The sequence below is a fragment of the Numida meleagris genome, chromosome 3 (assembly GCF_002078875.1).
Source record: "Numida meleagris isolate 19003 breed g44 Domestic line chromosome 3, NumMel1.0, whole genome shotgun sequence".
NCBI classification, from domain to species: domain Eukaryota; kingdom Metazoa; phylum Chordata; class Aves; order Galliformes; family Numididae; genus Numida; species Numida meleagris.
Genome location: NC_034411.1, coordinates 68,750,420 through 68,814,934, shown reverse-complemented (window position 1 = coordinate 68,814,934; position 64,515 = coordinate 68,750,420). Strand labels below are relative to the sequence as shown.

The window sequence follows — 64,515 nt, the reverse complement described above, 5'->3', positions numbered from 1 at the left end:
CCGCACCTGCAGGTGCTGAGTCTTTACTTTTGCAATAGGCTCTACGTGGGTGCCAGAGGTTTACTGAAGGACTGAGTCCTGCCAAACCTCATGCATTTACCCAAGTGCCTCTTCTCTCTTGCTTTTGCTTTCCAACGCGTCTCTTAAATGAAGATAAAGAGACGATGTTTCAGCTGTGCTTATTTCTCAAATGGAAATACCACAGGATAAAAAAAAAAGGTTTTTGCTATTTGCATACCAGTTCATCACACTACTTCTTATAGCTCAAATACACGAGCTACTATTTAAAAAAACAACAGAGTTCTATGAAGTGCACAGGCATTACTGAAATCTTTTGGATCATTGATCACATCGATCAGTTCCCAGCGTGCTGCTCACTGCAAACAGCCGCTGGGGTCCGGAGCTGGGACCTGCAGAACTGCAGATCTTTCTTGTAGTGAAGGGCTGGATCATCGAGTCCAACCCCTCTGCCAAAGCAGGCACCTGACAACAGGTGGCACAGGTAGGCGTCCAGATGAGTCTTGAGTATCTCCATAGAAGGATTCACCACAGCCTCTCTGGGCACCCTGCTCCAGGGCTCCCTCACCCTTACCATAAAGGGGTTTTCTTCCCCCCAAGGCATCCTGCTTAGCAAAACAAAATGTTAGCTCCTATAATTCACAACTGCTGCATAGTAAAAGCTATGACCAACGTACCATGATGTAACAATTTAGAAGCATGCATTGTTTTATGTTTGATTTCTCGGTCGCACCTTGGAAGGAGCCAGCAATGGATTTGCAGCCTGTTCTCCTCCACCCATGCACACCAACGCTCCACCTTTAAAATCTGAATTATCACAGGATGCTTCTACCTACCTTCCGCAACAGCAATGGAGAGTGCCTCATTAAGTACAGCAAAGCAGGCTGCAGCCTGCTCTAACCTTTGTTGTCTCAGAAACAGCCCTATGTGAAACAACAGGTAAATAGACTCTGCACATTGTGTACAGCAAGTAAACATTTGCTATTCATTTTACCCATTCACCAGGAATACCTAAATTTCCAGCCACATATTTTTATGCAATAAAATGCTTTGCTTCCTGTAGCGTAGCCCAGTTCTTTGCCATTATTTGCAGTGTTCCTGCTGCAGGCTGGCTAGTGCGTGCAATGCTCTGCGGTCATAGCGCAGGCTGGGCTCTCGCTGCTGGCAGCTCGCGAGGCTGAGCTGGGAGGCAGGACATGCACCCCGCTCTTTCAATCCTGCTCAGGAGCTGCAGTTTCTGCTGGCATTGAATAATGTGTAAGAAGACAAAAGAAACAAGTGTGGCACAGAGGGAAGAAGAGGAAAGGAAGCCATTATTTGTACATTGGGCACTCCGGGCTGCCTGGTTATTCACTTGCTAAACTATGAGGTCTATTCCAGTCACGCAACCTTCCTCTTCAAAGTTTGAAAATGGGCGAGGACATGGCTCCCTGTACCTCCCTGCTGAGTAAAACCATTCCCAGTTTCCTTCCTGCCCTCCCAGCAGCCAGGAGGCACACTCAGAGAGGCAGCCACACTTCCTGGCACTCAGCACAGGTGCACTTGCTCCCTGGGGCTGACAGGTCCTTAGTTTTCAATCCGGGAAGGGGCAGAGCTTCTTTGTATATTTTCACCAGGGTCAAAGCGTTTACGTGATCGTTTTTTACTCCACCACTAAAAACCACAGCAGCATCCTTCTTCCAGTTGGTGTGCTTTATCCATTGGAATGGGATATTTATCTGGAATGGGAACATCCCTTCTAATGCTGAGCTCAGAACAGTTCCCTGGAGCGAAGCATGTCCCCACCAATTCACGCATCTCTCACCATTTTGTTATTGATTCAGCTTTTTGATCGACTTTGTGGAACAGCTTTTGTAAAAGCTGCAAATAGATACAGAATTGTTGTATTTATTAAGCCTGGCTGTGCTGTGACCCAAAAGGAACACGCAGACATATGATCCAGGTTCCTGTAACAGCACTTGTTTAGTCCCCATTATTACAGTGTTCCCTCTCATTCGGAAGCTGACCATACTTTCGGCAGGACGCTGGATCAGAGGACCTGCAGAGGGCCCCGCCTAACTAGAATCACAGGATCATTAAGGTTGGAAAAGACCACTAAGCTCACCTAGTCCAATCATCAGCCCACGCCCACCGACCATGTCCCTCGGTGCCACATCTAGGTGGTTCTTCAACACTTCCAAGGACAGTGACTCCACCACCTCCCTGGGCAGCCAGCATGAAGATACGTATTTCTCCCTTAGCATGCATTTTATTGCATTGAGAATATTTAATGTTTCTTTCTCCCATATTCAATTTTCTTGTCTACGGTATTTTTGGTCATAGTATTTAAGAGTCAGGCATTAAGACATGAGATATTTTCACACACGCAGTTGTGTTCCAGTCGCTGAACCCTCATTGTACCCCAGCAGGCTCCCAGCTGACTCCATCTCTCACCCTGGTTTTTCAGTGCAGTGGTTTCAGAAGCTGTTTCAGCTCTCACTTACCTACACATAATATGTGATGGCTGCAAGAGGACTTTGTGTTTCCTACACACTGGACTTCCATAACATCAAATCAGGTTTCAATGACAATCAACTTCCAACTGAAGGCGATGTGCTCTCTTTTGCATAGGTGTAAAGATATGCCACACTTACTAATACAAAGTTGTAACCATGTCTCTCCTCAGAGAGACAATTTTAGTAAGGTAAAATTGAGCAAGCCAAAGACACACCAGTGTATTATTAACCACAGGATTTAAATTCACAGAAGCAGGAACACTGCCAACGCAGGTGACACTTCTGATCATTTAGCTGCGCATTTTGATATTTTATGATTTTTTGAATAGGGAACAAGTGGTTCACGTACCTCAGGTGTAGGATGGTTCAAGGCTTTGCCAGGACACATTTTAGAATTAAAATGAATGACAGAAGAGCAGAAACAGCCTCTAACACCTTGGACTGGTTGAGAGCTTATGCCAAACTTCTACAACTGTTTCTAGCGGAGTTTTGTGCAATACAATAAATTGAATCCAATCTATATTCCATTTAGTTAAAATACACTATTTGTTTCATGACAAATTTCAGGAATCGGCAAAGCACAGACTAATAGCTACTATCTATGCATCTCCACAACCCAGAGAGAGCTGCTACGAGTGCCTATTACAAAGAGTTCCCAGTGCCTCCCATCATGGGACTCATTTCAACAGTTTGATCTGATTTTCCTGTATCAGCTCTACCTCACATACTGCTGTGTGCAAAGATTAAGCCAGAACAAATCAATCATCCCATGGACAAGCCTAAGCAAAAGTGTATTGTTTTGCTCATCTTAAAAAAGTAAATCAAGAAACCAGAGGGCATCCTTCCCTCGAGAGGCACTGGAAACATCACATCTTTGTAAAGAGATGTATATTTGGAACCAATGGGTTGCACAGCTTGGATGAAACTTCATTAGACTTCGTTTGACCTTGTCTTGTGAAAAAACAATGCCCAACTAAGGCTTCAGTAGTAATACATTTACCTACAGAAGAAGTAGTTAAGCCTTGAGGCAACATTACATTTTCAAGAAACATGTAGATCATCCAGCGGGCACTGTGGTGAAGGGTTGATGGTTGGACTAGATGATCTTAGTGGTCTATTCCAACCTTAATGATTCTATACATTTAAGTATTTGGACAAAAATAATAACAAATTAAGTCATTATTACAACTGTGGAGTCAAGCTGTCAGGTTAAGAAATGCCACAATTAGAAGCAAATACCTACCAACGTACACAAAATAGCAGGTACTATTTCATAGGAGACTCACAACAATGATATTACGTAAAAAAAACCACAGCTTTGGAAACATAGTTTAAAAATCTCCCACTGAAAAGCACTAAGCTGCTAAATGAAACTTGAGATGCTCCATCTGTACAGGTTTCATGTCAGTAAGCCACTGAACTCAAAATGTATGACATCAAGAGCTGGAATGAAAACAAAATAAATATCCACATCCAGAAAACAGAAACAAAACCCACACAGGTTTGTTTGTTTATTTATTTAGAAGTAAAAGAAAAGTGTGACACTTCTGTCTAGGAGCCACCGACATATGGTGTGGTAAATTCAAAGACAGAAAGACGTTCTTAGCTTCCAGATTCCTTCCTCTTGCACTGGAGTTCTGTACAAGCTCTTACACATCAGATGATACTCAAGGCAGCCGCCGGAGCTCAAGCTTTTCAGCCGATGGTGCTTCGAAGACATCATCTTCAACGCTTTCTTCTATTGGCTTCATTTTTGCTGAAGTTCTCAGGTAGGGTGATGTCCGGCCTGGGCCTGCCACAGTGCCAAAGAAATTAGCAATTAATTTAAAAATACATACTGCTATTTATACCGATCTGTGACACAGAGTACAGATTCTGATGATCCATTTCTAGTTATCTCATAAGAGGATTTTATGACTGAAGGTTTCTTTGTTATTTGGCTATAGGCGTCAAGAAATCCTAGGTGGGAGACAACCAAGCTGACATGCAGCAGGAATACCTTCAGGGTTCAAATCCTACAGCCGCTACAGGCTTCGGTGCAAATCATGACTGCATGAGATGCACACCTCTGTGTCCTTGAGAACCATTTTCTCACTGTTAGACCTGATACAGGCTAGTTTGTTTAGCAATAATGATCAGTATATCTGTTTAAGGACCAATATATTAGTTTAGCAAAAGGAATCAATGACTGCTAGTTCTAAGAGTTCCCATTTCAACTTCGCTTGGCACGTGAACAGCCTTGTTTTTCACAACTTGTGTGAATAGCCTTGTTCCTCTCAATGATTCTGCTTCACAAGAAGCACTGGAGTCATAATAGACTACTTTTATCTTCACATCCACCAGGTGCAAGGACTACTTCCTCAGATTTCTCATATATTGTTTTGGATTAGAGAGCACTAAGATAGAAAGCTCATTGTGGCCTAACAAGCAAAAGAAGTTTGCCAAATTGGGGGAAAAACAGCTACAGGTCAGCCAAAAGCCTCTGTGATAAAGCTGATGATGGAAAAACGGGGAGAAAGTAAGTGGTCAAAGTGGTCCCGTCCGACCGGTCACCTGCATGCAACTTAAAAAATTCACATTTTCTGGAAAAAAAGTACTAATAGCTATCACAGACTCTTTTAGGGTTGCTCTTGCTGCATTAAAAAAAGCACACAGAGCAAAGTGCTCTGCTGAGGAGGCCTATGAGGAAGGACTTCTTTCTGCAGCGTATTTCATACAAAGAACAAAATGCTTGCCACAGGCAAGACCAGCAGGTGTTACATTACTGCTTTGCTAAGTCACATTCACACAAATGCTGTTTAGCTTTCTAGAATGTTTATGTTAAAAGTGTATTAGTATTTTATTCTAGCATTCAAAACACTTATTTTACTGGCATGATAAAGGATTACTCAGCCATGTTTTTAAGAATTGGAATTGTTAGGCACTTCTTTCTACACAGACGGGCTTTTATGGCCTAATCATGTGATGACCACATCAGTTAGCTGTCTAAATCCCAAGGTTTCGCTGCAAAACTGACTTTGTTGGGAGTGTAATTCACTCAAAGGTGAAAGGATGCCTGAAAATGTTGGATTACAGTTTCCACTTTTTTATGTTTTTTAGATTAAGATCAGGTTACTGCAATTTTTAGAATGGTTTTGTTTCAAAGCGCTTACTTCTCTCCAGAAATCAGAAGAAAGAAGCTGTAACTGCTGAGCAGGATCCAATATTAGGTCCAACATTGTTGTTTGGTTCAATGCCATGCCCTTATTTTCCACAATCACAAAACCTTGCCTGTTCACGCCTCCACCCAGCGCTGAACAGAAGTTTGAGACTGAACCACATCTCAAATGCAGGCCTTCCATACACTGCTCCTGCGCTCTCTTAGGGTGCTAAACTCAAACCCCTATTATAATGGTATTTCCTTTGAAACCCAGTCTTGGTATAACCCACAAGCTGGGTGCAACATGGCAAGCACACGGTGAGATAAGGCCAATAAACTTACTACCTAAACTAAACAGTTCTATGTTCCTGCTCAGCTCAGAAGTTTGCAAATTCAGATTCACAGATCAGTGACTTTGAGTGATCTAAAACAAGAGATGCAGAAAAGACACTAACTATATCATTGGTAAGTATGACTATCAAGCAATAGATTTACTGAGTAGAACCCAGTATTGAAATATTTTTAAAGGACTGAAAGCCAGCTGAATCTGTCCTTCTGGTTGAGTTCAGCTACTTCTGTTTATCTTGTACTTTGGGAAAAGAGATGAATCGATTTCATTTAACTAACAAATTACATACAGATGGATCATGTATATCAAGCACATGTACCACGATACACAAATCTCACTTTAATACCTTTTTGAGGACGCTTGCTGAGTTAATGTGATGTTATCAACAGAAAGCATCATGCTGCAAATGACTCACTCCGTAAGCATTACAGAACTCGTGTTGGTTATTTCCTTAATATAAAAGCAAACAGTTAGGTTTCTTAGTTAATTAAATTCAAAACACCGTTTTGTTAGTAATTGTAGTTTGCGGCTAGTTAGAATTTTTCACTCTTTCACTGCTAAGCACTTTGAAAATAGCCTTATATCAGTTTATTTATAAAATGAGTCAAAGTTGGTAATTCTTAGAACAGCTAAAAGTATAATTAAATATTTGGACTATACAAAATAACAAATGTTTAAGTTTTCAAGAACATGGAAATTCAGAGAATAAGAAATGTTTTAGTTATAGTAGTCAAATATCGTATCTGTAATGGGAAGCTTCTGTCCACACACTTGATCATCCAGCAATGACAAGACAGAAATTGTGCAGAACTTCTGAACACTACATTTCTCTCATTTGCTGCTTCTTCTTCTAAAAGAAATACAGCTGTCATTTCCATATGCTTCTCACTGAATATTTTGCTTGGTTTTTTTGTTTGTTCATTCTTAAGAAATTAGTGCATGATTGCAGGAGAACCCAAGGGAACAGAGCACTGGGGCAGTATGCCTCGGTATGCACTGCATACTGAAAATTAAGAAACACACATCAAGAAAGACTGACTATGCTGCGTGACAGCACTGAAGGTTTTTGAAAACCGAACGGTGGGAATGTAAATGACAGCTTTTTTCTTCAGCTTTCCCTGCGATATGAGAAAAAGTACATACATGGCCACAATGCAAAGTCAATACAAATCTTTAGACAGAGCTGACCTTGGTAGCAAACCCATCACTGGGCAACAGCATTACACAAGAAAAACAAACAAGTTATTCTGGCAAAAAGAAAGACTAAAGCGTTATGATTTAGTCAGAAAAAACATCTTGTATTGATTGCAGGAGTCAAAATTTCACATTAACCAAATTGCAAAAAAGAAGGAACTGATAGTATTTCCTGAGGTGTACTTTACACTGCTCTATGGGTAACCTCCCCCGCCTCCCCAAACATAAGAGAAACATTGCTCTCCAGAGGCTGCTATCACACATCTTGTTGCCAGTGGTGTGGTGGCAGAGGCACAGCCAACTGTCTCTCTCTTGAGGAAAACACACACCATACACCAGAAAAAATACAGTACACAAACGAGGAAACATACAACAGAGAAGTGTTTTTAACAAGTATTTGCTAAGAATGGGTGCGTCTCAGGAATTAAAGTAATTACAGCTGGAAATGTCAAGCGTTTAGATTACTTTCTCCCAAAGCTGAAATACTGGTATAAGTGTTCTGCTTCAAGGCCTGAAAGAGAATTTTAAATCTGGCTAATTGCACAAATACACATTTACAATTTCTTTCAGGCTTCTGAGAGTGCCAATTTGTCTAAGTGCCCTCTATGCAAATAACTGGCTTCAATGCAGGGAGCTTTGCCTTGAAACAGGTGAAAATCCAGTCGAGAGCTTAAAGACCAGAGAACAGACCAACACAGGAGACTTCACATCAGGTATCTGCTGCCTGATCAAGAAGAGCAAGTAGATGGAAGCCTTCTTCAGATAGCTGGATGATGTCTCACAGTCGCAGGCCTGGGTACTTGGGATCTCTGACCACTCATGTCTGTTGGCAGCAGGGCCAGGCACAAGTAGGCCAGGAGGTTTTTGGAGACTGTAGTGGATAATTTTCTTGCAGAAGCAATCGATGAGCCGACTAGGGAAGGTGCTCTGCTGGACCTGTCACTGGCGAACAAGGAAGAACTCATCAGGGAGGTAACCTTGGATGCATCTTCCAGAAGCTGCTGGATTTTAAGATACTAAGAGAAGAGTGCAAGACAAATAGGAGAGTTACAGCCCTGGACTTGAAGGCAGTAGACTGTGGCTTGGTCAGGGATCTACTTGGCAGAAACAATGAGCGCATGGCCCGCAAGGGCAAAGGGACCCAACAACGGCTGGTTGATCTTCAAGGACACCTTCCTCAGAACATAAGGACAGTTATTCCAAAGTGCAGGAAGTCAAGCAAGCGTGGCAGAAGGCTGTCACAGAGGAACAGGAAAGTTCTGACAGAGCTCAGACACACATACAAAGTGCAAGCAAGGGTGAGCTCAGGAAGAATACAGAAACACAGCCCACACATGCAGGGATGGAACTGGGGAAGCCAAAGCTCAGGTGGACTTGGATCCAGTGAAAGACAACAAGAAGAGCTTCTCCAAACACACTGGCAGCAAAAGGAAGGCCAGGAAAACCTATGAGGCCACGGCTCAGTGGGGTACAGGATCTAGGGAGAAAGCACATGGAAAAGGCTGAGATAGTCCACACCTTTTCTGGCTCAGTTTTTAACTGGTAAAGTTTGTCTTGAGGCTTCCCAGGTCTGCAAATGTAGTGGCAGAGACTGGGAGACTGATACAATACTTACAGGAACTGGACTGAGTTAGGGACCACTAAAACCAACAAACCATTTGCAAGACTTTGGAACTTCCTGCTCTGCATCAGTGAGTGCTAATGGACGCTGAAACAATTGCAAGACCCCCTCTATCACTTTTGCAAGGTCACAGCAATCACACGAGAGGAAAAAGGCAAACCTCATGTCTGTTTTGAAAATGGACAAGGAGAAAGATCCGGGGAACTACTGTTCTATCAGCCTAGTCTGAGCTTCCCAGAAAGATTCTGGAGCCTATATTCCTGGAAGCTGTGTCCAAACATATGAGGGGCACGAACATTGCTGGGAACAGCCACCATGGATTTACCATGCTCAGATTGTGCCTCATCAGCCTGACCACCTTCTGTAGCAAGATGACTGGCCCTGTGGATGAATGGAGTGTAGTGAATGTTGGATCGTAGCAAGGCCCCAAGCAACCTGCCATCAAATCCTTCCAGTGAAATTGGTGAGAAATTGACTGGATACATGGACTACAGCACGGGTGTAAACTGGCTGGATTGCTGAGTTCACGGGATAGTGAACAGCAGTACAAAATCCAGCTGGCAGCTGGTTACCAGCAGTGTCCTTCACAGGTCAGTACCAAGACACAAAGTTCAGCATATTTTTATTAATGACCTGGATGATGGGACAGAGAGCACTCTTTCCAAGTTCATTCATGATAGCCATATAAAGAGGGAAACCATACCCCAGAGGGTAGAGCTGCCAGTCCGATGTGGTGTTCAGAGGCTGGACAAATGACATGAAGTTCAACAGAGGAAATTCCTGCACCTGAGACACTACAAGCCAAAACAGCATTACAGGTTGGGCACTGACTGCTTATAAAGCAACTTTTCAGAAACAGACCTGGGAGTCCTGTAGGACACCAAACCGAATACAAGTCAGCAGTGTGCCTCTGCAGTGAAGAAGGCCATTTATAAATTGTGCTGTGTTAGCAAAAGCACATCCAGCATATCAAAGAAAATGGTTACTCTCCTGGATCTGGAGTGCTGTGTCCAGTTTTGAGCTTCCCTGTACAAGAAAGACATGGACATACTGGAGTGAGTGCAGTGAAGATAACCAAAGTGGTCAGGCTGGAGCATGTGGCATACACAGAGAGGCTGCAAGAATTGGGTGTGCTCAGCCTTACAAATAGAGGACTCACATAGAATCTTACTGTTGTCTCCATCTACTTAACAGAATGGCATAAAGAAGACAGAACCAGATTCTTCTCAGAGGCATGCATTAAAGAACAAGGGACAACAATCACAAGCTGCAGTAAGGGAAATTTCTTTCACCATGAGGGCGGGAAGGAACTGGAAGGGGTTGCTCAGAGAAGGTGTAGAATGTTCTACCCTGAAAATATTTTAAGCTTGACCAAACATGGCCATGGGCAACCTGCTCTAACTGACCTCACTTTGAGCATGGTGCTGGACTTGATCCAGAGGTCCCTTCCAACTCAACTGTACTGTGATTTTAAATGTCCTTTCAGGAAGCTGAGAAGAAAGGAAGAAAACAACACTGGAGTTTTCACCAGCCCTTAATAACTATATAGCAGCTGTCACCCTAGACATTCTAGCAGGGTGAAACACTAGCAGAGCTTTTGCTTCCATTTCTCTGAGAATGCAGACTAAATGTAAAGAGTAAAAACAGATAGGCCCTCCAAGTCTGCAGAGCTCTTGGGTGAGAACTGTGAGGAACACAATGTAACACTATTACATGGTAAAGTGCAAGTACTTTTTTTTCTTCACTTCAGCAGAGTTTAACCACAATAAATAACTGGCAGTGATTCTTTTTCTCATACATTTAAATTCTAACTACCCATGATAAAATATTCCCCGAATCAAAGTAAATAATACTATGTGACACTTTAAAATTGTTAAACTAACAGCTTATGCCAAATGAGCCAATTGAGCATCTTCTGTTATTTTGTTGTTGTTGTTTCAAAAGCCGCTTTCAGATTTCAGACTATTGTTAAAGTTTAGATTTGGGAAAATTAAAAGTTAACAAGAACAAAAGCCTAGAAAGAATAGTTTAAAAGGCTTCTCTAAAGGAATAAATTCCAAGACTGGAAGCAAAAGGTCAGACACGGCTTCCCTCACTTTGTTCTATACTGATCCCATCATGCAAGGCACAAGGAAGGAGAGCCTGACAACATATTTGGAGATTTTCCAGGTGGCCTCAAAATTAGTTGTGCACCATCTCTCCGGACCCTGACAATACAAACTGCCTCAGAGGAAAGGCAGAGCACCCAGTTGATAAGTGTTTTTTAATTTCTACAAGCACCAGTCACAGACCAAAGGAGATACTACCATGACAGGCACTGTGCATTCACACTGTTCCGCTTGAATGCTATCAACATTCCGTATTATATCGATACATTCACGTTATATCACAAATGATTACAGTATATGTTGCTTCTTCCACTGTCTACATGGAATAGCTTCAGTTAGCGTACTAAATCTTACGCATTTACAGATTCCCTACTGTTAGCTCCATACACTTGGCTGGTTTACAGCAGCATCCCAAAAGCTACATTGTCCTTCTACTGCAGACAACAGGAGATCTACAGTCATCTTTAGTGATCAATCAAGCTGTATTCAAAATTGGTATGGACTATTTTTGAGCACTCACGAAGAGAAGATGAAGAGGAAGTCCCGCGAAGAAACATCTGCAAGCCATCCTCACTGTCACTGGTACTGGCCATACTGTTCCTCATCTGCATCACAGAGAGCTGTGAGCAAAGACTTGGCTGTCGATCAATCTTTTTTGAGGCCTAAAAACAAATAAATATTATTTTTAAAAAGGGATCAAGTAAATTAAAAATTAAAATGGAGAATAGCTATTTCTTCTGTAGTTGACAGTCTGGTCTCAGCAGTGACTTTGAATCAAGAAACAGCAGAAGACTCTATGCAGTCTAAATTGATTTAATGCAGATACAAAATGCCAGTAATATACTGGAATTAGAACATCATCAGCCATGAATTATTCACTTTTAATTCTTCTTTGTACTGACTTTTCAAGTATTCTCCTACAGACAAATTTCTTTTTATTATCTGGCAGTTCATTACTCAGGTACGTTTTGCAACCATGTAAGGCTTTCATGACATTTGATCTTATGAACTGGCTCTTGATTTTAATGAAGATAACTAAAATACACTGTGTGACCCTTACTCTCTGTCCAAGGATCTTGGGATCTTCCCTTTGCTTGGAGTACTCTTTCTGAGATGTCTTGTATCACCTTTATACGAAACAATACATTGTATGCGTATGGCAAATGCATAATGCATAACTCAATTTTACTGAACTTTAACAGTCATGAATTACCACTTCATTTCACGTAGAATGACTATTTTACAAAATCTTTGTGATGCAACATTTAAAATAGTCCTTCACGTGACTACTTTCACTAAAATTGAAGAGTTGCTGCAAACTGAAGAGAAAATACCACTTAATAAAGAAACACACGTAAGACTAAGCCAAATATCTGTATATGGTGTTAGCACTTCTAAATGACTTCTGAATGAAATATACACTCAGCGTATAACTAACTCAAAGCTGTCGTTAGCTGGAATAAAGTGAAATGGAAACTCTTCACACCAACACATCTGCATGTTATGAAGCCATATTTGAACCCCATAGGGGTAAACACAGACAGGGTAAATGAAGAACTAGAAAGTCCCTTTCAGCCTTGATCTCACCTAGCCCAATGGGTTGGGCATCCATTTGACTTTCCAGGCTCTGCAGATACAACTGAACACAAATAAGCATTTTGAACAGTGAGGACTGCCATGTGATGACAGCAGTATCTGTGCTTGCAGCACAACACAAAGATTTAACATTTGGAAGGTATGATAAGGAACTTTCACTTAAAATTAACAAATTAAAATCTTACACTGAGTATTCCATGTGGTATTATCAAGAAATACCAAAACTACTGCTGCAGTTCTACAGCGCCAGATGTCAGCAACACAAGTGTGTTGCAGATAACTTTGTGCACCAGACACAGTAACAACACTCTAATGTGCCTGAAGTCATTCACATGTTAAAAGAAGAGAATGAAAGAAAGGGGGAAGATAAGTAGAGAGAAAAGAAGACAATAAATAGGAAACAGAAAAAAAGACGAGAAAAAAAAGAAAATTGACAAAGAATGTGGAAAACAGCAGTCGCCTAGGAGATGCTGGCTGAATGCACAAAGTGCACAAAGGAAGCATGTTGCTACATGTTTCTTCCAGATGCCATACTCCAGAAATGACTTAACTGTCTACACAAGTGTTTTTGTTTTTCTTTCATGCAGTACATATCTCTCCCGTTTTCTTGGTGTCCTTTCACCATCCCACTTCCCCCCTCCAAAAAAGAGAGTTAATCACACATTTTAAGATATACTTCATAGATGGTACATTCCTGCTAGATAACTTATCTTATTGCATTAGTAAAACTTACAACCTCAGATGATCAGTGAAAACGAGGATCTGAAAAGGTTTTGAGGATCTAATTGCAAGACAGAGTAACCCTCTGTTTCACTGACCAGCGTAATTCTGTATGACACTGACCAGAAGGCAGAACAAGCAGAGCTTTAACTGCCCCTTCAACACTCCTTCATTTTTCTCTTCCTATAGCCTATTGAAAATTCAGAAAACTTTCCATGTCTAATTAATCATAAATACTCTACACATGAAGCCTACTGATGTATTTTGCACAGTAGCAGTGGTAGCCACTCCTTTCGGATCTTCTTCCAGTAAATTCACAACTTTGCAGGAATAACTACTTAACACACATCTATTTACGGGCAATCTGATAAGGAGTTTTGCTTTGAGTTAGTGTGAGTTAAGTTAGTGAAGATGGAATATGAAAACACTGTATTACAAATATTCCAAGCCTGTCAGAAATGATGGTGAAAGTTCTTCAAATAAATTATGTATGAGAATCCTACAGTCACTACATAAGTAATAAAAAAAAAACACTACTAGCAGCCGAGTGGCATCCCTTCCAAATGCTCAAAAGCCCTGTAACTAACTAAGGAAGGAGACAAAATGAAAGTAAAGTAAGATAATCAATATATCCACAACTACAACCAGACCACTTACCACGACACCTAAAACACACTTCCTCTACGTTCAAAGAATGAGTTACAGTCAGAGTCCTTAGCAAAGGTATTTATATGGATTTCATGTCTTCTTCCACTGACTATATTGTATCAACCCAACATTCCCTTTTTTTCCTCATATTTGCAACCCTCAAACACACGTTGATGTTATTCTTCTTGGCAAGATACATTAATGTAGCTGTTTGATCCCAGCAAGGGAGTTCTTTTAAAAATATCCTGAAGCTTCTTTGTACAAAGGTACCCATCTATTAGTAAGAGAAGATACCCAGGAAGAAGCACCGTTTATCTACTGTGCACCATGTCCACCAGCTGACAAGCCAATCCATTCAGAATCTCAGTTATTTCATCTTTCTCAGTTATTTCATCTTTCTTTCTATTCATCTTTCTGCACATTACGGTGTTAACAACGACTAGTATCAGTGGCTGACAAAAATGTTGCACTGACTCGCACTTTGGCACTAAAAGGCAATGAATATGAATTCAGCAGCCAATAGCAGCAGATTGAAAAAAGGTGCTTTAAAGTAACAATACATTTGCTTGTGTGTTAATTCACAAATGAAACTGCAGTGGCTTACCTTGTCATTTAAGGTTGGGTCATTCAGTGAATAGAGTTTATTTGTAATATCTTTGCCAATAAGATACTTAAAGATCTCATAAAGAAATGGTTCAGTTTCCAGAAAGTATGTCAGTCTTTCCCTGGACCAGCACAGGAACTTGCAATTATCATCTGCAATAATGGTGACCTGAGAAAACACACACAGAATTAGTCTCTCTTTTGCTTGCAAGTAAGTGCTACCATTTTATTTGTGTCTCTAGTTAAAATAAATTTAAAGCCATATAACTTTTTGGTATTCCTTAGAAAATTGTATTTACAAGTTTAAATCTTCTCACATGGTTATTATCATCAGATTTTTAACTGATAAGCAGGCCAGTTTGTTTTTCAAGAAATCTGGTGGGAGCTAATGTGAAGGGGAAATCTCTCAGAAGTTCCAGAACAGTTAACATTTATGTTAGAGGAGATATACATATAAAGTCCTGTGCTGATGACACTCACATCCCAACAGGCCTGCATGCTACTTGGTTTTAGTTCATGTCACTATGCCCTAATAGGAAGAACTGGCGCAAGCCAAAGGTTTCCATGAAAGAGTTTAAAACAAGAGATGTTAAAAAGAACCAAAACAAAACGTCATGCCTCTTTCTCTTCTGCCTCAGACCTCTGAATCTTGCAAGCACTACCTCCTTGCACTTGGACCCCAGACCCTTGGCTTAGGTACTGACAATTCCGCTGTGGATGGCTGCAGCCAAATGAGGAAGGCTACAGCACCTACAAATTCCTGGTCAGACTTGTCCAGCTGTGCCAGTGGAGGGCAGTGGCAGACAGAAATCAGCTCTGGGATGTTGCAGCAGCATGCTTTGCAAAAGGGATTCAGAAGAATTTATGAAGACATAAAGCATCCTATCACAAACTACCTTTATCTTAAAATACATATATATATATATACATACATATATATATATATAAATATGCACACATACACATATATATAAAGCCTAAGAGAAAATGGAAAACTGCCACAGACACTTGATTTTAAAACTTTACTGTGTGTGACAGAGGAATACAAGCTTGGGAAGAACTTGGCGGCACTGCCAGCAGATGGAGTCCCTAGGACAAAATTTACATCCTGTGTTGATGGTGCTGCCAAGAACGTTTGTGTGTCATAGCAAACTGCAAGCAAACCTCACAAGTGAAAGATGCACACAGCACCAAGACTGCAATAATTTTTCAGGCAGGCACAACTAGGGGCATGAGTCTTTTCCCTTCAGCAGAACTGATTCATATCTAGTCATTTATGGGAGAAATAGACGGCACCAAGAGGGGTGCAGCACTGCAGGACGCCTCGCTGCCATGAAATGAATACATCCTGACAACTATTTCCCTTTGGCACTAAGCCTAGTGCTTGACTGGAACATGTTACATCAATCACCGATTTTAGATTCTGCCCTACTCTTCCTCTCTCCTCCTCCGCCATGATATCAGCAGGAATGTATCCAGTCCAACCACAGGCAGTTGATATTACATATGCAGTTAAAGAACAGCAAGAGGTAAACAGTGATTTCAGTACTATGTGAAAAAAACCCTCTTTAATAATAGTATTTTTACCACAAGCTATTGTATAATATATCCATTAACATTCTATTATAATTACATCGCTAGAGATATATACCCTATGTTCCTCCACTAAAGATACATGCTCTTATTGCTCCCCTAGGAATATTTTAATTCTAAACAGTGCAACCTCTTTGAATTCATGCTGCTTTAACAATTTCCAAATGACTAGTTCCTGCATTTTTAAATCTTTCATTTTAGTAATGAATTTACTGATTACATTTTACCATAATTACTTTTCCTATTCTGTTTTTGAACTAGCAATGAGACTGCTCACACTATCACTTTCTCCAGCGAAACTCTCACTTATAAATTAGTTGTCTCAAACAATCTTGCAGCACAAAATAAGCTTGAAAACAGTAAAATGAAAAACAGGAAAAGACAGACTGCTCAGTAAACACCATCATAATAATGTTTTGCAGCATTTCATTTTAAAAGTTACTCTTGATATGGTCCAGCATTAGACACCAGCATTAGAAAACCAGCAAAATTACACAAGCCAAACAGTTCAGCATTTCCTAAAATTATATTAGGGGTTTGCTGCTGTTGGTTTTTTTGTTTGTTTTCTCTATGTTTTTGTGTGTTGTGTTTAGGTTTTGCTTTGCATTGGTTATTATTGTTATTATTTTTAATTGTTTAAAAGTTCATATCCAATGACATTTCAGCTGAAGTGTACCTGGAATTTTTCACCCCGGTTCATCTGCGTTGATCGAAATTCTGGTGAATCTATAAAGGCACAGGGGTAAATATTATGCAGAAAATGCCCTCGATAAGAAACCTTCATTCTGGAAATAAAAACGTATGAAACATCATTTCAAAACCATGGAGGTTGATTTATTTTATCTAAGTTTGAACACTATTACTGACAATGGTAACGCAGAAGGTAACAGGCTAAAGTATGTACATCTTCTGGAGTTGGAGTCAGCCTACTTTCTGCCTGAATCAACCAATTCCAGATGTAAGGTTAGCAGCCAATTCTGGTTGCCTGATGTCATGTGCAGCCCGAAAACACAACTACCAAAAAGGAACAAGGTCTGAAGGGTGATGCACTAGATCCAGACCAGAATTAGGCTTCCTTTAGATAACTAGTTTCAGGAATGAGCTGCTAATGACTTTGAAGAAAAGGATGAAACCTGATGTCACCACTCCCACTAACAGAGACTGCTTAAAATATTGGGCAGAACTTAGCAAGAACTTCAAGATTGCAGCCTGGACATGGCAATTTATTTTACCCTTTCTCATTTGTGTCTGCCAGTCAGGTCTGGGCAATGCACCTGCACCTTTCTGTCTGCATGTACACATGCAATGAACCAGCTTCAGCAGGCCTCTTGGTTTAAAGTCTAATGGGTGGTTATTTTCTCCTTCCCTCATGCACAATACTTTTTAACCTTAAAACCTGAGAATGCACTGAGGAAAAGTCTTAGACACCTAAAACTAGGACAAACTTCTTGCTTGTTCTGGAAGACTCTTTGGTGTTATACGAATGTAATCCCCATTAAAATCAATATGGCTGCACACACACATGAAGGCACAATGTATTTGCATTAAGAGACATCACTGTCATTTGAGAATAGTACCAAAAATAGCATATGGTTGTATTCTACATGGTGACAGACCATAATATGCAACGAACAGAAACATTTAAAAAATTAACACAAATATCTATCAACTTTCTCATGAATTCAACCGTCACACAACACATAAGACTTCCCCAGCTTTATAGCACCTACTTCCCCTTCAGCAGGATGCTCAGCCTGTCATCAACTGATGTTTTATCTTCTGCAGCATAAGCTTGGCCTATCTTCAAAGTCTGAATGTTGCAGAATTGCCCAGTTAATCTCTGGAATAGCTCTGGAGGCACATGGAGTGGTTCAAACATTCTCTTGTACAGGCTGCTGAGCTCCTTCTCTATCTTGATCTAGAACACAAACACCAAAGACATCAATACAAAGAAACAGTCTAGCCAAGAAAGGATAATACTGCATACATGCTTTAGCTGCTAAATCTGAGACACATCTTTGTATTTCTTATGTTTAGGCAAGAAAAGAACTGGTAAACATGACATCTATCCACAATGCTGCTTATGACAGGGTGACCAAAACCTTAGCTAAAACCAGCAACTCCAGCAATCTGGTGCTTTAGGAACAACAGTTTCATACAAAAAGCAAGGTAAATCAGGCATACAGAATCTTTTGAGACTTCTTTTGGTCTAGCAGTGCATAGAACTTAGTCCAGAATTACACAGGAAAATAATGAGATTGCCTGCACTTTCCACACAACGCCCACAACTCATTTTGTCCATCTCTCGGGCTTTCCTGGGAACCTTTCATCCCTTAGCTTCTTGGCTTACTTGCAGCAGAAAAGCAGAACTATGACTCCTAAAAAAAACAAACCTATCACTACTGAAGCCATGTGTGTTGAGGGAGAAGAATACTACTACCAGCCGAACATTCCACATCCAGGAGCCCACCCAAATTCATGCAGCAGCAGTGAGGGAAAGGAAGCTGGCTGAAATACCAAGCCTGGAGATCTTTCCTGAATGAAGGCAGCAGGGAGTAGGACAGAATCCTGGCCTTCCCTAAAGCAGAGGTTGCTTGAACAAACAAATTAGAAATAAACACCAGATTACGAAAAGATAATGTATAAGCAGAACAGAAAAAAAAAAAGGAAAAGCAAGAAAGAAAAATGGTAGAAAAAAGAAGAAAACAAGTCACCTCTTCAATAAATGAGAATATTCTAAGTTTAGACATCTTCTAGATTTTTTTTTTTTTTTTTTACTTCTATATTAAAAATAGGGGAGAATAAAGCAGCACGGAAGTCCAAATGTCAATTTTCAGCTCATGGTAGCCAACAGAGCAAACTGAGAAATTTCTAAGTATCCTGTGCCTGAAGTAGGATGTGGTTCAAGATGACCAAGGGAGTCCTTGGACTAACTGAGGCTCACAGTGAATTAAAACTCTGAAGTACATACAATTTCCTCTGCAGAAAACTATTTTAGGGCAAAAATATTAGTCTTCAGCCCTAAGAGATTTATACTTCACATCAAAAACTCCCTGTTCTTGGTAGAATCACATATGAGTGCTGAACAGTAAGTCAAGCATAATGAAAGTTTTTGGAAAATTCATGACATTTAAACTTTATTTACATCCAGAATAAATTGACCTGAAGCAGAAGCTTTCCAGATTTATGGAACCATACTTGAAGGATATAATCCCTGGCCTCAGCTACTGGATGCCATCCACCCCACATACAGGCAACTGAACCCCATGTCAACTGCTTTGGAACTGACAATCAAGTAGACAGAGATGGTAAGTTAATCCCACAGAAACAGTATATAGCCACTTATTAAATCTCTGCACATGAAGAGATAAGGCTGCTTAGGTGACCTTGACATTACTACTTCATGACATCTCAGAATAGTCTTTGTAGCCCTTGTTTTCCATAAAAGCTCAACAAAATAATATCCGAAACCCACAGTCTTCACCTTTTACCCCAAAATTATAAACGGGAGAATAATGGTTATAACCCACTGAAATTTTTACACAGCCTTACTGCAAAACAGACACCAATACCTATTTTCAAAGGCTTAAAACTCCTGAAAGAACTTCTGAGAACTTTCTTTTCCTTATACCTTGCAAAACTTACTGTTAACTTTGTGAACATTTACACCCACAAGTATATTAAAATATTCAGGTTTTGTTCATTTACTTTTTTGATCTGTTCAAACATATGCTTCAATCAAATGTGACTTACTGCCTCCTCAAAACATTTAATTAGATCTATTTCATTACTTTGTCATTATTTTGTTACATGGATTCCCTTCTCCTATAATACTGTGTCTGCCACAGAAACGCTGCCAGCACTGCGAAGAGGAGGGCTAGAATACAAGTGCTCAGACAGGATTAGCAACAAAGTCAAAGAATCACAGAATGTCTCAGTTTGGAAGGGACCTCTCAAGATCATCCTGTCCAAGTCTCTGCTCAAGTAGGGCAATCCAGAGTAACATCACCCAGTATCTTGTGCAAACAGCTTTTGAGTACTGTTAAGGATGGAGAGTCTCTGGGCAACTTGGTCAAATGCTCCATCACCTGCACAGTAAAAAGAGGTTCCCAATGTTCAGATATTACCTCTCGTGTTTCATTTTGTGCCCACCGCCTCTTGTCCTGGTACCATGCACGACTGAAAAATGTCTGGCTCTGTCCTTGCTGCACCCTCTTCTTAGGTATTTGTACCTACTGATGAGATCTCCAAGCTTCCTCTCCTCCAAGCTGAGCAGTCCCAGCTCTCCCAGCCTCTCCTCATAGCCTGCAGTCCTTTCATCAGCATGGCCCTCTGTTGGACTCTTTCCACTGTGCCAGTGTCTCTCATGTTGTCAATTGCCCTGAACCGTTTGATTTCAAAGTATGTTCTGCATACACGTGACATTAGGCAATTTGTTTTCCCCACAACCGTGAGGAACTCCCTCATTTCTAACAGACATATCAACTTAATTTGCACCACTATCTATCCATCACCACTGCAACTCGAAGTGAGATGAATTCCTTTCTCAGATGAATACAAGCAGCTCCCAAGACTCCTGAATCTGAATCAATACATACAGACATGAAGAGAGAATTTGGCCCTGGAATGCTAATAGCTCCCTTACTAAGTAAATAATTCCAATTTCATGATCTTCCTCTAATGTTGAACACTTACAAGAGGAAGGCATAACTACTTTCCAAAAGATTGATTAGGTTGAGCAGTGTAGATATACTTTGGATGGTTTTGCTTGTAACAGACTATTCACCCTCCACATGCATAGTTGACTGCTTCTCCAGTCACGCTTGTGGATCATATTCCAAATGAGCCATATGGGTAGGTATAATGTTTTGTTCGGCAGTAGTTGAAATATTCTGGGATCCTGCCAAAACTCCAAGTCATTGCTCTGTACAGACACTGAATAGAATCCTTCATCTTCCACTCAGACTAAAAAAGCCAAATCTGTAAAGCTCCAAGGAATCAAACCTACAGAAATAATCTTCTAGTCAGAAAAGAAACTCATTGCATTTTGCATGCTCCATTTAATAAAATAAATATTTAACAACTGGAAATATTAATTATTCATTTTGTAATATCGCTAGCTTGTAATTATTCTTCCATTCTTTTCTTTCCTTAAAAATGTAATTTGTGAGGATGACTAAATAAAATTGACTTTGAGATGGGCAATAAAATAGAAGCAGAAAGATAAAACTCATTCAAAATCAGTTCCTAATAATTTTTTTATTCTTTTTTGCATTTTCCAGCTTGCTATTAAAAAACACTTTAAAAACCTCCTTAAAGTTCACAGTAAATAGAATGTGTCAAACAGCTAAAAAGAATGCGTGACTATCACACATCACTTCAAGTAATCCTGCTGTTCATAGCCTGTAACAAAGTGATTCATACATTGTTCGGGATGCTACCCTGTTTCCACTTAATTTCCACTACTGTTTAAATGCACATGATTTATTAGTAGAGTTCAGTTTTCAGAGACGCTGACGAACCACAGTATCACACCTGCAGCGGTAGGAATACAAAATTTCTGAGAACCAGACTACAGATCGCAGTATAGTTTAGATGAGCATTAAGTTATTTGACTTTTTCCTTATACTGTTAGAAAGCAGCAGTGAAATACAATTCATCTGACTACATAAACATAGGTTAGTAGTTAGCAATGGCTGCGAAGGCTTGTTCTCAATCCAAGGGAGAGGGATGGCAATATCACACCTCCAACAGCTATTAGGTAGGTGGGTTGAATTACACTGGACAACTAGCTTAAGCTAGATGTATAACTTGACTCCAACTCCTCATTCCTCGATCATAAGGTAAACCTACTGTCTCAGAAGTAGAAACCACAAATAATTATTTGTACTCTTTGAAAGTGCTCTTAATTGTTAGACCCAAGTATTACACGCTTCATCTAAGAGGCCTTTCATTTCTGGAATGAACTATACAATATTCCAGTATCCGTATGTGAGAGAGATTACCTAAGAAAACAGTTGATGCCTACGTACAGCACCCTCCCATTACAAGTATTTGATATTCCTCCTACATTTTAACATTTCTGTTTCCTGCACACTTCTGTCTTTAGAAAGCGGTTCAATATTGAATAAGATTGAAGGAACTAAAGATTTAGTAAAGGCACAGGTGGTAATGGTTTCAAGATTTTAATTTGTTCTCTATCCAAGATTATAGAGAATGTCAAGAGATTGTCACTCATTCTTAAAGTCAACTGTACTGACATTTGTTTTAAGACGACTCTTCCGGTAGTAACGTCACTCTCAGCAGGAGCATTTCCAAAGGCTTCATACAGAATACTATTCCTGCAAGCTCCCTAGTTTCATTCCCTAGATCTGGTCAAGATCTGAAGTATGGAACTGTGGGTATCAACGTCAACTGAGTGCTTAAGATTCACTGCTATAACAAGTATTTTGGAAAATGAGTGTGCACATCTACAAAGTTCAGTGTTAAACGACCTCTGCTGGACTCTCTAGAAGTTCCCTGCTTTTTTTTTTTTTTTTTTAAAACTGAGAAGCCCAGAACTGGACACAGTACTCCAGATGTACCTCATGTCACATCCTTCCCATAAGGGAAAGGAAGGGGTGACCCCTCACCAGGGCACAGTAGAGGGGGAGGAGAATCTTCCTCGACCTGCTGCCCACAGTCTCTTAATGCACGTCAGGATATTAATGGCCAAGAGCAACTCTGACAAGAGCACTCTGCTAGCTCATGGTCAACCTGTTGTCCATCAGAACACCCAGGTCCTTCTCTGCTGAGCTGCTTTCCAGCAGTTAACCTGTCCCTTCCAGCTCTTAATCTGTAGTGATGCATGCAGTTATTCCTTCCCAGGTAAAGGACTCTGGGCCTGCCCTTGTTCAATCTCTTAAGGCTCCTCTCCAACGCTCCACACTGCTTTGATGTGGTGAAGAGACTATTTCCAGCAGTTTTGTTACACCAAATGTTGAACACTTCTGAAAAATAAGTAAAATCAGGGTTATTCTGCTCAAAATCTGATAATCTGACACCACGTATTCCTGTAACCTTCATGTTAGAAATCCATATGCCTTACATTTTGCAGAACACAGAATGTAATATTAACATTTTGAACACTTAACAATTCATTAAAAATTTGAGTGGTATGTAATAGCAAATATTATATTACAAGTTATCTAGTTTTGACATGCACATACCAGCAGAAGTTTGGGTTACTAATCATTTTGTAGAGACAGAATGCAACTCTGGATGAATAATAAAAACAAAATACCTTTCTATCAGGTATATATTTAGCTGAAGGCAGGGCAAAGAATCCTCTGTTTTGATATGTATTTCAAATATATAATTATGGTGCATTTGAAGAAAGGTATCCTGATGCATTCTTTGGAAGGCAACAAAGGGAGATGCAGAATTCTCAGATATGACTCTCAAATCTCAATGAATACAATAAATAAGCTAGAAGAAAGGATCTTCTTGCCGTTCCCTCATCTCATTCAATTTTGTTGTTTATGTTCATGTTTTAAAAAAAAAGCAACATCTTATTTATCTTTTATCTGTATTTTAAAAGAACATGGCAGTACAAAACATACAGACTACCACATCTGTGAGCAAAGTAATGAGTATGAAAGTCATTTATAAATGTTGAAGTAAGAGTCTCTTTGGACGCTTCTAATTTACCAGTCTCCTTTCCCACCACAGAGGCTGCTTAAGACTTAAAAAAAAAATAAAAAAAATCGCATAGGGAAGTTTTATCCCGCCTAAACTCCTCAGTTTAAGCAATTACTGTTCTGGAATGCTCAATTTTAAATACCTTAGTAGTACTTCATTTCAGGAGATCCATATGCATATATTTTTATGAGCAGAAAGGTGGGCAAAATGACAAAGACAGAAAACACGGGGAACCCAAAGTGTTTCTGGTCTCTTTGCAAAGAAGCTATATAACTTTTTCCTTACTATCAGAACGAAACAAAAAGACAAAAACAGCTAATAGTAACTTCTGCAGTCAAATCACTTTTCTAGAATATGGATTTCAGGAAAATGATTATGTGCTAAATCAGACTGACTAAGAGCATTCTAATAGCTTGGATCCTTACTGAAGTTGTTGGCTGACTTAGTTCAGAACAGCTCCTGTGGAATTCACCAGTAGGTTTGTCCAGCAAATATGGTCAAAACTTTCTTTTTCTTGCATTTCACTAGACTGCTTGTGCAATTTAGCTGATATACATACCGGTCTTCTTTTATACACTAGGTATATGAAATGTAAGAGGTTGACAACCAAAAACACCGAATTCCAGATCATTATGTCCAAGGCACAACGGTAGAGTGTAGCCCAAATGATGAACAATGCACATCCTGTAAAAAAGGAAATTAACTTTCACTGACCAATAAACACATTCTCTTATAAAATCATCGAGAGCTTGTCCACTGAGTGCAAATACACCCAAAAGTTTTACTACAGTTAGGCTCTGTGGATCAGCACATCCAATGGTACCATGAGCTAAAGACTACAATGCCACCAACAGGCTCTGGGACCAGGCTGACAAATGACTGCAGTCCTGCTGTACAAGGCTACAATACTTGGAGCAACAAGAATTCAAGAAGGGACTGAGAGCAACAGAAAGGTGCAGCCCATGATGGCCTGTTACTAAAAAATCACATAGAGAAAGCAGCTTACAAAACCTGATTACTAGTAGTGCATTAATTAGACAAACAACAGCCTAGAAACGAACGTTCATTATCCGTATCAGAGACATTTATGTCTAACTAGGGAGCTGTACTTGCACAAAAAACTCCTGAAGTCGTACACGGATATTCTGGAAAATGAAAGGGAGGCATCATCGCTGTATTTTGACAAAGTCACAGCAGGAACTAGAATCCTCTGGTGTGACATCAAAGAGAAATTTTCAAATGCTTACTCTTTTTCAGATACTTTACTTTGAATAATGACAATTGTTTTACAAGATAAGGCATGCTTAATGATTGGGGATGTTATTTTTAGCCTACAAAGACAGTACTTAACAGATGATAGGTTATGCATCAGTGAGTCCCTTGCAGTTAAATGTGAAACAACTGGACAAATTCAGCCACATCCAATAGAGGTGGCTGTAGAGGTAATAGATATATTTTCCCTTAATGTTCATGCAGAAGAAAAGGGATCAGATATGCAATTAAATTTCCTTTCCCCCTTTTTTTTTTTTCCCTGAAGGTAATGCTGAATATGAACTCAATATTCTGTATGGGTGTCTAGCCAGGCAGCACGTACATATGGATCAGAAAAATCAACATGTGATGGCTCTTGATCAGCTGCTAAATTAGACCAGGAAGAAATGAGGACACTAAGCCTGGAGGAGTGACATTGTGGAGCAGCAGAGGACAAATATCCATAGGGACCAGATCTTCTGCTGCCCACGAAGTAAATCTGCTTCCAGCTGCCACCTCATCTTGACAAATTTTTTACTCTGTATCTGCTCAAAATGCAAGAAGGCCCACGGTCCAAAGCCCTCCAAAGAAAACCTTACCTATTATAGATTTACTAAGCCAGTGTGGCAGCCAATGCATAGTCCCAGGATTTACTTGAAGCCTAAAATTAGGGTCTTTAGGATCCAAGGATTTGTCTACAATTTGTAATTCAATTAATTTTAAGCATCTAGAGAAGTTTAAAGTAAATGGGGCACACCTGTTTTTAAGTCAACATCTACATAGTTTTGAAGTTGTAAACTGCATCTCTGTGAAATTTTAAGACAAATAACCATTCCGGAAAATATCTGTCCAGGTCAGAATGGTCTTCGCCTTCACCAAAAACAACTTCAGCAGAACACAGCATACATGGATACATGCTGGAATTTCACTGTGATCTAGAGATGCCCCTGTAACGCTCCCTGTTTCCGCCACAGGCAGGGTGCAAACCTCTTCAGAACAAGTCACCTACCTATGGTGAGCAAACCTCGCAGAAAAATCATATGAAGGTTCAGAGTCGTTGGAATAACCAGGCCAGCTGCAAAACAAATATTTGCCACATGGAAAACAAGATGATGGATCTCCTTCCAGTTTTCACATGCAGTCTCGTTGAAAGGCACAGAGGTGGTATTTTTTAAGTCTGGAATAATGCCTAGTGGAGTAACAGTGAGTGGGCTGACTGCTGTAGTGTTCATCTTGAAGAATCCTGCAAAGACAAGACAAAAAAAAAAACAAAACAACACAACCCACACGCATTAAACTGAAATGCTCACAGAAAAATGCTTTTGAAGGGCAAGCTAAACCTCATAGTTCACTAACACTTTACTCTCTCTTTTTCACCTAAGTGTTAAGCTTGAAGAATGGTCTATTTCAAATTTTGGAAGGCATGCATAAACAACATTGTTTCAACACTAGCTACTGTAACTCACATTGCTCAGCAAAACATCCAGAGTATTCCTCCTTGTCCTACACAAATAAGAATCACCTTTTTGGACTCGCATTTACTGAATGGCCCCACGATCCCAGACAAAGTCAATAGATCACTAGGGGGAAATTAACTTGCAGAAGAATTGTAAGCAAAACAGGCTTCTGTAGTGTAAGGCTTCCTTACAACACACAGAACCCTCCTTCTAAATAAGGACTGGTGGGTCCTAAAGGAGGAACAACACTGTATCCTTGATTTAAAAAAAGCCAACACACCACATAAAGTGAAAAACAGCCGCAACATCTGGCTTTCCTGAAGGATCATTTGGGGTCTCCTAAGCAACATATTATTTAACATTAATTAACCAGAGAATGCAAAAAACAAACAAACAAAAAAAGACAAAACCACCACCAGCCCAACAAATTACTTCTGAGAACAGTAAATAAATGTTATGGTTTCTCATCCCATTAACGAGCTACCAGAGCAGAAGGGGAGACACCAGGCTGGTGAGTTATGACAAAGTCCTTCATGGAAACCACTTGGTCTGCCTCTAAGAAGCCTTGCAGGACTTTTTGTAGAACTCCAAAAGAAAATGAGAGAATTAAAAAACTATGATTCCTAACCTAAAAATAAATAAATAAATGCCTATATATTTTGCACTAAACAGCTCTTCAACACTTAATGTTGCTTCAGTGCCATCCACTCTAATACTTCCCGCAACCAACTTGCGTGCAAAGCTTAAGCAAGCTAGGCAATGTCTGAAAATAATGAGTCTCTTCAGCCCCTTTTTAATGCAGTGGGGAGAAAGACATCAGGAAGGAAAATTCAACCCTCTCATAGTTCTTACAGCTGTCAGTTGCCCGGAGTGTGTCACAGATAAGGCAAGCTGCAGAACCCACAAAGGCATTTAGCAGGATCAAATATTGCAAGGACATGGTGTACACTGTCCCTGCAGTGAAATGGTTTTCAAAGAAAAAATATCTAATTCTTACAAAAAAAACCAAAAACAAAACAATACCAACAACCAAAAAACACCACAGTTCTCTTTCTTAAGAGCTCATCTTCTTCCCTTGATTCCTGCATCAGTTACCCACAAAGGCATGAAGAAGCTTCACGCTGAGTTGCTACCAATCATCAGGATGTAACGTTTTCCAGTGCATACAAGAGAACAGAGAATGTCCTGCTCTCCTAAGGCTTGGCTGGAATACCTCATGTGTTTGAAGACTCATGGCCCATGACAGTCACTCTGCCCTTGCCAATCACAGGTTCCAGTCTCATGATCCAGATTGGGTATGAGGAAAAGGTTCTTCACTAGAGGGTGGTCGGATGCTGACACAGGCTGCCCAGGGCAGCAGTCATGGCCCCAAGCCGCCAGAGCTCAAGACGCGTCTGCACAACGCTCTCAGTCATATGGTCTGATTTTTGGATGGTCCTGCATAGAGCCGGCAGTTGGGTGGCTACCTTCCTACTTGGGATAGTCTATGATTCCATGACCCTGAGGCCACAAAGCAGCACAACAGGAGGGTTTCTCTAGCGTGCACTGACCAAGCCACTGGACATCTTTGCCAGTAGAGCACCCACAGCCATAACAAGGGGATGTTCAGTGCTTTTGAGCACCTGTACCATCTACTTAGCTGCCTAAATTTCAACCTAGGAAGCTAGATCTAGACACATCCATCTTTTATAAGCTTTAACACCTTGAAGTCTCCACATGATTACGTTTAGTACTGCAGCACCCTTGCCATACTGGAAAAAGCTGGAAAGTTTCTTGGCCCAGAAGTGCTGCCCACAGGTAATGCCAGGAAGTCAACAGTCAGAACTCTGATTTTTACATCCAATTCTTTAGTCTTCACCACCAATGCTGTCACACTGCAGCATGAGCTAGAAATGTGCTGTTCAACAGATGAACCTCAGAGAACGAAAGTTTCATTTTAGAAGTGCAGAATCAGCCCTTTACAGCTTTGATGTAGGGCTATCTTCCCTAAGAATTGGTACAGCACAAGACTTCGTATTAACATCAAAGATAAAAGCACAAACAACATCAAACCACACTGGAGAAAAAGGTGGAAGTAGTATCAATTGAAACACAAGCGTTATAGCACAAAGTTTTGTAGTACAAGACAATTAAAAGAATCTTTTTTAATTGCCAAGCAATTTCTCTTTCATACAGGTTTAGATATACTGAGGTGAGAGTGTATCCAGGTGACTGAAGGCTCAAGCCAGATGGCGGTCCTGAGAAAAAGGAACAGCTTAACACTGAACAAACTCAGTGGCATCGAAATACTAAATCTATTAGAAATTACTACAGATAACAAGAAAGCCTAATGAACTTTTCTTGTGTGCATGACATTCGTAAAGAGTTACAGTAATACATTCTCAGAACACAACGGAACACCCCAGGTGAGTTTCCCGTTGCATTTTCCTGTGCTCAGAACATCCTTATGCATGGCCAGACTTTTGAAATCCATTCCTAAAGGTCCCCCAAACCTCAGACGCCTTCAAAAAGGGATTTAGAGAAGTTGTGCAGCGGGTTTGTCGAGCTGATATGGGACACGTGTAGCAGCCAGCTCTCACCGTGCACTTCCTAGAGGACGCTCGTTCGAGGCACCATTTTCCTTTCCATAACAAAGTAGGAGTGAATGGAAAAGCGGTGTAAGAAATGCTTCATTTCAATACGCTCTCTGGGGCAAGTTCACTTCTGCTAAACGTCAGCAACTACAGAAATTACTCTTCCTCAGCACCTTCTTCCAGCCAAATTTAGCCGTATTTTCTTTCTGCGCAGCGAACAAGAACACGCACCTGCGAGGAGCACCCTCCCGTAGCCTCACAGCCACGGCAGCCCGCTGCTCGCACCGCACCGCAGCCGCGCTGCCCGCCCCGCCCGCAGAGGCACGGCACAGCCCCGCTAGATGCGGACGCAGCTACCGCCTGCAGCCCCGCTTTCTACCAACGCCTCCAAGCTTTGTTTTAGCCCAAAGCGCGCGTACACCAACATATAAACGAATAACAAAGCAAGCAACCCGCTCTTCGGACCGCTTTTAAGATTAACGAGCCCCAAACACTGCGTCCTCCCTGCCCGCCCCGGGGCATACGCCGCACCTCGCCCCGCTGCCACCGAGAGCGGCGGCACCGCGCCGTCCCGAGCCGCGTTCCGCCGCCCCCGGCCCCTCACCTGTCCCCGTGCCCCCTGCCGGGCGCCCTCAGCAAAGTTACCCGGGCGGATGGACGGGATGAGCACACCGCTCCTCGCGGCTCCCAGCGCCGGCAACCCCCACCCACCTCGCGTCCCGCCACGGCCCCCCGCCGCCGCTGTGACTAAAATAGGCAGCAGCCGCCGGCGGGCTGCGGGAGGCGCCAGCCCGGGGCCAGCAGCGAGCGGCCGCAGCGCGCAGGCGCCTTCCGCCCGCCCCGGGGGGCTGCGGGGCTGCCCGGCCCGGCCCGGCCCGGCCGCGGGGATCCCCTCGGGGGGCGCGGCCGTGTGAAGCTGCGGCGCTGAGCTGTGTTTTGCTGTCTGATGTCCGCGGGACTAAGGCAGAGGGGTGGCCATGTTCCCTGTGGGGCGAGCCCTGACTGAGCTCAGGCAGTGCGCCTGGCTTTTGGGTGGTTAAAATTAGAAGCACCGAATTCCCCCCTAAAGAAGTGGCAAGCAACGTTTCCCCTACATGGCGAACCATGGAGTCAACAATGGCCTTTGTAAAACCTCGCCTCGACTTGGCACTTGCCGAGGCTGCTGTGTCACCCACAGAGCGTCCCAGAAACGCCAGCAGCATAAACCCTGCAGCCCCCACAGGCCACAGGTGCTGTGCCCACTCCCGGGGTGCTGAGGGACCCCTCATGCTCCCACTTGTCGCTCCCAAGCTGCTGGCGTGCACCATCCCGCCACGGGGGCACGCTCACAGCCTGGGGCAGCCTGGCAGCAGAGCTGTTTGTCCAAAATGCAACATGAATTGTTGTGAAGGTCTTCACCGCGGCTGTGCTTCCTTTTGTGAAGACCTGAGGAGCTGGGTTCACCTCCTGTCGATGCTGATACAGCACAACTTCACTGAATCCTGCAAACATAAATTAACCTGACAGAAGCCAGACATGAGAACTGTTTGCTGTACGTTTATTTATGAAGGGGCTGACTCCACACAGAGAGATCAATGTTAGAGAACCGTGTTGATGCATGTTGTTTGCAGAGCCGTTTGTCAGTGCAGGTTTTCCCTCCATTGTGTTTCTTTCTTCGCTATCTAAGCCTTGGTAGTTCCTGTGCTTTCATCAATTACCTACTTATTTTCCAGAGGCATGGGCCACCACAGGAAATGTCATCGAGGCTGCAGGTCACCTCATTTTGCCCCTTAGAATCACAGGATCATTAAGGTTGGAAAAGACTACTAAAATCATTTAGTCCAGCCATCAGCCCATCCCCACCATGCCCACTGACCGTATCTCTTAGTGCCACATCTACCCTTTTCTTGAACACCTCCAGGGACGGTGACTCCACCACCTCCCTGGGCAGCCTGTGGCAATGCCTCACCACTCTTTCCGAGAATAAATTTTTCCAAGTGTCTCCACTGCTGTGCTCTGTGCTCCTCACAGCCTAACTCTTGGTGCTGGGCCCTGATAAGCACTGTGGGGCAGCAAGAGGCTGTGCTGAGCAGCTGCCACGTAGCTCCTCGTCACACTTGAAGTGTTCTTCCCCTTCCCAGAGAGCGTCACTGATTCCATGGCCTTTTTTAGGCAAAGTTTTCACTGAAGAGGGAACAACAGCTATGTGTACCTCACTGCTGCACCCTGGGTCCCAGATGTGCCAGCCTGATGTGTCTATTTTGAGACAATGCTTTATCAAATGCTTCCATTTATAGCTTCAGGAAGTTTCCTCAGCATCTGCAAGCCAAAAGATGCCTTCTCTCTACCAGTCTTTTAAATCACAGCATCACAGGATGGCTGAGGCTGGTGGGACCTCTGGACCCATCCGGCCCAACCCCAGCTCCAGCAGAGTGCCCAGGCTCACGTCCAGGTGGCTTCTGAAGATGTCAGGAGGAGACTCCACAGCCTCTGGGCAGCCTGTGCCACAATGCTCCATCACCTGCTCAGCACAGCAGTGCTGCCTGGTGCTCAGAGGGATTTCTGTAGATATATACATGTGTATGGGCTGCTCACAAGCACAATTTCTGCACCAGTTGGCCACAGAGCCTGCTGTGCTGGCTAAATCACGTGATGACCAAAAAAAAAATAGGAGAGCTGCTATAAAACCCCCCTGGCATGTCACAAGGCCGGGTCACTGCACACCTGTCACCACAGCCTGTTAAGGGCAGTGTAGGGAGCCCAGCCCAAAGGAGTCTGCTTGTTTCTGAAGATTGAGGGATGAGGGGGGAGTGCCAGTATTTCTTTATTATTATTGGTAAGTTTTTACAATTTTATTTCAAGACAAAATAAAAAGAGCTAGATGAGAAATGTTTAACATGTCTAGAAAGGCGGAGAGAACTCCAACTAACTAACTAAATAAATAAATACATAATAATTAAATAGTCATGGAAGGAGGAAAAAGAGGAACTGGGGGGAGGCAGGAGATAAGCCTGCAGCATTACTTAAACAAGTGACAGGAAAAGCATGTAGGATTTGAGAGTGAAAACTGCACACTCTGTGGGGAAAAAAAAGGCAAATAGATGAGCTCAGAAGAACTGGGAGTGGGCACAAGGCAGCTTTTTTTAAGTTAAATTTCTCTTTGCAAAACAAAAACCAACGCAAAGAGAGGAGGACAAAGGTGGGAAGAAAATCAATAATCCAGTGAAGGGGAAGATCACTCATACCCGGGAAGAAAGTAAGCTGAAATAAATGCTAGGAACAAAGTATCAAGAGCAAAAAGCAAAGCAGGAACGCACAAGTTCGGTCCAAATGCACAGAGCAGGTTGCCGTTGCCCAAATGTCAAGCAGGAATTTTTGATGCACTTGCTCAGAGTAATTCTACACCAGGAGATTGTAAACACCCAATTTCTCGACTGCGTTAGCTGCTTCCTTGGCCGTGACAGTACAGGCAGCATGGAACAGCTGTAGAGGAGGGGCTGCTCCACATCGACTGAGCTCATCTGCTGCACTGCTGTGGATCCAGAAGCTGGACTTAAATCCTGCAGCTTATAGACAGCTGCAGAAACGCGTGCCCATCTGTGACAGCACTGCTGCTTGCTGCTGTTGAGCAATCTTTGAGAGGAAAAGCAAACAGAGTTACATACAGTCCTCTGATTTCAATGAATAAATAAGACCACTCTTCTGAGCAATGTTTATTGTATTTCCTTGTTCTGTAAAGAAAAAAGCAACAAACCAACCTCTATCGTATAGGGTTAAAAACAGGGATACATACTGCAACAGACAGATATTTACGTGATTATTACTTCTGCAGGTAATATTGGCTTAAGTACACATGCTGCTGTATAAGGCAGTTTCAGAACTAAAACAGCAATGACTACGGTAATGAGAAAAGCAGGAATATTTTGTAAAACCAAAAAGCAGAACAAAAATGTTTTATATAGCAGATCTGATTTCAGAACATTAGCATGTAATTTCTTCCTGCTAGTAACTACTCATTAATTGTTTAAAATATGGACATACATACTGAAAGAACACGGTGTGATTTGCAAAAGACAACAGAGACCCAGTGAACATCAGAGCACGGAGCTGTACGGCTGTCAAGAAGTGCTCCCATCCACTTCACACAAGAGAGCTGCTTACAGAAGTCACCTGGGAGAGCCCTACCTTTCTGCCAACAAAAACAGGACACTTTTGCCTCATATTCAAAATAAGTATTCAAAATATTTTTTTTCTAAGCTAAATCTCATAGTAAAATAGAATATCTGCTACAACTACAAATTTTAAAGCTTTTAACATGAATTGAAATGGACCAATCTGAGTACAGATTTCCAGCCCAGGAGCTATTTTATACCAATTGCTGACACCAATACTCATATATCCTATCAGATGTGGACTGGATTGCTTCACTTTTTTAGGGGATAAGTCATTTTGCATTTACCACAGTGTTTGAGAATGTACATGGGCAGATATGGAGAGTACCTAATGGGCTTTAAGGCCACACCATAGCTCACCTGCCCACATCCTGCTCATGGAGCCCCACAAGCCCATATCCAGTGCTGAGTATCTGGATTTTCCTGTGTGTTACTTACTAACACCTACAGAACTCTGGCACCAGGCAGCTCTCTGCCTACCCAGCATCACAGAGCCCGCTCCCTTCTCAGTGGTGAGCACCCAGATGTGTCCTTTCAGAGCACTGACCTGCTGCACTGCTCTTGCAGCAGGAAGATGGAGGATGTGATGGTGCTGCCCACTTCCATGCAGTCATGCAGCTGGCACTTAGAGCACTTAGCCATGAACAGGATTTCCGGCTTCAGCATCTTGCTCAGCCTAAGGGACCTTTACGCCTTTCTTCTGGAAAACTACCACATCCCCCAGGCTTTACATGAGTTTGGGTGAGAATTACTGGTGGATACAATGAAAACTAAAGAGATTCATGGCTAAAATAGTTATTTACCACCACTGTTTCATTGTGCTTGTTTATTTATATGACATCAGTGTCTGCGTTCTCAATCATCTGCAAAAACCCCCCTGATCTGGGGAAATATTGCTATCCCCACAAGACACCAAAGATCCCTTTAATTAGGAGCTGTGGTGGATGGGACAATGTCTGGGAATCCACAACAGAACAGCTGCTCTAAAGTCCTTCTGCTCCCAGGAGGTTTTGGGAACACACCACCTTCTCCCCAGTTGATGGCAATGTCTAACAGCACTCGTGGCTTGCAGAATGATGATTTGGGTGAAACCCCCCCGCTGCAGAACCACCTGCAAAGCTACTCAGTGAAGGGCTTTGCCAGTTGTCATGGTAGTTGTGACCCTGAACCCTGCAGACCTGTCCCCACGCAGTGCTCCCTGCAGTTCCATCTGGTCCCCAGGAGCAGCCAGCTCCTGGTGGTGCCTCACTCTTACACAGCAGTGAGGACATATGGAGCTCCACCTGCACATCTTGATGCACTGGGAGGTATTTCCATGCTGAGCTCAGTTAACTCTTTTGGCTCACACAGAACACAAGATGCAGACTGTAAACAGTGAAATACGATGTGAGTTAGCAAACAGTTCTTCAGCACCTCTATGTTTTGATTTGTGGTATTAATAATCTGAATTATTAAGAACTATTTGCTAACTCACTTTGCTATTTTAATGCACAATATGCTCAAAGCTGTAATCCAGGCCATTAATACCACAGCATTCAAGCACTGCTCAGCCACCTTTCTCTTTTTTCAGCCATTTACTTCTGACTACGTCAACACCACATCTGCTGACCCACAAAAATCTACCAGAAAGAAAAGTTAACGTGATTTGGACAAACAGAAAACAAATGGGTGTGTTCCCTTGGGAAACCTGAACTTATTATCTATTTATGTGCATTAATGTAAGATCAGTATGTATTTTCAAGAGAGATTAACAAACAAGCTTAATAGGGTATTTACTTTGTTGTATTGTAAAAAAAATCCAGTAATGCAGTAACACTATGGGGCAGACAAATATGCACCCTGTTATCAGAGGGATAGAGAGAAAGGAAAATATTTAATCTGCTAATGTGGATTCAGCAAATAGATGTTCATTTCTTTTTGTCTATTCAAACAGTTTGCTTCTATCCAATTAGCTTATGGATTCTTTTAACTTTTAACAGATGGATTGCAAGATCTGTTTATGTGAGTACTACATTGTATTTTAATTTGCCATGTATGTGGAGTCAAAATATGGATTATATTTATCATTTGCAATAATTGAATACTGAGCACTTTTTTTTTTTTTTTTTTTTTGCTGGCAATGTTTCATCAACATATTTAATTATTGCAAGCTTATGTCTTTTTAGAGGTCTGATGAAACGATGACTTCACCCAAGCCTGCATCCAGCTTTCCCAGCATTATCCTAGCAGAGGTCATACACAGGTGTATAGTTTAAAACAATTATTTGCATTACTGAGTTTCCTTTGATCACTCTCCCATGTCTGCAAGGCAATTAATTCTTGAAAACTTAGGACTGGGCTGGCCCTCCTCAGCCTTCAGTCCAGCCTCTTCTATCACAGGCAACCACATCAAATATTCTTTTTCACTAAGGACATTCAATTTACCTTGCATAGCATATTAGTTATAAAGGTACACAGAGATACATTCTCTTCTGGTGTTGTGTTGAGTGTTGCATCCTGGAGTAAAAGCATCCCTCAGAATCTGTTCCCTGCACTTACACTACTGCTCATTAAGCAAGCAGTTCCCAATGAACTGCAGGGTCAGTCTCAGGGTCACTCCCATGGTTCTTTAAGGCATTTATCAGATGTGCACTGCTCTGCCAAAGGACTGCAGTCAACCACCCCCAGAGCCCCCAGATAGGGAAGACCTGCTTTGAAGATCTCATGCTAACAACCAACAAACCCTCTCCTGGATAAGACCTCTATAAAGCTGAGTGGAACTCTTTTTTTTTTTTTTTGGCTCTTCTGACTGTCCTCACTTACGTAGTTTTTTGGCATGTGCAGTAATATGAAATTTGAATCCTTCTGCAGGCTGGAAGGGTGATTCCAGCATGATGTTCTGTGAACAGATGCAGATGAATAAGCAAACAACCATGTGCACCAGATTCTGCTGCTCTTACCTGTAAATGCATACAACTATAGACATGGCCTTGCAGTAGATTACGGAACTGTTCAAAACATAAAACGTGAGTAAAGTCTGCTGAGCAAGAAGAGGATTCATGATAGCATCCTCAGTTCACAAAGCAGTATTAAGGCAATTATCCTTTCACTTAAACCAATTCTTAAGGGGCTGGATCCCCTCCCGAAGCTATTCCTGAGTAATAACATAGGCACAACCTGGATAATGCTCAAGGCAGAGCTTCATCATGCTCCAGATGTTCACTAACCTATAAATCAGAACTGGGCGCATATGACATCACAAAAGATTGTATTATTTCACTGACATCAGTATGACTACTTCTTTACTTAGGGTAAATTATGCAGATCTCCCAAAATATAATTTTATGAATCACATACCAGAGAGTATTCTACAGTACATTTTAGGAGCACTGTCAAGACTCAAAAAACAGGGGTGGAGAAGGCTTGGTGTCTCACTCCCAGTCCTTTTGTGTATATGTATTTTATTGTAGATATATGCCCTGAATTCTACAGTCAAAATGTTCTGCTAGTCATGACTCAAACAGATGCTCAAAAACGGGAAATGATTTTTAGAAGGTGACTCAAAGCCCCAAAAGCATAGTATCAAAAGACAAACAAGACCATTTATTCAGATATTCAGATATTGACTCAGCCATATCCTAGTAGAGATTACTGATGGTAACTGATTCAACCAAAGCATCACAAACGGCTGTGGTTGGAAAAATGACTGACACTACCGCACACGCTAGTCACAAAGAAGAAAAAAATACCCAAGTATGTAAAGGAGCACCTATCACTGCAGAACAGGTCTCTCTCTAAGCAGTGTGCTATAGCTTAAACAGAATATATATGCTTGATACAGAAATGGGTGGACGTGACTCCTTGGTTTTATTTTAAAGATGATCATGCTGGCCCTATTTAAGGCAAGTTTTCTATTAGATATATATGGGACGAGTCCATATATTCAAGAATACTGAGAAGAGCACTAAGCTTTGTATTCTGCCTTACACTAGAACCCCATCTTTTTGTGTTTCTAGACTATGATCTTTTTATGTTTGTGGACTGTTAATATATAAAAAGGTAAATATAAACTTCAACTTGGTCCAACACATTTTATACCAAGGACAATGTGTAAATTTTGGGTATTTCACCAGAAAGGGAGTTTGGGGGGGGCTACTTTAAATCATCAACAAAGAGTGCAAAAGCCCCTCAGCACACAGAGTGGCAACCAGCAAGATCCCAGCGGGTCTGCAGAGGTGTGACTGCAAGGTGTGACACGAGGACACGTCCATTTGAGAGGACGGGCTCCTCACTGCCGCTAAAGGTGGACCCATGATGCTGATCACAGCATTGGAGAGACCACTCTGAGTGGCACCACACAACCTGCTGCCCCATCCCTTCACTGTCACCCAGTGAGCACTGTCCAACCAGGGCGTGCAGCCGTGCCCCTAACGTGTTCCCGGGCTCTGGAACTTGGTGCCTCAGTTGTTTCCTAAGCCGGCCTTCAACAGCTGTTGGTGAATTCTCCTCTCACATTTTAACAATTCTCTTCTGACCAAGGAAATGGCAGCGGTTTCACAGTGTAACAAACACAAAATACGTAATGTGGAAGGCTGTTAGCAAGATTTGGGGATTATGACATTACATGCTCTGCTATTTATGCCCAGCAGATTTCTCTCTCTGAGGAAGGGACCTAAAGCTAAAAGGAGAATGTGGACAGCACTGTTATACACTGAAGGCCATGCAAACAGGTGCTGTTTCAGACCCCTTCTAACAGATTTGTTGTATACACACTGCCCGATTACCTTTCAAGCGTGAGGTTGCAACACTGTGCTAAGCCATCCAGCCTTCAGGATCTGAACTCAAACATGCACCTGCACACACACAAATACAAAGTAGTTGTCCTACCAAACAGCACAGCAATTTTTTATTTTAAATATTAAAAAAGTGATCTACCTCGAGATCTATCAAGCAGCAATACAGTCTCATAAAATAGTAATGCTTCTTATTTTTGGATTACTGGCATGCGTCAAGCATAGCAGCAGGAAGGTGACTTAGAAAAGACATTCAAACTCTTCTCCCCAAAGGCAGAGTGACCTCAAGGTTCAGAACCCACTTTCTCCCACTTAAGCTTGATGTGATACTCCCTTATTTTACTAAAACACCATAGATTTAGGGAGAGAATACATTTTAAATCAAGAATTTCATAGGCACAGAGAAACGACTCTGGAAGCTAAGCAAGGAGGCTTCAGCTCGAAATTGTTTTGTTGCTGCAGCTCTTTCTTAATTTCTTCCTGACAAACCTGGCTAAAAAGGATACTGTAAAACAAACTCCCATGGTTTGACAGCTGATTGATTAACAATATTTATTGTACACGTCATGAATGGCACTTACATCCTGGAAGTCCAGGTCCTGTAGCATTACATTCTATTGGAAACACTGCACAATCATTTCCCTAGTACGTATTTGCAGCAATTAACTGCTTTACTTTTCCAATGCCAGTAATTACATTGATGCTTGTTTTCACATAATGCCCTTTTAGGACAGCCTGAGAGAAAGTGATCGCCCATGGGACAAGATTTGTTGTTTTATTGTGTTTGTTTGTTTGTTAGAAGAATTTGAGCACTTCAAACTCTTTCAGGTCTTCAAAAAGAACAATACAACTAGTTGCTTTGTCTTTTTCTGTAACATTCTTCATGCTAATTGGAACAAGGCTCACATGGCATAAATTCAATGCTAGAAGCAGGTTGCTGTGTGTTGAAGACAGCTTGGTTGTTTGCATTAATGTAGAACTGTGTATTTTATTACAGCAAGTAATTCAGAGAAAGTATAATCACAAATACTGTGGTTAGAGTTGGTTGGTTTTGTGGTTTTTTTTTGTTTTTTTTTTTTTTTTTTTTAAACAAACACTACACAGAGGCTGCCACAATTACAATAAAACTCCAGCCTATTATCATTTGTTTTCCTCCTGAAGTAAGAAGATCAACAGAAGAATCAACAGAAACAAAACATATTGCACGAGTAGTCAGAATGCACAAGCCAACCAGCTGGCTCTACAGGAAAAATTCAAGCTACTCCAGCAAAAGTAAGTGGCACTTCAGTCAAATTTGGTGTTACTGAGTCTCCTTTCACTTCATCTCTCCACTCAGACGCTTCCCCTATCAGCTCTGGGAATGGTCAGCAAGTACATCCCCATGCTACTGCTTCCTGGGGGAGCTGCAATTGGGGACACTCGGCCGTGGCCGCCCCGAGGACCTCCTCTGCAGGCGGCGGGGGGGTGGCACTGGGGGTGTCTCGGGGAGCGAAGTGTGGTAGAAGTTGGGCAAGCGAATGTCATACCTAAACCCTTTCCCCACATGCACCCTGTCGTTCAGGGCATACAGTTTTTCGGCGATGTCGCTCCCGATTAAAATTGAGAACAGGCGTGAGATGAAACGGTGCTTAGCAAACAGCAAGTACAGCTTCTTTCTCCTCCAGGCCACATACCGACAATCTGTCTCTGCTGTAAGCGTTACCTAGAGAACAGAAAATTAAAATCAGCTAATTATTATGCCTTTGTATCTGCTGCCATTTAATCTATTTGTGCGGGGCTGCAAAAGGCAAACGAGGGGCTTGACAGGGACGGGACACCCGAGGCTGTACTTCCTGGCAGCAGTGAGCAGAATGAGCACACCTGTGCTGTGCATGACAGCTGAAGCAGGATGCACAGCCCTGCTTTGTCCTCAGCAGCCAGCACTGGCAAAGCAGGTCTGAAAAGCTCCCTACAAGGGCCACTTGCCTTTCTGAGGTGTGACCAGCTTGTCACCCGGCTGCCAGCCAACTGACAACAGTGCAGGGGCTCACAGGTGACAGGCTGGAAGGATGCCATGTCCCTCGCTATGCCCCCATGCCACGTGGTACTACAGCCAGCATGCCCTGAATTTCACCTCCTGTGGGTAAAGCACCTTCTCCCCACCTCCCGTGGATATGGTTTCTTGGGTATTTTAGCTATTTTAGCACAGCCAACAAATGCAAACAAGAGTTCACCTCTTGGATTAGCTTTTAGGAAACACTCATTTGTGCTATCAGGATGCAAACAGAAAATAAAATACAAACAGCACGACCAGTCCAATGGACATCCTTCCCCAACAGGACAGAATGCCAGATGTTTGATTTCACAGATGTCACCCACAAGTAAATGAAGTTATTTCTAAAACAATTTGTGCTTGAACAGTTTTCTATGGTACTCAAAAAACCCCTCCACTTTTACCTGGAAAATTCCCTCTTCTGTGGGTCTCAGTGAATCCCATTCAGGAGAATCCAGAAATTGAAGAGGAAAAATATAATGCAGAAACTCCCCATCAACTGTCACTCTGATCCTACCAAGATAAGACGTGTTAATTTGTTAGTACTATGTGTACAGCAGCAACAACTGCAACAAGATGTTACTTCTATTAGGTGAAGAGTTTAATCATAGCTTTGATAGCATGAAAAAAACAACCACTGGCTGACTCTGTACTAATTGCACTACATTTTTTTAACTCAGTTGGATCAGACTAGTTGAAAGAGAATACTAGACCATCATGCAGCCAAAATTCCAGGCCATACTCAGGTCACACACTATTCTCTCTGGGGCAGCAACATGCAAGCTTGCTTATAAAATGCTAGTGTGCGCTGGCAAGGTGAAAGACCAACACACACAGCACCGGTTGCCTCCTTCCCTTGAAAGCCATAAGGATATGCTTTAGGTATAGCAAACATACAGTTGACAGGGAATAAAGTGGCAAAGACAGAGAGTGTGAGGCAGGAGGTCCCCACGTCATGCACTGTGCAGGGCTCTCCTTGTGCTGGACAGGAATTACACTGCCACAAGACTGTCTCTGGAGGCAGGAGACAGAACGGAGGTATGGCATCTGTCTGAATGCTGTGGCCTTCTGCAAGTGCCAAAGAAAATCTTTCTTTGACAATTTTTCGTTTTAAGAATTTTATATAAGTTTGAAGGCCATGAGACGGAAATGCTTGCTTGAACCTCAAAGCAAGCTGCAGGTGTTCCCACTTTACATCTGCTGTGCACTTGCAAAAGTGCAAGCGGCAGCCCTACAGCACCTGAAGGAGCACAGAAGGAACTCCCTGCATGGCTATGGCATGGCTGGGCATATAGAAGGATGGGCATCTCTCTCTCTCAGTATGACTGTGTCCAAAAGCAACCTCCACATGGTACTTTCTAGACAGCTACAGAGAATGCTCCAAAGTTGGGTTTCTGTAAGGCTAACTACTTGAGATCCATATTGTTCATTGCCAGTAGTACTGAATGAGCTTCAAGCAGCTCACAGATTCTATCTGCATATGCAGCAGGCTGCCAAAATGCACCTACAAAGTGTCCCATCAAACTCAGACCACAGCCATCATCTATGCGTATCTCATCTACCATTGTGGCGGCCCAGGACCACTGCATACAGTACTTCAGCAAGTATTTCCTTTCAGGAAAGCATCAGCAAGGTTGTTAAAAAGGGCATCCAGTGAGCAGGGAGTTCAAGCAGCTGGATTTATTGTCTTGGGGTCTAACAAAAGGCCACAGCATACAGTAACTGTAGAGTCAGTTATGTGAGTTCTGGATAGGGCTTAACTACATCTCATTGCAGCGGAAGCATGCTATGAGACCTTATTCTCTCCCTTATTACCTCCCTTCTTCTAAATACAGTCTATAGCAAAGTCAGTATACTCTATTAGACCATTTACTTCTGTATATTCAGTTTCTCAACTACACTTCAGTCTTGCTTCAGATTATACTGCTACAGAAAAATAAGAAAGATGCTGTGTTCATCAGCTAAGCAACAGACAGCAAAACACAGCCTAAGATTGGGGCATACACTTGTTCCCTCTATGTGCCTAACCTGTTAAGCATTGTGATACAGTGCTCTAGAAAAAGATGATTTAAAATCCTTTTTTTTAGGCTAATACAGATTTTATGCTTAGTGTTTCTACGTTAGTGTTGTCTTAGACAAGTGTATTTAGCCTATTAATATTTATATTACTTGCATTAATATTTAATCTACTGTACTGGAAAATGAACAAACAATACACAAATGAGGCAATTTTTGCTTTCATTTTCAAGAAAGGGAGGGGAAGACACTTGCAGTAAGCAAGTCTGAGCAAACTGATACAAACCTGCCTGATACAAGCAAGGACAGTTTGTCAATAGGTGTTTTGCCCTGCATAGCATAACAGTGCTCCTTCTCCAGGGTAACCACTTCTGCATCACAGCACAAGACAATCTTCCTGTAGACAGTTAAGGAAATTCCTAAAGGCTGGAAGAGAGCGCTGTAGAGTTCCTGAAATTCTTTGTCAAAGGAAACACTCCGAACTTGGTAGGTAACATAAATGAATTGTACAAAGCATATAGCAAATAGTATAAAATTCCAGGAGAATATATCAGCAGCACAGACATCCAGCCAAGCCCAAACAGAAGAGCAGAGGAAGCCTAATCCAAGCAAACTGAAGACATAGAGAAGCCCAAAGAATCCACTTCCACCCATGAAGCCAACAACAAAGAGAATACTAGCTAGGTGGTAGATAGATCCCTCTGCCTCTTGCTTCCAGTTGACACACGTGGGATGCGCGTATATCAAGCTTTCCCAAAAACTTGCATTTTCGCCCATGGCTGGACTAATTTTTTGATTCAGCTGAATCTTTGAAATTGTTATTGATGCGATACAGACAGTGGAGTCCTTTGCTTTTCCATTCCTGCAAACTGCTCAATGATCACATAATATCAGGGTCTCTTTTGGTAGTAAAGTTGCACTTAGGATTTCCAGAAAATAGGAGGCTAATGTTCTCAGAAGGCAATGCTGTTTCTCATCAGTTCATGCGCTGTCTTGACTTTGGCCATGTCATCTGTAGTTTTATCTGATCTGGACAAGTGAAGAAAAGATGAATTACTTATAAAGTGATTTTCATCAATTGAACACAATCAAAGCTTTTATTGTCTAAAACCACAGACTGCATTACAATCAACCAATTTCCCTTGCATCCCTATGATTCCAGGATCAAACCTCAATACTCATCCTGTTGAAGGCTGTGGTTTTGTACACACAAAGCACGCAGGAGCTATCAAATTGCCACTGAGTCCATGTAAACGTGTACATAACATCCACAGACAAGTCTTTCCACAGCCTAAGTGCTGAGAAAGTGGTTGTGTTTGTTGGTCCTGAGCCTGTCACCTGAGTGTCTCATCTAATGCCTTTCCTTGTTCGGGAACAAAAAAAGATGACGAACAAGTTGTCCCTTGCTCACTTCCTCCATGTCCCTCTGGATTTCTGTCAAACCAGTTTCCTTTCTCCTCTTTGGCCTTACGTTACCATTCATGAGTCCAGCAAAGCTGCTTTGTCCCTGGAGACAACAAACTACATCCCAAATATCCCAGTATGGGAAACCTGAGCATCACAGGGCATGTGCTTTTCTCCTACAAGGACAGACAGCAAAAAGCTGTCATATATAAGGAAGACTACAAAATCTAAAAGTAGCTTAGAACAGATCGTGATAGTGAATGTGAAGCAAGTCATCCTTCAAAATACTTTTCAAAAGGCATTTATAGAACAGTTTAATAACAGTTAAATGTTCTAGTTTATATCATTTCATGCTATGGGCCACATAATTTTATAAGTCAGCACTGTAAAATGTTGAAAATGCTACTTTTTTTCTATAATACAATCTATTCCTGATAGTTTAATAAAAAGTAAGATACACAACTGAAAAGCATTAAAAAACAAAACAAATAAAATCTGCTTTCTTTGTCTGTCTTTTAAAGAGAAAAAAAAACGTGTTTCAGTGAGAGATTAGAAGCACTAGAAAGTTCAAAACCAGAGCATTAGCCTATCAGTAGTGTAAACAGAACTGAAGGTCTTTAGATGCCTGTTTCTTTTCCTCGTAGAACAGAGAAGCTAACAAGATCTTGCTATTCAAATTATTAGATTCTCTAGAATATCAAAAGGTAGCTACTTTTTTCCCAAGAGCCACAGAAGTCAACACTTAAAACAAGTAGTGCAGGTGCAATGAAGCATTCAAGTATCATTCAGCAAGGCTTTCGGTGCCTTCTTTTTTTTAAAACAAAACAAAAAAACAGTGACAGATCTAAGAAATTCACAGAGCAAAGCCACATCACATTTCCTAACTGCAACACCTTTGCTTCTTTCAACTTACTCAAAATCTGACATCAAATTCATAATTAAAAAAATACTAATGTGAAGACATAAATCCTGAACTCCTGATGTGTCTGTTCAGAAGAACAGCTTAGGAGAAGACCTCTCCTTCTTTGGGAACAGGGCTGAGAAATCACTGGTCTATCAAAATGTCAAAGCTGAAAAAAGGGAACTTTTTCCAAAGTCAAGGTGCTCTGCATCCTACTTTGGTAGGAAGATCCTCATTACAGGAAAGAGCCACTTAGCAGCTGTAAGTTCAGGTGTTTGCCTCTTTACCCAAACACCGTTCTCTGCCAACAGAACTGTTACTGAATTCCACCTGGGCGTAGGATTTAGCACTAGAGAATGGGAGTTCAGAATCGTATTGGCCTAAAAGCAGTTATCTAGGCATGGAAGAGCACTCGGAATTTTAGGTAGCACTTCTATGATCAAGGGGTGAGATTTCTGTACTGAAAGAAAGTAAAACAGATGCAGGATAAATAGACATGTCCCAGACCTTTTGTTCTGAATCCCTGCAGCATTTTCACTGAACTGTCAAAGTCACAGATGAGGTTTTTGCCTTTTTTTTTTTTTTTTAAAATACAATCACTGGTAACATACATTACTGTTAATACTTCTCTATTGACAACATTTTGTACCAGCCAATTCTCATCAATATCCTAATTTCCACACAAAATTCAGTGTTTTGAATGGGATAATGACTGAGATGTTACATGGGAACTGTATACATAACACAATCCACAAACACAAATACAGATTCACACTGTGGATCTGTACTGCGACCTACTTTCCACTTCCAACATCTTTTTTCTTGTAACGTCTCATGACATTGCAATAATTTCACAAAATTTGTGCAATTTCCAATCCACTTACAGCATTCATAGTCTACCCGCACTACATCACAGAGCACTGCTGTAAAACATCTGTTTGCGACAAGATGGGTCAAAGCAAATTTGGAAGAACAGCATACCAGTAAAACACAGACAGATGGTCATCATACACAAAGTCAAAGACCCCACTCCAAAAATGCCCTGTATTTCTAAGTATTTTTGGAATGGAACATATATTTCAAAACCACTGTATGCAAAATTCCCATTTATTTAAATTTTGCACAGTGAGAACATCTACTGCTGTAGAGGACCTCCCTTCCTCCAGACAAGAGGAAATGCATGTGATATTGGGCAAACATTCACACAGAAGACAGTCTCACCAACGTGGAACTCTCCTGAGCTACTTCATAGAATCACAGCATCACAGAATGGTTTGGGCTGGGAGGGAACTTAAAGGCCATCCAGATCCAGCCCACCTGCTATGGGCAGGGCTGCCACCCCCCAGCTCAGGCTGCCCAGGGCCCCATCCAACCTGGCCTTGAGCACCTCCAGGGATGGGGCACCCACAGCTTCTCTGGGCAGCTGTGCCAGCACCTCACCACCCTCTGAGTAAAGAATTTCCTCCTAATATCTAATATAAATCTCCCCTCTTTATGTTTAAAGCCATTACCCTTTGTCCTATCACTGCACCCCCCAACAGAGTCCCTCTCCAGCTTCCCTGAAGGCCCCCTTTAGGTACTGTAAGCCCACTGTAAGGCCCCCTCAGAGACTTCTCCATACTGAACAGCCTCAACTCTTCCAGCCCATCTCCGTAAGAGAGGTGCTTTGATCATCTTTGTGGCCTCCTCTGGACCTGCACCAACAGCTCCACATTTTTGTTATGCTGGGGGCCCCTGGCTTGGATGCAGGTGGAGCCTCAGAAGAGCAGAGCAGTGGGGGACAATCATCTCCCTCTCCCTGCTGACAACCGCTCTTGTGATGCAGCTCAGGACACAGTTGGCTTTCCAGGCTGCAAAGCACACATTGCTGCTGTATGTTGAGATTTTCATCAACCAACACTCCATACTTGAGCTGGACAGCCAAAACAAACCCTCTGGAAGCACTGAAGAACACTGCTTCATGCAGGTGGCTCCTCAGGGCTGTGGCCATGCTTGCAGCAGGTGAACTACAGGCAGAAAGAGCGGGTTCACTTGTTTTAATCAAAGTATCCTAAGATTTGCAAGCCATGTTTTTTGACAGTTTTTAAGAAGTATTAACTTGAACAGAGAGGATAGTATGGATGGATTGGAGTACAGACAATTTTCAATTTTGACTGGTATTTAATGCTAGATAAGGCCTTTCACATTTTTCTTTATAGTTCCTATAGCTCCAGAATTTACACTCTTGAGGGCTTCAGGCCAGTCATTATAATTAAACCATTCATCTACTGCAAACGTAGGGGGAGAACTTGGAGAAGTACATCTTCCCCAAGTAAATGTCCAATCCTTTCTACTCTGTCCCCTGCTAAGGCAAAGAAATTGCACCTCATGCACACATGTGTCCCCAAGCCTTGCTGCAGCCCCCACCACGTAGCTACCATGCTCAGAACGACACGACTTGATGGCTGCAGGCTGCTGGAGACGAAGATGCCTGGGCAAGATCTCCCAGTCCAGAAAGAAGACATACCTTGTGCACAGGTGGGATTACCAAAGCATTTTTGGGAATTTCACCTCACTGCAAGTCCTTCTTCCTCAAGCATGGAGAAAAATCAGCCCCAACTGGAGATGCAAGTGACATTCAGCAGCACAGACTTACAACAACCCACAGCTTTTCTGAAAGAGCTAAGCTGTCATCAGACAGTGATAAAATTAATAGGTTTGCTGCAGCTTCAGGCATTAAAGGGGATATCTCAAGTATATTCTCTGAGATAAATGCTAGCCAGCAACTGAAAACTTCAGATGAACAGAATATTAAAATGGACAGAACAGAATGAATTTGTGCTGTTATTTGCATGCACATTGTATGATCTCCCCAAATGGGCATTTTCCCCACTCACCACAGCACTCCCACAGAGAATCACCAGTTACATAAATTGTAATTTACTTAAGAACATACTTCACCCCATTTTTGCCATTGATGACTCAAAGTCAATTATGAGAAATATTAATTACTGTGCTTGAATCACAGTAATTTCTGAACACTCACTCCCCTCAAAAATAAAACCAACCTTGCGGCCACAAGCATTTATCTTGTTGGCCTTTTTAATTAAGTCAAAAGTAAAGCTATCCAGATGGAATACTCTATTCCTTAGCTGCTTTACCCTCCATATTCAGGAAGGTAGCCCTCAGGACTTCACACTACAAATTCAACAAGAGCTGGAACCCCACGAGCTGACCTTGCAGTCAGCCTGCTGATCTACATTGCTACAGCTTTGCCACCACAGGGAAGATGTTCCGGTGCACATACTTGTATACTCAGAGTGAGATTATGCTGCTTTTAGCGGCTTTGTCTCACTGGTTTAGCCATCTATGTGCAGGCTGGCCTGGCAGTCACTGCTCCAGGCATGCAGAGGGGAGCCAGGGATCCCATAGCTGGGGTCCCACACCCTCAGCATCCAAAGGGTGAGTTCCAAGAACCCCACCTGGGCTAGGATGTCTCATTCTGTCTAGCCATCTTTTAGGCATAAAGAGAAGCTGCTCTTTAATTTTAGCAAGCACTTTCTCTAACATAATGCAATAGTGTTTTGTTCAGCAGGTCATTAGTAGAATAGAATCCCTTTCTTCTATTTCCATTAGGTTTCTGGAAACTACTACCAATGCACATTTCTCTTAATGGCTGTTTAAGTAGCACACTTTCCCCAAGCTCCCGTCCTTCAGCAAGTTGCTCCCTTAGGGTTAGATACCCAGAGGGACTGAGTTGGCCAAGCCCTGGATAGCAATACATTATCTAACACATAGTACAGGGGAACTATGCACCTACAGACAGGTATGGCCAGGTGCCTTAAGGCAAGTATGGGCAAACACACTGTTTCTACAGATAAACAGCCCCTGAAACCAATCCAGGCTCAAATGCATGCAGCAATCAGGACAGCAACCAACACCACAAGCTCAAATCCTAGCTTATTTCGCACTTTGTGGGACTCTGTCCTAGAGAAAGTAGTGTAACTATAATGCCAAAAAACTACTTTCCCAAGAAAACACAGCCTACACAATGTACAGAAAGCTACAGTGACCTCATCACAACCTGTGGCATCTATTTAGGAAGCAGAAAGATAAGGAAGGAGGATGAGGAAGAAAAGGGCTGACTGATCCAAAAGATAAACATACCACAATAATCAGTCATTATAAAACTAGATATATTCAGATTACAAAGACATGCAAGCACAGGTAGCAAAGGTAATTAATAGAATTACTTCAGAAGTTCCGTTTGCTGGTAATTAAGTCAGGATTCTGTCTGATGCATCAAATAAATCTGAGTATGCTATCAGTAAAAACTAAATTTACATTTGCTATGATTCCATTTTTTAATTCTATACAAAGCTAGATGATCACAGCAATTTCTTCTGGACTTTTGTTTTATATTTTGTATGCACAAAGTATACAGCAAGTTTTAAAAAGCTGCACAGCTGTGTATGATTTCATTTCCTAATGAAATCACAGAACCACAGCATGGTTTGGGTTGGAAGGGACCTTAAAGACTATCAAATTCCAACCTATGCCATAGGCAGGTAGGGACACCTCCCACCAGCTCAGGCTGCCCAGGGCTCCATCCAACCTGGCCTTGAACACCTCCAGCAATGGGGCACCCACAGCCTCTCTGGGCAGCCTGTGCCAGCACTTCACTGCCCTCTGAGTAAAGAATTTCCTCCTAACATCTAACCTGAACTTCCTCTTGTTTAGTTTAAAACCATTCCCCCTTGTCCTATTGCTATCAGACGGTGTAAAATGTTGGTCTTCTTCCTGTTCATAATCTCCCTTTAAATACTGGAAGGCCACAATGATGTCTCCCCAGAGCTTTCTGTTCTCCAGGCTGTACAAGCCCAGCTCCCTCAGCCTGCCTTTATAGGAGATGTGCTCCAGCCTTCTGAGCATTGCTGCTTCAGACAACAGAAAACACTGAATGCAGAGAGGTCTCTAAAATTACTCCCCATATAGATCTTACAGCAGAAAGTTTCATCCGTGTGGAGACAGAATCCCTTCCTGCCAATGCTTTTCAAAGAATATGGCCTCTTTTCAGTGAATACTTTAAGGTGATAAACACACACGTGGCATCCACACCTGAGGAACATGCTTCCAGGTGAGCACCCTCATCGCAGCACAGAGCCACTGCAGCACGGCTCTCCCTGCACTACATCATGGCTCCAGCAGGCAGGGCGGGAAGCGGCCACCTGCCTGAGCTGCTTTGATGCAGGCTCCCCATGGGAGCAGGAAGGAGGATCTGCATTCCCTTGGGCTCTGTGTCTCACCGATGTCTCAGCACTGTCATACCTTATGGACCAAAACAAGTAGCTGGGGCCCCTTCAAGCACCGGTGGCATTTCAGTGCCTTCTGGGTCACTCTGAGGAATGAGCACCAGCCAAGCACCAGGCCTTGCTCTGGTCATGCTCCCATGGTCAAAACTGTCACCAGAAGTGACCTTCAGTCACCTTACCCATGCATGGGGCTGGGGATGCTCCAGTCCCTCCTCAGGGGTGGCATGGCTCAGGCCAACACCCCACCAGCAGCCTGGGCCTGGCCTTGCCCTCCTGCTGCAGCCAGAGCAGGGCAGGAGCCTCTCAGTGGGGCTTCAGTTCATTCAGCTGCAGCTGGGAAGGCCGGGTTCTGCCTACAATCTGCTCAAATCCCTCCTAATCTTTTTAAGAAGTGGAAAAAAGCTGGAGGGGTGGGGGCAGTGAGTGAGAAGGAAAAGCCGCAGCATCACAGAATAGTTTAAGGTTCATTAGCAGCACTGCATACAGCAAAGCTGCTATTATTTAGTCTTTAAATATTTAAAGACCAGCCTACTATACACAGATTACAGTACTTGGACGACTGCTCATTTATCACTGTAAAGCACACAACACAATCCTCCACGGCTGCAGAGCCGGTGCTGGAGATGCTATCTGCTGTTCCTCTAGGCGGTAGCTGACAAGAAAAAAATGACAGATTTTCCTCCAATTTGAATCAAAACTGTGGAAAGTGAGCACATGGTATTTGTAACAAATATTCCCCCACCTCCCTTTAAAAAAAAAAAAAAAAAGTCTTCTGTTCCTAGGAAATATGAATATGGAAGGACAGTTTTAATTTTTTTAAACTGTTAACTATGGATTATGTACTTGCATCAGTTTGTTCCAGACTTGCATGCTGAGCAACACTGAGCAAGTGGCAACTCAGTGGTTCTGTTGTACTGTGTTTTACAGTAAATCGTAGAATCACAGAATCAATAAGGTTGGAAAAGATCGCCAAGATCACCTACTCCAACCACCAGCTCACCACCACCATGCCCAATAATCACGTCCCTCAGTGCCAATCTCCACCCTTCCTGAACGCCTCCAGGGACGGTGACTCCCCCACCTCCCCGGGCAGCCTGTACCAGCGCCTCACCACTCTGCCTGTTTCACAGATGCTGTAGAACTACGTCAGTGAGCTATGGACTCAGTGTGAGTGGCTGCGTGCAGCTGTGCCTTTGGACTGAACGCTTCCCCTGTATCTGGCCACACCACGGGACACAAACCTCACTTCCCAAAAGTCGTAAGGACACGGCTTGGTGCTACACCTGGACATGGAACTGGATAGGGAGGGGCAGTGCCATCAGCTACACATCCGGATACGCAGCATGCTGAGTCACAGAGCGCTGCACGTAAAACAGAGGGAGCACTAGGTAGCAAGCCTGCCCTAGTGGGGCTGCTGACGTTATTCATTGGAGGGCTCGGGGTTAGAAGCACCGCTCTGTTGGGACAACGTCACATGGCTCTTCGTGCCCAGCAGCACAGCACAGCACAGCAGCCACCGAGCTCGGGTTTAGCACCACCTCCCATCTGCGACAGGCAGCGCTCCGAGTGCCAGAGAGTAACACAACAGCAGCAGGGGCAGACCCCTGACAGGCACTGGGACACTGACCCCAGCTTGCTTCTGCAGGGCAGCGTAACATGATAAATGGTAAGAGAAAATCTTGTCTCTGAAGAGTCTGCACGCTGTACTCAATGATGAAACACAGTTCAGCCAACGAGCCTTTTCCTGAATCCTTCATGAACTTTGTTCTCAACTTTCATCATAAAATGTTCTCTTGCCACAAAGTCTGCCTTCAAAATTCACCTGTTCCATATTTCCTTCAGCTTTAACATCTATCCTCCCTATTACTTGGTATTTTGCAGCCAAGGCATTTTCTTAAAATCACTCACGTGAAATTTTCAGCCGCTTCACTAAGCAGCACCGTGTGGAACTTTGTGTGAAGCCTGAACAGCATCAGCCCCACAGATGCTGAAACCGCTTCTGATTTCGCTGCGGGCAGCGAGGACGCGTTTACCTGCAGACATGTACTCCCGGTGCCATCACCAAGGGAGGGGCAGGAAGCCCGACTGATGGAGGCAGATTTCATCGCGACATGGCCGTACCACCACCCGGTGGTCTGTGATTCAGTGCTGCAAGCAGCCCGCTACGCAAAGCGCTTGCCCGTCCAGTGACCGACAGCTGTACAGAGCAGCTGAAGAAAATGCGGTAAAACACCACACTTTGGAAATATGTTTGGAAAAATATATTAGAGCTTCGGAAAAAGAAGTGTTTTGTAGCACTTGTAGCTGTTTCCTCGCAAAGAAACAACCACGCGTACAAAACCAGACCTTAATTTCAGGGCTCATCTGTTCTTCCATTTGCTAACGGCGGGAAAGAGGCGGATGCCTGCAGGCAGTGAGGCACGGGGCGAGCCGGAGGGTTCCGTGCCCCGCCCGGGGGCAGTGCACGGGCAGCGCCGGGCGCACCGGCGGGGGGCAGGAACCGCACTTCTGCGGAACGCGGCCCCAGCCCGAAGCACGCCCCGGGAGAGTACTTCGGAGAGAAGCGCGCTTCCCGCCGCGCCGTGGCCGCCCCGGGCTCGCGTTGCTCTCCGCCGACACCTCGCCCGGTCCCCTCGCACCGCCCCCCGACACGGCACCACGCCGCGGCCGCTTACCTGTCCCCGTGCCCCCTGCCGGGCGCCCTCAGCAAAGTTTCCAGGCTGGATGGACGGGACGGACGGAATGAGCACTCCGCTCCTCGCGGCTCCCGGCGCCGGCAGCCCCCGCCCGGCCCGCGTCCCGCCACAGCCCCCCGCCGCCGCTGTGACTAAAATAGGCAGCAGCCGCCGGCGGGCTGCGGGAGGCGCCAGCCCGGGGCCGGCAGCGAGCGGCCGCAGCGCGCAGGCGCCTTCCGCCCGCCCCGGGGGGCTGCGGGGCTGCCCGGCCCGGCCGCGGGGTTCCCTTCGGGGCTCTTGGCGTTTCCGCGGGCGCTGGGGGCTGCGCGGGGCGGGTGGCGGGAGGAGGAGCCGGGCCGTGCTACAGTACCGCCGCGCTGGGGGCCGGGGCGTCCCCGCGGGGTGTGGGGTGGGCAGAGCCGGCGGCTGTGCCGCCTCCGAAACTTTTGTGCCTTGAAATGCTCGCGGTTCATTTCTGCCGGCTCGGTGCCTGCACGAAAGAAGAAAAAACATCATCAACCAACAAACCCCTCGGCTTTCACGGCAGAGGAAGTCATCTTCTGTACTGCCGTCTTGGGTTAAATTGTCGGGATCTACTGTTTTGCAAATAAACATACAATTCCCTTCTCTTTCACCTGCCCACCCCAGCAGCATCTCTCTTTGGAGTGTACTGGGGAGATCTGTGCCCTCAGCGCTGTCCTCATTCAATGACTTGTGCATCTGTTTATATGCAACCCTCAGACATTTCATTCCAAACGAGAACACAGTTAAAGCCACCAGTACCGAGTCAATACGTGTGCTAGCCATAAATTTGTCCTGGTGATCGCTTTATGTCTAGAGGAGGTAGATAAGAGTTCAGTCAATAGACTGAAGGAGACAGACCTACCAGCTATTGATACACCAAAAATCACAGCATGTTTATTACACGTGCAGCTCCTGGTATTGCAGAAACAATTTCTCAATCACTGGAACATGAGCAATACGTGCCTTTTAAACAAAAAACTGGAGGATCTCACGCATCTGCTAGTGGCCATCTCTTGAGGTCTTGAGCCAGGCGGACATGCTCATTTTGCAGCACAACACATGGACACGGACTGCAGGGGTGCATGCTCTGAGCAGCCTGCTGTGCTCTCACAGAAGGCTCAGGGCCCTTGTGAGCGTCGCAGCGACCTCACTTTCTCAGGGGTGGTTTTCTTCATTTGAGAGTCTGGGCTCTGTGTTTTCCGGAGAAGATGCGTGAAATTTTGGAGCAGTTAATTCTCCTAAAACTTGAGAAAAAAAACTGCCAGAACACTTTAACCCAGAGCTATCCCTGGTTACGTATATTCAAAACTTCATTATCTGATTGCAGTACTTATTTTTATATCTATTATTTTTGAGAGAGAAAAGTCTTTTTATCAGTCTAATCAAGTACATATTAAGGTTCTTTTAGTTAATTAAACATTTAGAGGGTTTTACAGTGTCACTCCAAGTAATTACCTTTCAGACACAGTCTACATGTGCTGTTTTACAACTTGTCTGACTTCAGCAGCATCATTTGAGAGATTTGGGGAAAATCAGGTTGGATATCAGGGAGAGGTTCTTCACCAGAGGGAGGTCGGGTGCTGGAGTGGGCTCTCCAGGGAAGTGCTCATGGCCCCAGGCTGCCAGAGTTCAAGAAGCATCTGAACAACAGTCTCAGATATAGGGCTTGAGTTTTGGGTGGTTCTGTGTGGAGCCTGGGGCTAGACTTGATGATCCTTATGGGTCCCTCTTGATATTCTATGATTTTATGAGATTTCTTCACTGGCACAAACTCGGGGCAATGCTGATTCATGTTTTTTTCTCTTTTTGCTCTTTGTATTTGGGGAGAAGTGAAAGCGCACAACCACTTCTTATTCACATTCATCCCAAGTTGCCTTAGGCATAAATTTGACCATTATCTTTACACCTCATTGGGACAACAGCAAATGGGATGGAAAAATATTAAATAAAGGAAGGGTTGCTGAAATTTTATGTTGGATCTATTTTTCTGTCAACATTATGTTATTCTGACAAATCGGTATTGGTTCATTTAAGATGGGTTGCCCCTAATTTTAATCTTAAGAGAAGCAAGGAAGTCAGTACACTTTGATAGCATACCTTCAAGATACTTTCAGAGTTGTACTTTGTTGCAAACAACAGTCATCATAATTCTCCATGACATATAGGTCACCAAGGAACAGTTCTGCTATAAGATTTATTTTAATTCAATAAACTCTGCATCAAATATCCTCTAGCATTGTGGGACTGAGACTGCAAGTGACCTTCTGAATCTGCATTATGAATGTATTTGGTGTTGCACTTTACAGGTGTACATACTTGAAATGTGGCACATAAAGACAAAATGGAGACATGACACACCAAGGGAACAGTCAGTGTTAGAAGTGAGGGAACTGGGATTGTTTAGTCTGGAGAAGAGGAGGTTCAGGGGAGACCTTATTGCTGTCTACAACTACCTGAAAGGAGGTTGTGGTGAGGTGGGGGTTGGTGTCTTCTCCCAGGTAACAGCAACAGGATGAGAGGAAATGGTCTTAAGTTGTGCCTGAGGAGGTTCAGGTTGGGTATTAGGAAATGTTTCTTCTCAGAAAGAGTGGTGAGGCACTGGCACAGACTGCCTAGGGAGGTGGTGGAGTCACTGTCCCTGGAGGTGTTCAAGAAACTTGTAGATGTGGCACTGAGGGATGTGGTTAGTGGGCGTGGTGGGGATGGCCTGGTGGTTGGACTAGATGATCTTAGTGATATTTTCCAACCTTAATGATCCTGTGATTCCATGAAATGCTTTGTCATAAGCCTTAGAAAAGGCTCAGCAGAGAGAATGACTTAAGATTTAAAGATATTTAAGTCACATGCAATTTTGTCAGCCTTAATTTTCAGCCTGCCATGTTGTGGCTGCTCAGAGGTTGGCTTTCATATTTGGAAGACAGGCCTGGGTGAGAGACCAAAGCAAGACAGCCACAAAATGGCTGAGCCTCCGTGCACCAAGGGGAGCCAAGTGCTGCTGGCGCCCTTCACATCAGCCACTGGGGCAATCAGACTGCTCCCTGATGTTTTTAAAATGACCTGTGGTATTTGTATAGAAGGACTGTTTTTAAAAGGTCACATAATATAATAATTGCAGAACCAAATTATAACTGGTATCAGTCTTTGCAGCAGCATGACAAGATGTAAAGGTCACACATAAGGGTGAGCTTATGCAGAGCCGGTGGCGAGGCTCAGCAGTGCAGTGTCAGAGCTGAAGGGCTGCTGGAGAAAGACATCATACATCATGGCCCCAGCTCTGGGAATAGGCCCGGCTATGGCCAGCACTCCACTGGGGCAGTCCCACTGAGGAGCCAGCAAAGGAGCAGCCAGAAGTGCAGGATTGTTCCTTTGGATAGGATGGTAACTGAGCACCTGGTCTCGCACCCTTGGGCTAGGCCCAAGGCCTAGCCATGAAGCTGGGCAGCTCCAGCTTCGGGCTGGGTGTAAGCAGCTCTCTCAAACACACTGTTAGATTGATGGGGCACCTTAGATGCACCTATCTCTGGCCACGATCCATCCTACGAGAAGTCTGACAGCTCCATAAAACAGGCAGATTACTTTGCTGCAGGCTGTCAGCAGCCCTGTCCCCAAATGCCACTTGTAGGAGTGCCCAGTGCTGGCACCCACCTGCCCTGGCTGTGCGGCTGAGTGAGCCCAGGCAGAGGGAGGAGAGGGTTCAATGTATTGTGCTGCCCAGAAAGCAGCCCCATCAGCACCTGCTTGAGGAGAGACTGACTTACAACATCAGATAGTTGTCTTCTCCACTATCTCTGTAGTGAAGCGATGGTGTTTCTTACATCATGCTGAAGTTATCAATAACAATGTTTATGGGGGAGATTTTTAAAAATGCTTAATAAATCTCTACTGCATTTTTTCTTTCACTGCATTGTCCTTGGTCAATAAAAATAGCTTATGGAGCAGGGGGATATGGTAGTATTTGACAAGATGAATTATCTCTTTAGGAAGCAATGTACTTTTTCTCTATGGATGTAATATTGTACTTTCGAGGTAGTCACAAGAGGGCAATATGTAGGAGCTCCTAGTCATTTCAGAATGAGAAACTCTTAATGTACTTTGAAAAGGTTTTAGCAGACTTCTATATAGCCAGATTCTCCTACAGAACCCCTCCTCCCTTTGTTTGCTGGTACAGCTGGAGTAAGAAGAAACAGCATTGTATTTGGGTACTAAACCAGTTTTATTACTGCCTTTTACAAGCAAGATGTCAACCAAGTCATGTCATAACACAATATAATCCTGTAGATCATATATTCAGCCTGCAGAACTGAGCAAAATTCAAATTGGAAACATTTTTCAAAATGTCATTCAATTAATAACATTCCCTGTCAGGTACAGGTACAATAGCTGTAATTTAAGCAAAAGGCCTTTTTTTATTTTATGCATCAGCAAAATAACATGCTAAACAGCACATTAAGGTTTTTATCTTTTGTCTTTCAAAGGCTTTCAGATAATAGAATTAGAAGTGAGCATCCTCAGCTGCAGTTAAGGTGGAGGGTCTCTTCTACTCCCAGGTTTTCATAACCAAGAGTGTGAGGAATACATTTCCCTCATCTAATGACTCCTAATACTCAAAGCAGATGACTGTAGAGAAGGGGACTTCTGGGAACTGGCTCTTCCCACCCCGAGCTCTTTTCAGACAGCAGCATCTAAAAGAGGTGGAAGAAGCACCTAGCATGAGATTCAGCTGTAACAACATGGGAGTCCGGTTTGTGACTGCCACAAGTGTTCAGTGAGTTCTTTCTTGGCTTTAGGTTTATAGAGAGACCCCTGCTTCCCTCTATTTGCTCAGCTGCGGCAGAACCAAGGGCAGGGCCAGAGCCAGCTTCACGCATCCTCAAAGGTTTGGGCACTGCAGGAATATCATCTGTCATCAAATATAGTAACCAGAGAGGGTCCAAGATGTCTTTGGGCCAAGAAGAAGCGTGCCAAAACCACATGGGTTGAAATCCCAGTGCTTAGGGTACTCACATGGGAGAGCTTGGAAGAGCTGCATTTTCAGTCTTGTTCTCAATGCTTTTTCCACATTGCAGCTAAATACATTTTAATGCCAAATACAGAAATGGTTCTGGAAGTTAGAGCTAAAGCTGCACCATGTGCCATAAACAGTCCATTATGGAGTCTTTGCCTCACTCAGATACGCTCTGTGATGCTGAGTATTTCCAGGTATTCAAACACAGGCAAATGTAGCATGGTAAGTGCTTGTATGGCAAAAGGAGATCTTGATCTGGATTATTCCCAGCTTCTTAAATGGGTGGTCTCCCCACAAGGGTGGTACGCACAGGGAAGAATGTGGTTGAGATGAGGCTCTGTGGGTGAGATGCAAAGCTGCAGGTCAGTGAATCACTAAAGTAAGATGTCTGCTCAGGAGTGAGAATATAAGGTTAAAAGTAAGGACTGTGAATCTGAACGCTCTTCAAAACACTGTGTAACTAGGAAAACATCAACTGTAAAACATTTAAAGGGCATATTATTGTTAGGCAAAGAAAGCAGATGCTTTCCATCATTAATGTTTAAAGATTTCAGGCAAGGAGATGAATTCTGATATCAGTATTTGATACTCTCTCTTGCTGAAGTTCTGAGTTGTCATCAACCTCCTACTAGATGTTGTCAGAAAAAAGGAAACCTGTAATTTCTAGACTAAGCTTTTGCATCAAGTATCTTAGTAGCTACACTTTTTTTTTCCCAATAGCTCTTAGATTTACACTCCTTATTTTTAACTCTGTATACTCTAACTGTTCATTTTGCTTTTTCACCTTTTTCCAGCTCTCTTTATCTCTTCTCAGAAGCCTTCTGTTTCAGTTTGTACCAATCAAGCCATTTTCACAAACACTAAGGATAGATAAAGATTTTTTAAATGCACTGCGATTTTTACTTAGACAGATCCAGATGACCCGTGTACTGGCCAATGCAAGAATTCTGACCTGATGGGATGTCCATGTTGTTGTTAAAACAAGTTTGGACTGATGCAAAGCTACACTAATTTCAGCAGCCACCCATACACTACAGTTAACTAGTTTCAACCACTGTAGCATTCATTCTCTGTGTTAGGAAGATGTTTCTACAAACAGGAGTTCACAAACTATGGATAACATGTGTCGTCAAGCCTCAGCAGGAAACAAAACCAAGGTAAGCCCTAGTAGGCAGACTTGGCATAGCCTCATGGAGTTTAAAAATTACCATTCAAATATTTGTCAAAAAAGCCTCCTTTTCAAACAAAACTTGAAAGGCAATACGAGAAGGACTTCACTCTTGTAAATTTCGGTTCCCAGTGTAACTCTATATGCCACAATCACTTCTCTTGCATTTGGCTTCAGGCACTAAGCTTTGCAAAGAGCCGCAGATAGCAAGAATGCAGTTATATTTAATTCAAAGGTATAAAAATAGGAAATGGATTCTTTTGAATGTTCACTTTATTATGTTGCTAATGAATTATAAAATGTATATCATCAAAATAAATATTCTTGAAATCGCTTCCTAATGAATCACTTAGACAATGTGCCTATTCAGTTGTGTCAATGATTAATTATATTCTTGCCTCCTTCCTGGAATACAAATGCTTTTATTAAAGCAATCCAAAGACAGTAAGACAACAGACTCATTCTTATGCTCATTCATTTGGTTGTGGATTGATGGAGTATTCCTTTCAGCATTTTTAGAGTGTATCTGAACAGCTGCAAGTAGTGATGATATAAACGAAAGTTCATGTCAACTTAAGCAGAACGAGATGGAAGACGTTCTATTCATCCAGTTTTAGCTTATCGGCGCATAGTCATTAACTACGAATATTATCTCAAGAACCATAATAAATGCAGAACAAACCGTGCCAGCTACAGGCGTCATCAGACAGGAAACTTTTTACAACATTCTGATGTATGGAGGTGAATTATTCTGGAATATTAAACGTTTCATTAGTTCTCAGCTTTGAGATACAGCTTTAAAAGTGGCCAGCCTCACAGAAAAAAAATCATTATTATTAAATGCAACACTTACAAATCGGTATTTATGAAATTCAGAGACTGCCACTGTTAAATAGCCTCAGAAGTCTTTGTATAGGTGTCATCATTTCTGTGACTCTGAAAAGTCATTGCTTATTTGCATAATGGCATTCACATCATTGTTGAAAGCTTAGGATTGACTTAATGAAAGTGGCAACAAGCAAAGAAAAATGCTTTTGCCTTGAATTTAAATAAGCAAATCCTGAATTTAAGTATTCTTTTCTATTTTCCTAGCGCAAGGTGTACAGAAAATGTTGACTACCACCTGTCCTTGGCACCAATGGACTTCATGTTAGTGAAGATAGTTAATGGTGTTGGCTCAGGAACCCAACTGTTCAGGCGTCAGTAAGCAGATTACTTTAATCTACTAATCAACACATGCATTTGCATGGAAAGAAAGAAGCACTGGAAAATTAGGTTAGTATGATTTGTCTTGCATAATGTGAAACAACCTATTTATAGTGATGGAAAACGAAGAGTAGAAGTAGGTGGGAATCTACCACACATGGATGTCAGAAGCACTGCCTTCCAGGTGTAGAGTTTTGCTAAAATCAATGAAATTTAAAGTAAAGACCAAAATGCAATTAATCCATTATGAAGAACATCCAGAGATAGAAGATCCATCCTTTGTACACTTTCTGTATTAAAGATATTTGATTCAAGGGAAAGGCTAGTTAAAAGAAATACTCAGAAATATCTTGAACATAGGCTGTGGCAAAACAAAAAGGACAGTACATTTTAAAAAATTGAGTATTTTGTAAATGTTTGGAGAGACAGAGAAAAGTCAACAGGTGACAGAACCAAAGCTGACTGAATTTGACAGAGGCCTTTTTCTTCAAAGTGTAACGTTTGTGTGTGGGGAAAATGGCACTAAAAAAAGACCAACAACAACAGAACAGGAAAGAGAACACCGTTTATTTCACCTGTTAATACGCTCCTTTCTGTGTTCCCACCTGCCTTTATTTTTGCATATGTAGCTCACCGGATTTAATCAGTGGCCCTTTGGGTGGGCTGTCTCCAAGCCCACTATGAAAACCTCCCACTGGGTCTGGAGGAGTTTGGGAGTATCTCCACATGAGGAAAGATGTAGGGTGGGTCCAGCTGTGGAAAATCCTCATGTGGGGCAAAGAAGCATTTCCCAGCTATAGTACTGATTCCATCTTGCTGGTCAGTGAGGCCCTGTGGCCTTGTCAGCCGGGACAGGGCAGCCCCCCTCACTCCCTCTCAGAGGCTGGGCAGGCCTGGCATGGCTGGAACTGGGATTAGTTCCCTAGGCTATTGTATTGACAGCTGCTCGGACACCGCCTGCAGAATTCAGTTCTCCCTGGTATTGCTAAGGAACCTCTGACAAACCAAGCTGGCAAGCCTGAAGTGGTAGTGGTGAGCAGCCCACTGAAACTTGAATTCATCCAGGCTCAACACCAGACCAGCCAAGTGCAACAGCCAGCAAAGAGTAATTGCCCAGTTAATGAGCTCCACTGTGATGTGAAAGCATGTTCTTATGCTAAGGAAATCAGCAGGAGGGTGCAAATGCAACAGAATATGGAAGATTTGCAAGCATCAGTACTTCAGGGCTTGGATGGAGGGCTCATTTACCCAAGCAGGATGCATAATGCTGTTCCCTCTGGACTACACGTACACGGGGCACCTTTCCTGTGCGCTACTATACAAATATATTGGCAGACTAGCACTGAGGGAGAGAAAATCAATACAGGAAAGGAAGGTGGCATTCCTAATACACATACTCATACAGGACACACATACACAAGTACAGATAAGTAAATGAGTAACAATCGGAATTCAATTTGGAGACTTCAGAAATAACATATTCTTTCTGGAAAGTGTCATCCGCTTTAACATAGTCCTTTATCTTCTTCCTTAATAAGGACATTGTCTTTCAATTGAGTTAACTTTCCTATTTGCTTAATGACTTTGGGAAGGTATCATGATTACTCCTTTCATAATCTGTTTTCAGACAAATTTGCCTGCACAAATTTACAGCTTCCGAGAATACATTTTTCTTCTGTTCTTTCTGTCATTACCTTTACACTTTGCAGTGTATGTTTTGGCCAAACTCGTTCAACCAAAAGAGTTACACAGAGAAGTCTAAGTGCAGATAGATAGGCTAAAATCCCGCACTGGGGTTTCTCTCAGGAATGAAGCTGTTCAGAAGCATTTAAGGAAATGGCAATTGAAATGTGCTCTAGAAGACCAGAGATTTGGGAAGGTCATTCTACTTGTAGTTGTAGATTGCCTGTCATAATGCCAATAGGCTATTACACATATGCAACACTGGACACAAATAAGGAACAAATGCTGCTGGAAATTTGACTGCTTTTGCATTAATTACATGCAGAGAAAATTACCTCTATCTGAACACAGATAACTTGCTCAGGTATCACAGTGATGAGCTGCATATAGAAATCAAAGTGGAGTAAATAAGTAATGTCATATGCTATTTTTTTCCCCCTGTTTCTGTGTGAAGGAGTAGATAACTCTCGGCAGTAAACATGTGTGGGCAGATGTGTACCAAGCTAAATTACAACTAGTTAAATCACAGCCATTTGAGCATGGCAATTTACAGTCTGAGGATAATTCTATGCAAGAGCTGTGAAGTGGACACAGCTCTGGTGAGTGTGAGGGTGGCTCAGCCCTAGAGGTGTGTGTGTATACTGGAAATCATGACCAGATGCTTTAGAGAAGCAAGGTGGAAACTATGGGGTTAATATTTTGCATTTGGTTATTATTTGCACTGGACACAAAACACTACATAGAAGAAAATGGGGAAACATCATTTAACATACATCACTGAACATATTACTTTTTACCATATGGTCTGTGGAGTGAAGGAACAACAAAGAGAAAAAAACAAAAAGTGTTCTGTCTGCAGAGCACTGAGGTATTTCCCAATCTGCTGATCTGCTCTCGTGCTTATAATTAAGAAATGCTTTAGCACCGGCTGAGAGTCTGCAATATGCTAAACAGCACAAGATTCAGCTTGAAGAGTGTGAGAATCTCATCCTATTGCAGATTGCTGGGAAATGAAGGGAAGGGGGAAAAACCAACACAAAAACCCAAACCAAACATTAGACAGGGCTTTGAGTGCTACCAGTTATTACAAGGCTTATAAATAGGATACTTTGTCATTTAAATTAAGATTTTTGAGATCTCAGTTTATAGCTCATGTCGGCATTTAAAATGAAGATCAATAAATTGTTGAAAAGCTTCACAAACAATTTAGTCTTAGTCTTTATTCTCATCCACAGCCTAGGCAATGAAATGCTGATCTTTACAAGTCCAGAAATTTCTCCAGTGCTTTTTGTAAAAAAAATTCCATTCTGAATATTAATCACTTCTATTGCTTGGAAGTATCCTTTCTGACACCAGAAAAAAAAGAATGATACTGTCAGTTTATTTTCTGGACCAAAGAAAATGAACAGCATGAGCCTGGGGAGGCTTCAGAAAACGCTGAGGTCTGCGAGTGGTGCTGGAGCCCAGTGGCTCTGGGCAGTTTGGTGGCCCGCAGCCTGACAAATGGCTTGGTCTCCTCATAGCATACCCCGTAAGCTTCATGCCTCCTTTTGTCAGGTCAGGTTCAAATGAAGAAGTATTCAGAAAATAAGGAGATCATCTACCAAGCTTCGTTAGTTTTGATCCTCATCTTTTACATTGAGGCAAGCATTTAAGTCTTGAAGTATGAGTTTCAAAATCCCTTCCTGTACCAATGGAAAACAGGCCAGGGGAGCCGTCAGTCTGGTTGCCCAACCTTCTGGATACTACTGCCTTCTTGGCCTTGGCAGTTTCCTCTGGAACTGGGTTTGGGGTTACATGTCATGTGAAAAATATTCATTGTGTTGGTGCTGGATTCCCTACATTGTCATTTCCCTGAACAAGTTTCCCTGGTGGGAGTGCCAGCAGTCTCTTTTGCTAGGAATAACTGTTACAGTTTCTATAGATGAATATCACCTTCTCAGACCTTTGGTTCTTTGAAAATGTCAACTGCAATTAAATTAGATCAAACTCCTGTGCTGCCTACTTGAGTTTCCAAAAGGCTTTCAGCAAGGTCTGTCACCAGGGCTTTTAAGGAAGCAAAGCAGCCATGTGGCAAGAGGGAAGGTTCATGCATGGGTAAATAATTTATGAAAAGAAAGGAACCAGAGGGTGGGAGAAAATGGTCATTCTTCGTGGTGAACAGAGATTGTAAGAGGAACCCTGCAAGAAAATCTGTCCTGTGAGGTTTGCTGCTGATACAGTATTAGCTGTCATTTATTCAGGATAGTAAAGATGATGGTGTAGAGCTGGAGAACGAGCTTACTAGATTGAGTGGGCAATAAAATAGATGAAATTTGATGTAGATAAATATGAAGGTTAGGGGAAAAACAATTCTAATTTCACATATAAAAAATGGGCTGATTGCTTCCCTCAGCAGCAAAAGCTGGGGGTTTTGATAGATAGCTTGATGAGATCTATTTATTCATGCTTGCTATCAGTACACAGCTTAAGAGGCAACCCAATTATTAACAACTATCAGCAAAGAAAGAGAGAGGAAACTGGACACCATCGTGCCAATATTTAAGTCCATGACTTGCTCACCTCTGGAATACTGCCTGCAGTTTTGGTCTTTCTTTCTTGAGAGGTGTAGGTTGGCTGCAGAAGCTTCAGAAAAGGGCAACAATGGTAATCAACACACAGAACTGCTACTCTATGAGGAATGAGAGAGAGAATGAAGCAGTCTGAAGACAAGACATTTGAGCAGACGGGCCTTGCAGAAGTTTATGAGATCATGAGAGGCATTGAAAGAGGGGATCAATGCTGCTCTCCTTTCACTGCTTGCCTGTAGTACAATGCTATTAACAGCATTAGATTTTTCAGTAAACATGGGACTCCTCTGGCCAAAGAATCCCACATTAAACATGAGAGTGGGTAGGCCTAGTGGCTGTCAGAATGTCCCAACTCTTCTTTATCACTCCTACCCAGCTCACCTCATGGCACTATGCCTCCTTTAAAAATGATCAAATGAAATACAATTGTTAAAAAAAAATACTGAACATTGTTTCAAGCTGCACGAGAAAAAAGACAACACTGTGATTTGGAGTAAAGCCATGCTTTCACTTAGCCCTAAAAGCCACTCAGGGCTAACCAGGAGCTGGTTACACTAAGTGCTGGGCTGTGC

General features: G+C 42.7%; 1 protein-coding gene across 1 annotated transcript; it reads right to left on the bottom strand.

The window, feature by feature from the left end:
• Nucleotides 4,012–52,505, bottom strand: BVES (blood vessel epicardial substance). Its single transcript, XM_021390841.1, is given in 15 exon segments — nucleotides 4,012–4,305; nucleotides 6,348–7,974; nucleotides 7,977–8,120; nucleotides 8,123–8,137; nucleotides 11,445–11,586; nucleotides 14,493–14,660; nucleotides 16,761–16,869; nucleotides 17,815–18,002; nucleotides 24,324–24,448; nucleotides 26,025–26,258; nucleotides 39,495–39,516; nucleotides 39,518–39,670; nucleotides 40,405–40,513; nucleotides 42,303–43,045; nucleotides 52,288–52,505. Coding segments are annotated over 13 exon segments (2,058 nt in total). The 5' UTR covers nucleotides 42,794–43,045; nucleotides 52,288–52,505; the 3' UTR covers nucleotides 4,012–4,305; nucleotides 6,348–7,816.